The sequence below is a fragment of the Saimiri boliviensis genome, chromosome 7 (assembly GCF_048565385.1).
Source record: "Saimiri boliviensis isolate mSaiBol1 chromosome 7, mSaiBol1.pri, whole genome shotgun sequence".
NCBI lineage: Eukaryota > Metazoa > Chordata > Mammalia > Primates > Cebidae > Saimiri > Saimiri boliviensis.
In genome coordinates, this window is record NC_133455.1 from 116,992,470 (window position 1) to 117,064,153 (window position 71,684).

Here is a 71,684-nt window from a genome sequence, read left to right on the forward strand (position 1 = left end):
ATTTATGTAATTTCATTTCTAAAATTCAGATCTCTAGTCCATTTGGAGTTTATTCTTGTACATGATTTTTAAACGAATACAATTTACAGTTTTCTAAATGGCCATCTAGTTTATCCCAACAACATTTCTTAAAAAGGTCATCTGTGCCCCAGTGATTATAAGCATCACCTTTGTCCTATTCTGGAAGTCTATACATAGTTGTGTTTATCTCTAGACTTTCTATTATCTTCCATTGGTCTGTTTACCTAGGTATGCACCAGTACCACATTGTTTTAATCACAGAGGCTTTGTAGTACGCTTTATTATCTATCAGGGCTGGCATCACCTCAGAGCTCTTCCTTTTCAGGGTTTTCCTAGGTAGCCTTGTGCATTTTTTTCTCATATGAACTTTAATATCAACTTGTGTTGGTCTTTAAAAATACTCCTGGTTATTTGTATTAAATGTATAAATTAACTTAGAACGGACATCTTAATCAAGTTAAGACATGCTAAAAATAAGGCATGTTGTTCCATTTGGTCAAGTTATTGGGACGTTTGAGATTTGATATTCTCTCTTAGACACTTCCTTAGGTAGTTTAGGTCGTTAAGTAAAATAATAAGTATTTCTTAAGCAGCTACTATGCCCTTGGCACTATATTAGGCACGATAGAAGTTAAAAAGCAGACTCTGTCCTCAAGCAGCTTAGCATTTCACGACTTAAACAGACTAACACACCTAAGGCAAAGCAGCCATGCTGTGTGAGTGCAGAGAACAGCGGGAGTCAGGAGGGCTAGAGTCACGAGGTATTGAGACTGGAATCACGTGCCCTGGGGTTGTGAAGATCTAGGCGGGCAGCAAGGAGGAGGAAGGGGAAACCTGGCAAAAGCTCAGAGGAGGACTGAGTGTGTCATGTTTCACCGAGCAGAGGGCCCCATCCAGACCGTTAGCTGGAACTCTGGGTGAGGCCAACATTACACTCCCTTCCAGCCTCTGAGAGTTATGCCTCCATGTTAATAGTCCCCAAACACTGATTATATGTTCATTAAAATGATGTTAGTGAATGTTTACTGGGTTTCCAGATACCAGTCCTTTAGAAGGGTAATTTCTGTACATTGTTACCTGTTCAGGAAATGGCCTTGAGTTGTGCCATCCAATAAGGTAGCTACTTGCTACGTGTGGCTGTGGAGGTCTTATGATATGGATAGTGCGACTGAGCAACTGAATTTCTAATTTTATGTAATTTGAATTTATTAAATTTTATTTTTAAAATGAATGCAGTATAAAATATTTTTTTATTAAACCCAACTTTATCGTTTGGAGAGGGCTACATTTTAAACATAGTGTTGTATAACATGATTGCTATATCACAGTATGTGTGTCCAATTTACTTTTTTCTTTAATTAATAATTATTCCCAGTTTGTAAGTAGACAATTTACTTTAATGTGGCTACTAGAAAATTTTAAATGACATGTGTAGTCCACATTGTATTTTGCTTTGACAGCATTGGTGTAGAGTCTCAGAACTCAATGTGGTCTGGCTGCACCTATGTGAGAGCCCACCCAGACCTTCAGGATCTGCATGTGACTAAGTTCCCCTGGTGAATCCTACACACAATAAGAGAGGCACTGATCTGGATGACTTCAGAAGACATCTAGCCATTGGCAGGTACCCAGTGTGACACCCCCACCAAATCCTTCTGGAGCCAGGGGAAGGAGGAGGCTAAGGGAGCAAAAGGAGACCCCTGCCTGCCATTGTGACATCACAGAGTAAACCCCATAGGTCACCCGGCCCCGCCCTGGCTGGCATTCTGCCCTCAGGACATGCTCTTCAATCCACCACACAACACCTTACCCCTCTGCTGGCAAGAGGGGCCTGATTCATCCTCACGCGAAATATTCTATCCAGCTGATTGAGACGGTACAGAGGAGAAGCTGAAACTTCTCTGCCTTTGCACTGCAAAAGTGAATGAGCGATCCCTCTCAACTGACTCAAAATGTTTACCTCACCCAGGAGGTAGGTACATTGATTTTGAGATCTCACGTACATCTCATACACATACCCTTAATGCTGGATTTGTAATACAGGTTATACTAACTTATCAATTTCATAGATTTCTCATGGTCACAGTAAGGAGCTTGGAAATGCACTATAGGGTTCTACAAAATGGAATGAAAATGTGTTACTCAGCCCAGTGTTTATAGATAAACCTTGTATGTCTATACCTTGGCCTATTACCTTTTCATCTCCCTTCATTAAAACTTCCATTTCTTCTTCCCTTGCCTCATCATCTTCCTTTTCCTCTCTGTTCTCTGGGCTCCCTATGCCTCTCCTTTTTTCTTTTCATCCATATTATTCCTGTTGCCAAAATCTGGACTCTAGTAAAGGCCCAGTAGCGGTGGCAAAGATAGAGCTGTGGGTCACCCTGGTCAGCTGAAAGAGCAGACATTAAGCTCTATGCCAGAGAACAGTGAGGCATCGCCAAGGTCCTGCTGGAAGCCAGCTCTAATCTGGAACTGGGAAGGAGAACACAAGGTCGAGCTCTTCCTAGTCTCAGAGAATCCAGGAGAGTCTTCAGGGGTCCTTTCAGACCCAGGAAGACTCTCACACCCTGCAGAGAAGTTGTGGCTGGCTTAGGATTGGACCTACATCCTGAAACGACCAGCCGCCCAACTTTCAGCTCTAAGGGTTACTTAAAAAAACCAATGCTGTGCATTCTCAAATATTTTGCCTTTCTCAGGAGAGAAATATGACGCTTGCGATTAGCCAGCAAACTAGCACACACACGCGCACACACTCCAACACAGCGAGCAATGTGGTGTGTTGTTGACCAGCTAGAAGTTAGGATCTCAAAGGAAAGAACAGGATAATTTAAGGGGCACTTCTGCGACTGCAGAGCTGAGCTGGTGGTTCTGAAGAGCCATCAAAGTGTGGGCTCAGGCAGCCTCCCTAAATCAGAAGCAGCCCAAAGTGAATAGATGATAAAGAAGTGGATGCGAACATGACAGAAAAAGTCAGTCATGGCTTAGAATATATTTTATTATAGTTCCTTATCAGTGGTTTTCTAGGGGAGACACAGAGGGAATATGGGAGAGTCTGGTTGCCAATATGTACCTGAGAAGTATAAAGTACACTTAATCCATTGTCTCATTCTGCAAGAGGTCCCATAATCTGGCCTGCAATCTGTACATTTTGTTAAAGGTGACTGCGCCCTGGCTTGTACTGAGTGGCAGCCCTGTGATGAGTCAGGCAGCAGTCCTAGAAGGTTGCCAATGTTGACTCTACTATTTACTTGTTTTGTGGCCTTGAGCAAGTCAAACCCTCCCAATCGGAACCCTCATTTATAACCTGGAGATGCCACGTCTCTTTCAGGCTAGTTGATTACGGAAGATGTCTGTGAAGAATCTAGCAAAGTGTCGGCTTGTAGCATAGGCTCGCTTCCCCTTCGTTTCTGCTTAGAGGCACTCTTCCTACCTCTTTTATTTTCACAGAACTGAAGACAACTCATTGCCCTCATTTGCCCCTGAGGGTAAATTTAACCCTGTGGGAGGTTAAGTAACTTGGCCAAAATCCTCAGTGCAGTCGTTCTTAGAGTCCTAAACAGAACTCGGATCTGCTAAGGGGTCTGGGTGGCGAAGTCCCGCCCCTCGGGTCCTCCAAAAGAGGCGCAGACATCTCCTTCCCTTAGAACGGGAGCCTGGGACCCGTCGCTCTGGGAAGCAAGGGCAGGGACATGCCTGATGTCGGACTCTCAGCAGCCCGGCACACCCCGAGCTCTGGCCCACCGGCCTGGGTGCGAGGAATCCTTCCCTCCGACGACTCCGTCTGTCCCGCCCTCCCCAGGCCGCAGAGGGGCCGCGCCACCGCCTCGGGTGACCTAGCGCCCCGGCCCAACTCCCGGGCACACACAGCCGCGCCCTCCGCGGCTCGCCGGGCCCCCCGGGCTGCCCTGGCCGTGCCTGCTCTCTGGGAGGGCCCCGGGGACACGGTTCTCAGCCGACGCAGGAAGACCCGGGTCCCAGAGGAAGAAATAGCCCCGCTCCCCAGCCCCACCCGGTCAGGAAACCCGAGGTGTTAGCGGCCGCGGGGCGGGGCCTCGAAAACAATGCCAAACACGCCCCGCCCGTTGCCGTGGCAACGCGCCCCGTTACTAGGCGACCAGGCGCCGTAGTAAACGGGAGGGGCGCGTTACTCATCTGGGTTGGAGACGAAGGGGGAGCGCTCGGAAGTGGAGATGACGCGGCCCAGGCATCCCCTGGAGGCCCCACCCGTTACGTCCCGCCTCGCCCCGCGGTCCCCAAGAGCCCCCGGCCCCAGCCGACCCGCGGGCGCCGTCACCCGCGCGTGAGCGATTGCCCCACAGGATGTGCAGCTGTGGCTGCCCCTCTGATTCACCCCAGCTGCTTGGGGCCTGGAAGAAAGGCGGCTTCCTCTCCTGGAAATGACTGCATTAGCAAAAGTCCTCAAACAATTCCATTAAAAAGCGGAAAGGGAAAGACGAGAACTAGGCCCCGAGATGCTTTTCTAGGGTCCTTCCCACTGAATGGAAGTGGAAGTATTCCCAGAACTCGGGACCTACGTTAGGAAGACTGGAGCCATTTGATTGTGGGAGCATTTGAGATGATGTGGCCCCTTACACCTGGTGACAGTTGATAAATCCCGGAGCTAAGTGTCCTACAGTGCTGTAGTCATTTTGGACACTAACTACGGGCATTTTGGTGGCATTACTCTTCCCTTCCGGGCTGGAAAACAAATGTGAAAATGTCCCTTGTGAAGAAGACCTTCTTTGCCTTCATCAGTGGAGTCGAAGATCAAGCACTGATGTAAAACATTGCAGTTAGAGCAGCAAAAGCTCAGAAGGTTAGAGATACATCATCCACAATGGCATCTAATCTGTAGGTGACCACCCAGCTTGGAAAAGGACATAGCATTTCCAATCTGTCGCTGGTTTTTGAGCAATGTGTTTGTCCCCTGATCTCTGTGCACTAAAGATAATACTCTTTCATGAGATCACCACCGTTTTCTGGGTTTTGCTCATCGAAAAGCAGGAATGTTTCCACAGGTGAGAGGAAATGGATTGGCAGAGAATCTGTTTGATGAAACTCTGGGTGCATCTGTGTAGAAAGGCTTAGGGTGTGTCTGTGGACCCATGGGCTTCCTTTGTAGCTTCTCACTGCTCTTACATATGTGAATTGGGAATCATCCTGTTTCCTTTAGCAACAGAAGGCTGTTTGGACACACTTCTTTATTCACATCTTCACTCAGGATTCCTAATTGTATCCATGAGCCTTGTTTTTATTACACCATTCATTCATTCATTCATTCATAGACGTTAAAACACTTCAAGGTTCTCAGGTTCAACAATGAATAAAACATAGCTGCGACTACATCAAGCAACTTCAAGTCAAATGAGCATAACAGACAAGTAAGCCATGTGATGAGTTACACGAGACAGGAACATGCTAGACACGCAGGAGCAGAGAACAGGGGCATGGTCATCAGATCCGTGATAGCCGAGACATTTACACCCCAATCCAGCCCTTTCTCTACTGAGTAACAGAAAGGAGCTAATCATGCGTGGGTTGGAAATCTGGTTCCTGGGAGGACAGAGATACTCCTGCCAGTCAGGGCAAACAAAACCATTCCTGGAACATGCCAGGATGGATGACGTGAAGAAAAAATAAAACACCGGATCCCTTAGCCCCAGGCCTTGGCATTAGGCAAGTGATGTGGTATATAATCTACTCTCCAGCTGAGCATTCACACCTATCATTTTAATCACCTCTAACCTGCAATGTACTCACAAAACAATAAACTGCATTCCCATTTACAAAGTATATGTGGGTGCCCCAAAACCACTGTTTGTCCTTGATGCACACCCTAATAAATGTGGTTTTGTCAGTACAAGGAACAGTGACTGAGGACCTTAGCAAATCTAAGTTAGTCCCCACCATTGGCCCTGTGGTGTCATAATGGTGAGGTGCATACATATTCCTGCAGAGGTCATCTTGGAATGGTCACAGCCCAACATACCAGAGCTAAATACTTTTTTTAGATGTGGAATCTTCTTGTCTGTGCTGAGTCATGAGCTTCTGAGCCGAACCTAATTATATTTATGTCACATTGACTAGCAATTACTTCTTCTGTTCTAAGAGAGGAAAGGGAAGAAAAAAATATTAACATGCCCAAATTACAATGAAAGGAAGTGAGTGGGATGCTGGGCTCTGATGTTTGTGGCCAGGCAGAGAAACTCATGTTTTGTCAAAAAGAGGAAATTAGACGTTGTGGCCCAGGGTCCTTGGGGAAGGGGTGATCAAGACTGGTCACATCCAGCAGCCAGGCATCCAAGCACACACACAAAATGCACAGTTTCCTAAGGGGTGGATCCAGGCTTTGTGGAGGCCTAAAATAATATAATTTTGGAGGCACTCTTTAAGAAAAAGACTACACAGTTGAAAGTACAAATTAGGTAACAAGGTTTGAGAAGGGGTGGAGTGAGTAGGAGACATGGAAGCTGAAGTTTCATTAGCTTCACTCTAAATCCATCCCTGGGCCTCCTCATATAATACACTTAAGACTCTACCACTCCCATCCCCTTTTCCCTGGAGAAGAGAACTTCAGGCTATTAAGGCACAAGGGGGTACAGTTTATGAGCAGAGGCAATAAAAACTGAAGCCATCGGGCAGTGCCAAACAGTGACTCAAACGGGACATGAGAAGTGTCTGCAAGTATTTGAAGGGTGTAAGCACAGAGAAGGGAAAATAATTGTTCACTGTTCTGGGGTGGAAAGAGAATGAAGATACAATTCAGTAAAGAAAAATGTGCACAAAACTCATCAAGAAACATTGGCTGTGTTTTCTGATACCGCGGAGTTGTATTTCCCATGGGAAGTATTTGAGGATCTACTGAGTCACTGAAAGCTGGAACTGGCCACACCAAAAAAAAAAAAAAAAAAAAAAAAGTGCTACAGGAAACAATCCTACGAGACTCCTCTAGGGAGTGGCTGGATGTCCCCAAAGTTGAGCCAGAGCCCTGAATTCCATAAAGATGACACACGGCATTCTGTAGATTAGCAGGCAGGGAGGATGCCAAATGAATAAAAAGAGAAGGATCCTACAGGGAGGAGCTGCCACCTCCACCCACATGTTGCTGACTGGTAGGGGAAGCACGTGACGGAAGCGGAAATGATGAGGTGATAGCGCCACCCAGCGTTGTGATGAAACTACTAGCCAGGATACCAACAGCCAATGCAACAGTAAAAAAAAAAAAAAAATGAAGAACACAAAATTCCTGCTTCTCCTCCCAAAGGAGAGTGAGTTCTGTCACAATGAATAAAGGGTTATTTGAGCGATGCAGAAAATATACCCGAACATGGCACATGTTTATCAAATTTGCTTGTTAACATCAGTCCAAGGAGAGCAGACATTACCGGTGATAAGAGCAGGATCCAAAGCAACTCGTTCAGCTTAAATGTGGTCTGATTCAAACACTGAAGTTCAGAAGAACCTGCTTTTGATTCCCTAAATGAACTGCACAAATACAGAACGGGAAAGACATGACCTCATGGCTAATCTGGAAGCGGGGGAGGAAGGGCCGCGCAGGGTATAGAGGGTTTTATTAAATGTAAGCCCAAAATGAGTCGAACAGGTGCCATTTTTCATGAATTCCCTGGGTATATATTAAGAACTTTCTAAAATTACCAATTCCTGGGCCTCACCCAGAGCTACTATGAAATCTCAGGGTGGGTCCAGGAATCTGCATATTTTCCAGACTTCCAAAGATTGTTCTGATACTCCATCAGAACTGAGAACGACTGCTCTAAAATGAAAGAGAGGTCTTTGAGGAAGTTACATTTAAGACAAATGCAGCCGTTATAATGGAATATAGAAAGTGTTGTGAGAAGGCTGGGTGCAGTGGCTCACACCTGTAATCCCAGCAGTTTGGGAGGCCAAGGTGGGAGGATTGCTTGAGCCTAGGGCTTCAAAACCAGCTTGGACAACATAGTAAGACCCTGTCTCTACTAAAATTGTTTTTAAATATTTTTTAAGTGTTGTGAGAGAGGTACAGTGTAAGAACGACCATGAAGAGGGAACTGTCTGTCTAGGGAGAAACATTTTCAAAGAATGAATGACTTTTTAGACTAATTTCATTGAGAGGCAGGCAATTCACCAGGTAAAAAGAGACTGAAGGCATTCCAGGAGAAGGAAGAGTATCAGCAAAGGTTCAGAGGATGAAAGTCCATGCCGGGTTTAGGGAATCACAAGCAGCGGCAGAATCTCTCTCAACCTTGGCGTCCCAATTAATTTGCACAATTTTTTTTTGTTTTTTGAGACAGAGTTTCGTTCCGTGGCCCAGGCCGGAGTGCAGTGGTGCGATCTTGGCTCACTGCAACCTCTGCCTACTGGCTTCAAGCATTTCTCCTGCCTCAGCCTCACAAGTAGGTGGGATTACAGGCACCTGCCACAATGCCCAGCTAATTTTTTTGTATTTTTAAGTAGAGACAGGGTGTCCCTATGTTGACCAGGCTTGTCTCGAACTCCTGACCTCAAGTTATCCAACTGCCTCGGCCTTCCAAAGTGCTGGGATTACAGGCATGAGCCACCACGTCCAGCTTATTTGTACAATTTTGAGGAAAGAAAGAACAAGTTGGATTTCTGGTTGACTGGTGGCAAGAAGATATGTAAACGACCCCTTACTGATTTATCAGATTACTTTTTCAATGTTTTAGAAATTCTTTTTTGAAATGTAAAACATTTTCATTTCTTTGCCTGAAGGGTGGGAGAGGAGTGGTAAATATCCATGGCATTCCTGATCCTGGATTTCATTTCTCTCCAATCCTATTTTATCTGCATCCTCAGCCCATTCCCAGCCAACACTCTCCTTCACTCAGCATTCCATGTGTAGAGGGAGGTACTTAATAGTCCTTATTCGAATGTTCTAGCTGGAAGGTTGAAACCACCCCTAGAACAAGGAAGCTATTTCCTGTTCAGGTTCCATGAGGGCCTGACATTGCAGAGAACAGAGTTTCTTCAAAGGGATGGAAACCCGCCATCAAGGGAATGTAAACTTCTGCAGTAATGGTGACCCACCATATCTTAATGTCTGCCATATAGTCAAGCCCGGTCCATTCACACCAGTTACCTAAGGAATGGCAGGCAGTGGAAACTAAACCATCATTTACTTTTTAAATTTTCCTCTGCAAATTGCAGGTCCTTGCTTCTTTGTGCTTAATCCCAGATCCCCATTGGCAAGCTCTCTGGTGTAATCTCCCAGAACAGCTGGGCTCTGATTGCCTTGTCAATTATTAAATGCCCATGTTCCCTGTAAGGCAGCATTTAATCATGAGGTACTCCAAATGAGATATGAGATAGAAGGGGAGAGTGGGAGGAGAGGGAGGAGGGTGGGAAGACAGTTTGCATTCTTGCAACAGTAAACCAAAGGGACTTGGAGGGCAGATGGCATCCTTCGGTTCTTCCAGACAAGCTGCAAGACGCTGACCATGGCCAAGGTAACCGGCTTCCTTTCTTATTGCTCAAGAGATGCAGTCTACAGCTATTTTGTACCTGGTTCTTTTAAGAAGTGCACCTGCCTCATCGATCTGTTGTCCTTCCTAGCCTATGCTAATTCTGGGTTACTCTGTGTTAATATATGTCGATGGAAGTGTTACTGATGACACATTGGTGCCTACGCACTTCCTAATGATCTAAGGCCCTGAGTGTTAGAGAAACCACTCTGTCCCTTTTCTAGAGAGTAAAGAGTTACCTTGGCATGGGATCTGTCGTGTACACAAAGATAGAGTTGTTCTTATGGCCATTACTTCCTCAGGATCACTTTATGGAAACCATTGCAAAATTAGATTTGTTCTTCCAATTCAAGAGGTATCTGGATCCTAGCAGGAAAAGGCATGTTTGAGGAAAGGAGTAAAGTATGTGACAAAGGGCAAGGTACGATAAGCGTTGAAGATAATTCTTAGAAAGTCTCAAGTGAGATTATCATTCGATATCAAGAAGATGATTATTGAATGAGGTTCTTGTATCTCTCCCTGGGGACACTCCTTCTGGAAGAAACCTCTTTGAGCTCCAGTCTAAGCTCTTTTTTATTCTTCAAATTGCCTCTTCCATAAATTGGTTGTCACCTTGGTGCCACAAAGTGGGTGTGCCTTGGTATGGGGTTCATTATTTTTTCTTATTTCTGAATAACCCAGAGAAGAACTTGCAAATATATATGACTTGAAGTGGATTGAATGTCGAGTTAAAATCTTGCAAGCATAACTTGAAATGGATTGAGTGTGAAATTAAAATCTGATGTGACAGTAGGCAAATTTCCAACCAGACTGAAAATAGTTGTTGAAAAATGAACGCTGAGGTTGCAAAATTTAGAATGGCCTAAGTCTTTCAGTCTGTCTTTACACAGAATGATTCGTGAAGATGTTTTACCTGGAAGTCCATTTCTTATTCAAGCAATGTAAGAATTATTAGAAAGGATGACTCACAGTAAGAGAATGATGACTAAAACCAGTAGGATTTTCATAACTAAAACCAAGATGAAAACATTTTAGGAAAGGGGAACCGGGCAATATACGACTTCAGTATCTGGCCAGAGAAAATCTTTCCTTCTTCCAGATGCTGCAGTATTTTTGTCCTTAGTCAAGGTCACCCAGAGTCTTGCAAGAACTGACAATTCTTGACAGTTAATTTGTTGAGTACTTTTAAAAGTAAAATCACATTAGCAGATTGCTTTCCAGAAGTTGTCTTTATCATGTTTTGTATATTGGTTGTTATATATATATGATCTTTGTGTATTTCTTATTACCATAAATAATATACACTTTGTTTGAAATATGCGCTGTCATAGTCCTTGGAAACTCTGAAGAACAAACTGTTATATTTCTAAGGTAAAGTTCTCTGTTAAATGTAGAAACATAAAGCTGGGGGTGATAAGGGAGGGAAATTTATGGGCCTGTCCATTTAGCTACGGTTTTATTTATGGCTCTTAAGCTAAGCAGATTTAAGTCTGATTAATTCTGATATGAAGGATCCCCTGGAAAGCTCAAGAAGGTTTACTTTAAGAAGCGTTTGTCAGCAACTAAGCATGGGCTTCTTTCCTGTTCAGTGTGCGTTAATGTAACTGTATAAACTGCTCTAACACAAAGTGAGAGACTTGCCAAATTACTTTTCTAAGTCAAATTAAATCTGGCTCCAAGCCACCACTCAACAGAGTTGGCAGTCTAATACTAGTCATATTTTAGCTTGCCCTCCTCTTCTCTTAGGCTGAAAATGACACACAGATTAGGGGCTCCAGCCAGAGCCACCCAGGGTCTCAGTTTTTTCAGCAGCCTCCCCCATGTCCCCACTGTGAGGCAGGCACTTACACACCAGGCTGGAAGACACAGCCCTCCAGGTTCCTCTCCACCAACCAAGGGCTTGGCTGCCTACCCATGGCTGTGTGGACACCATACCTGGTGTCCAGCCTACACGGGCACCACACAGCCACCTCGCATTTGAAATTCTATTATCTCTGTGGCAGTGGTTGGAAGCTGGGCCTGACTGCTACCTCTCCCAGAACCATAAGCCCCATCTCCTCACCAAGGGGTTCAATAGTCCCACATCCCAGTAGGTTCACTGTCCTCTTTAATCCTCCAGGCCCCAAAGCATCCATCTGCTTCCCCCGGAGGTTTCCAGTTTAATATTCATTGCTATGACTCCTTTCAGAAGAATCTATAATGCAGGGAAGAGGACACCAATAACTCACATTGCTACAAAAGCAAATGCCTCAGCAAGTCAGTGCTACTACCTGTCAGTGGAGACAAAGCCAAAAACAATTACCACAAAGGACATTTGGAATGATCCCAATTCTTTTTCTATGCTTTTACGAAGTTTAAACTTTATGCAAAACTTTTCCAAAAGTTATCAACTGCCTTGTCAATTAATTATATAATTATGTGTTTATATTTTATATTTCTATATTAATTATACATTTTTATATAAAGTTAAAACTTTATATAAACTATTAAGTTTCTGCAACCTCTGAGGTTATTGCTATCTGATGCTTATTCAGAACATCCTCAATTTACTGAGCAATTTAGTATTGAGTATCTAATGTGTAAAACACTGTGCTAGTTGCTATGGGAAAGATAAAAATCACAGACACATTTGCTACCTAATGGCAAATGTGAAAAGGGTACCATTAAGAAGGTATACACCAGCGTCCTTGAAGCCGGTCCAAGCCTCACTTCCCACAGAAGGTGCAGGTTAGGGGGCCTCCCTGAAGCATCTGGGACTTGGGGTGAGCCTCAGAGGGGCAGGACTTTAGTAGACAGTGCCTGGCCAGCAGTAGTGTCAATATTTGCAGCAATCTGCCTTCACTGTTTCTTGCTGGTCCAAGAACTAAAGGTAGTGGCTGCTGGCAGATCCATCACTGCTACTCAGAATGATCCTCCTGCTCTTCTTTGTTGGTGGGGTCATTATGGCACTCACCATAAAGGTACACACACGCACATACATCCTCCCTAGGATTTGTCAGCTGGAGGCTATGTTGATTCCATTCTCACCGTTTGAGGCAGAAGTGAAAGATTTTAACATGTTCACATCCAATTCACTCTGACTTTTGCATCCCTCATTCTAATTTGTCCTCTCTGATGGATCGCCTTTATCCTACTTTGTGTATTGCTGCATATCCTGCCCAGCGTCAAGCCCTGTCAATCTATGCAGACCACTGCTTTTCTGTAGTTATATCTGTGTAAGCTTCAACTTGAAGAAGTATCATCCCTGTGGTTGTAGAGGCCAGGGGAAATCTTTCATTTGCCCTCTGAAGTTTCACTGAAAATCAGAAACAAGAGGCCGATTAATAGGAGAAAAAACATACAAGTTTATTTGATCATAGTTTCACGTGACATGAGAACCTTCAGAATGAAGACCCAAAGATGCAGGGGAATTGTCTGGTTTTGTGCTTAGGTCCAACAGAGTATGGACAGTCACATAGAAATATGATTGGACTTAAAGGGTACGATCCACTGTTTTTCTTTTTTTAATTATTTTTATTTATTTTTTAGAGACAAGCAGCTCTGTTGTCCAGGTTGGAGTGCAGTGGCATGATCATGGCTCACTGCAGCCTCGACCTCCTGGGCTCAGGTGATTCTTCCACCTGAGCCTCAAAAGTAGCTGGGACTACAGGCATGTACCACCATGCCTGGCTAATTTTTTTTATTTTTCGCGGAGACAGGGTCTCACTGTGATTCCCAGGCTAGTCATGAATTACTGAACTCAAGTGATCCTCCCACCTCCAGGAGGGATTACGGCGCTAGGATTACAGGTGTGAGCCACTGCATCTAATAACAGATCTAATTATTATTAGATCTAATAACGTTAATAGACTGAGTGAGGAAACCCAGCAAGGCCTGTCTGTCTAGATTCTTCTTGGCCTCTCTGAGCATGCAGGACCCTCTCTAGGATGGGAGTCTTTTGACCTACAGTCAAACAATCGAGGTCAGATCACTTCTTTAGGGCCAGTTTATATACAGAAAGGCAGGGGAAAGTTCAAGTAATATTTTTAGGTTTTACGGCTGGCTCTGGGGAAAGGGGCTCTGGGTTCTGTGACCCACCTTGAGGAAGAGAGATTCTTGTTTCTATAGCTAGCCTCGAAAGAGTCAGACTGAGGCAGAAGGACAGGAGAAGGTCAGAGACACCTGCTTCTGAGGCCCCCATTTTGGGATTTGGTTTCCTGAGACTCTCCAGGTGCTTGCTCCAGACCACTCCTGAAGCCAGGCTTCCATGCGGCCCCTGGAGAAAACTGTCAGAGGCGGGTTGTCTATCTGCCTTGGAGGAGTATGGCTTGAGCCCAGGAAGTGCAGGGAAGCATGGCCACATCTCCGACGGGGCTCTGAGTCAAGCTCCCTGCTCCTTTCCTTTCCACTTGTGCTTGTCTGTTACAGATGGAGCTCGCGAAGGCCTTCTCTAGCCAGCGGACACGCCTATCTGCCATCCTCAGCATGCTATCACTCAGCTTCTCGACAATATCCCTGTTCAGCAACTACTGGTTTGTGGGAACACAGAAGGTGCCCAAGCCCCTGTGCGAGAAAGATCTGGCAGCCAAGTGCTTTGACATGCCAGTGTCCCTGGATGGAGACGTCGCCAACACATCCACCCAGGAGGTGGTACAATACAACTGGGAGACTGGGGATGACCGCTTCTCCTTCCGGAGCTTCCGGAGTGGCATGTGGCTATCCTGTGAGGAAATTGTGGAAGAACCAGGTAGCCTACATTCTGGGATGGAAGAGCAACGGGGTCAGGGTGGGCAAGGGATCTAATGCAGGCATGGAAACCACGTAGGCCCACCTGTTGCTGGGGCTGCCCTGGGAAGCGCAGCACTGCCACACCCTAGTGGGCCTCACCCTCCTCCCAGCACAGAACCTTCCACCTCTGTCTAGTGCCCTTTCATGAAGTTGAAAATCCTCTGGCTTTTCACTTCCTCCCTCTCTAGTAGACTTGTTGGTTCAAAATAGCATGTTAAAAATAGAATTAACTGGCCAGGTGTGGCGGTTCACACCTGTAATCCCAGCAATTTGGGAGGCTGAGGTGGGCAGACCACGAGGTCAGGAGATCAAGACCATCCTGGCTAACAGGGTGAAACCCCATCTCTACTAAAAATACAAAAAATTAGCCAGGTGTGGTGGCGTGCACCTGTAGTCCCAGCTACTTGGAAGGCTGAGGCAGGAGAATCGCTTGAACCTGGGAGGTGGAAGTTACAGTGAGCCGAGATCGCACCACTGCATTCCAGCCTGAGTGACAAAGTGAGACTCCATCTTGAAAAAAAAATAGAATTAACCTTAAAAGTTTCATTTAGACCTTTCCCATTATGAGGCTTTCCAGTCTAGTGAGCTAGAATTGCTGTTTAAAAACAATACGAAGGGACAGGAATATTGTAGGAAAGCTCTAGCTCTGCTCAACTGTGACCTCATACAAAGAACTTCATTTCTATATGCCTTGATTTGTTCATTTATGCGATGAAAGCATCACAGTTGATCATCTTTACAGCCTCTTCCTGGCCCGAAAGTGTTTTCTCATTCTAAGTATTACTACTACCATTTAAAAGAAGGGGAAACGAAGCCAGCCAGGGTGGTAACTAAATCATTTAAGGAAGCCTTCGAGGAGCTGAAGGCAGATCTGCCAGGTCCCCGGCCCCTCAGTGCTCACTAGCAAAGCAGGCAGGTGCTGGCCCGTGTGTGTTCCTGAGGTTTGCAGGAATGAGCTGAAGATACTTCCTCCTCCCTGCCCAGAGTACTGAAAGGTGACTCTGTGGCCTGGGAAGAAAGCACCTGATAGTGAAGTTTTTCTAATGCCCAGAATTATGAACCATTTGTTATCTGCCACTTCTCCCTATTTGAGCTAAAAGGGAGATGGAAGAGGAATTTTTTAAAAGTGTGTATTTACATTTGTATTTGTTATTGTACCACTTAGCACTGCTCCATCCCCAGTCCTGGAAATACTTTAGAGCCCTTCGGTCCAGTGGTACAGCAGCAGCAAAAGGTATTAAGCAAAAGTTACACTAAGATCATTAACTCTTCTGGACATGGGAAATGGGAACATTAACCTATGTAGGCGCTCTCAGGGAAACATCTTCTGCATTATCAGAGATTGAAGAGAGAGAAATTAGTCTCTCTGGGCTGACTCTTGGCTTTGCCATTCATTCACCCAGGCATTCTTTCCTGCTTTCCTGCTCTATGCGGGGCAGGTGCTGTCAGAGCAGAGGGAGCAGCGCCCGGTATGGGGTGGGGAAGGCTTTTATCCAAACCATCCCAGGCAGCAGCTCCGCGATGTTGTACCTCCTATGTTTCAGGGGAGAGGTGCCGAAGTTTCATTGAACTCACACCACCAACCGAGAGAGGTGAGAAAGGACTACTGGAATTTGCCACGTTGCAAGGCCCATGTCACCCCACTTTCCGATTTGGAGGGAAGCGGTTGATGGAGAAGGCTTCCCTCCCCTACCTTCCCTTGGGGCTTTGTGGCAAGTATGTGTCTGATAAGGAATTTACAGTAGTTTCCGTAGACTTGGGCCTCTCTGGATCTAAACTGCACTGTGATCTTCTGCTTTTCTCTTCTGAGCCCCACAGGGTGACACAAATTCCCCTTTGAGCTAACTGTCATTCATATGCAGGGAGGCAAAAACAGAACAGCAGGGATAAGTAAGATTCACAAACAGAAAGCCACCAACAGCGCTAACCTACTCCTGCTGCCAAGTAACCATGTAGGAAGGCTTAGGTTTTTCCTCCTTTTCCCCCGATGACGATGATGATTGTAAAATGAAAGGAAAGGAGTGAAGAAGGGAGGGAGGGAGGGAACCATCCCAAATTAAATGAGGAAAAAGAGAGACAAAATAACTAGAGTAACATTATATCCCTGCAGGATTTATGAAAATTTGATGATTTCTTCTCAAATCTCCCTAACAGTATTTACAGTCAGTCAAGCTTACTTGAGTATATATTGGTTATGGACTGCGAGCTGTGAGTGATGTCAAAGAACTGGAATGAAATAATGTTCCTCACTGGTTTCCGCTGTGCCTCATTTTCCCCTTCTCGGATGCTGCTAGGATCTTAACTCCTACTAGACGTCCTATCCTCACTACTTGTTCAGTTTTTTAACCGTCAGGGTGAGCGCTCCTCTTCCTCTGGTTTCTGGCAGAAATCCTTTGGTTATCCCTGGGAACGCAGATCACCTACATCGGACTTCAATTCATCAGCTTCCTCCTGCTACTAACGGACTTGCTACTCACTGGGAACCCTGCCTGCGGGCTCAAACTGAGCGCCTTTGCTGCTGTTTCCTCTGTCCTGTCAGGTGAGTTGCTCCTGGAGTGGGAGAAGGTGGTTGGCCCTGGCCACCTCTGAAACCCTGGCTGGAGGGCATGAGTCTTTGCCCAGAAGGAGCCCAAAGGCAGTATAAAGAATGGAGATAGTAGGCATCTTCAATTTTTTTTTTCTTTGGAGTTTCGCTCTTGTTGCCCAGGCTAGAGTACAATGGTGCAATCTCGGTTCACCACAACCTCTGCCTCCTGGGTTCAAGCGATTCTCCTGCCTCAGCCTCCCGAGTAGCTGGGATTACAGGCATGCACCACCATACTCGGCTAATTTTTGTATTTTTAATAGAGACGGGGTTTCACCACATTGGTCAGGCTGGTCACAAACTTCTGACCTCATGATCTGCCCGCCTCAGCCTCCCAAAGTGCTGGAATTACACGCGTGAGCCACCATGCCCAGCCCTGGCATCTTTAATTTTAAAGTGAAGTGACACATGAAATTGCATTTTGGATCACCATGTGCCTTACAAAATGATTTACCTGTGTTCCTTTATTTGCAAGCTTTCTCAATATGTACAGTCTATTGTTTGGGTTACTTTTCAGTTGTGACACACATACAGCATTTCAAGACCAGTCTCCATTGGTTAAAGTGACAGATGCATATATAAGATGAATAATTAAGCCAACATTGGGGTTTGGGTAGGAAGGAGTAAGGATGGGGTGCAGTGGCCTTGGGTGCAGCATTGACTCAGAGACTTTTTCCACAGCTTTCAGCCTCCTATTACAAATATGTGCATTTAAGGAGAAGCCCCCATTGTGGATTAGTCTTCGGGAAATGTGGTGGCATAGGGTAATGGGCTACTCCAACAGAGGCTGCGCCTGACCACAAAAGGAGAAGGATCCTCCAAAATCGTACACCTGACAGATGGCATGAAAGCCTTTCTCTAAGGGCTCTACCTTCCTGTTTCCTCCTTAGGTCTCTTAGGAATGGTGGCCCACATGATGTATTCACAAGTCTTCCAGGCAACTGCCAACTTGGGTCCAGAAGACTGGAGACCACATGTTTGGAATTATGGCTGGGCCTTCTAGTAAGTGCTGTCATCTCCTGAACCTCTGTAGCCCTTGTCCAGCCAACCTTCATGAGATTTTCTACCCTCAGCTAGATGCTTATCGGGTGTCGCCCTGCCTTCTCCTCATCCCGCACCGCAGGAGTCTGTCGACCACACACACAGGGCTGCATCATCAGGTTACATCCATTCTTCCCTGCCTTCTGAGAGGGTACAGGGAGGACTCCTCGGGTTTGTCTTGGGAGGATGTGGTTTTGTCCAGTTTTCCTGCTCATCAGCTGTGGCAGTTGCCTCTTCATCTGGTATATACATCACCCCAGGGAAACAAGACTGATTTTGTAGGCCTTATGGAAATGCTGTATTTTTAAAATAGAATTCAAGGTGTTGGAGGACATTTGGAATTGGAGGAAATTGAAATTTGGATTGAACTGCACTCTCTGTCAATGGCTTGCTCCTCTCCTCTTCACTTCCTCCTGTACCTGTTCTTATTCTGTCGAACTGTGTTGGAAATAAAACTTCACTATCACAGTCATTCTCCAACCCTTAAAGAACTAAGGGGTCATTTTAGATTTCTCTTAAAAAGAGCGACAGCAACCATCACAAAGCAACACATTCAAATTAAATATTATCGTTGAAAGCTCTTTACTTTCTCCCTTGAGGAGCACTCTTTATTCACGGCAAGTTGCCGACCTGTACTGATATTTACTGCCGAGATAAGTGCTAAGTACTGTGAGCGCACTGAAAAGACACAGTGATGGGCTCAAGTTTCCATTCAGAGAAGGAAGCCTGCACATCTGTTGTGAGGCCCTATCCACTTTCCTGTGGTACAATCTTGTGCTATTGATTTGGCAGTCTTGAGTCTACTCCACCAGCCAGGGCATCAGCTCAGCGCAGTTCCCAGATCCAGCATTTCTCACCTTTTGACTGTCTTCAGGCCGTTCTTGGCATTACAGCTGTAGAGCTCAGGCTAGGCAACACCCATCAATCAACTCCCAGAAGCATCCCAGACTGAACCTACTGCATTTGTCAGAGGCAGCAGATATGAACACAGAGTGCTTGCATATGGCCTGGCTTTAACCATCACTTGTCCTCATGAAGTCCCTCCCTAACCTCTCAAAATTTCCTGTTTCCTGAGCTTCCCAGAACCACAGGGAGATTTAGAGATCTGACTTTCCAAGTTTTCCAGAATGTGTTTAATATGGTTCTCTAGTGTCTGCTTTTACTTCCTTGAATCCATCCAGATTCTCTTAATCTCCAGCTCCTGTCCCATCCATTACGAACTCCCTTAAGCCAAAACCACAGTTTTCATATGAAGCAAATTCCACTAGTACAACCTATAATACCTCCCAATTTGTAGTAAATGTTTTCCTGAATGACTCTTAGACGCTCAACTTTGTGGACCCTTGACCCTAAGACTGCTATGTTCAAAACAAAGGAAGATGGAAGAGGGATAATTCCTCCCAGTATCCGAGTGGGGGGCAGCTTTGGCAGGGCGTGTGTGTGTATGTGTGTGTGTGTGTTTATGTGTTGGGGTGGGAAAGTGAGGGCATACAGCAGGTTATATCCACTGCATACAGCATAGCTACAGGCCTGGGGAATCTTAAGAGATTTTATAAGGGTCAGTGCAGCTTGGGAAATAGGAGTCTAAATAAACACACACACCACACACACACACACACACACACACACACACACACACACATAATAGGCACATCAGATAGAAAAGGGCGTGGCACCAACAACTCATCAATTCAATGAAAACAAATATCCATTAAGCTTCTTGTCTGACATTAGGACTACATGAGTCATTCTCTTTTCAGAAAGCAGTAAGTTCTCTCCTCACAGTGCTTTACATGGTGGGAATTCCCTAAATTCCTACAAGGCATTAGGCTAGTCCACTAATAGGTAGAGGTCATGACATTTTTCTCTCAAGAGAGTTCTATTCTGACTTTGTGCCATTTGTCCCTAGCATGGCCTGGCTTTCCTTCACCTGCTGCATGGCGTCGGCTGTCACCACCTTCAACACGTACACCAGGATGGTGCTGGAGTTCAAGAGCAAGCACAGTAAGAGCTTCAAGGAAAACCCGAACTGCCTACCGCACCACCACCAGTGTTTCCCTCGGCGGCTGTCATGTGCAGCCCCCACCGTGGGTCCTTTGACCGGCTACCACCAGTATCATAATCAGCCCATCCACTCTGTCTCTGAAGGAGTAGACTTCTACTCGGAGTTGCGGAACAAGGGATTTCCACGAGGGGCCAGCCAGGAGCTGAAAGAAGCAGTTAGGTCATCTGTAGAGGAAGAGCAGTGTTAGGAGTTAAGTGGGTTTGGGAAGTAGGCTTGAGCCCCACCTTACATGTCTACTGATTATCAACATGTGCTTAAGCCAAAGTCTGTCTCTTGAGCATGGTTTTTAGAGGCTATAAATAAGGGTTATCTTTAAGTCCTATGGGATGCTTGGGTGCCCCTGCTGTCTTTTCCTCTACAGCTCGTTTCATCCACCCTGTATCTCACGCATCCAGAATTCCCTCCTCTCCTATACTGATAGCTTCTGCGCCAGGTTCTGGGCTAAGCCATGGAGATAAAAGAGGGGTAAGAATACACTTCTTGACCTTAAAGGTCTGATAAATCTAGTTATCCCCCTGGAAATTGAAGAAATGGAGATGACCAAGTTAACAGTAGCGTGACTGTGGCTCAGCTTTCCATGGTACACAGGAATTGTTCTGGAAGTCACAGACAGGAAGACAGAAGCACCCCTGAGTGCTTTCCCATGTCGCAGAGATTTTCCACACTGCCTGGGGCAGTGTCCTGCATCCACACAGTAGGTACCCAGTAAAAGTGTTACTAAATATTGTCCCAGGACCCCTTAGGAGAGTGGTTTAACACAAGAAAACACCAACAACACACAGGGTCAAGGTCACTTCTAGAAACAGCCTACCAAGGCTATTCAGATGGGACTGTGGTTCCCTACTGGAGAGTCATACCAGGGACTTCCCAGTGAACAAGGGGGCACAGGCTCCTCTCTGGATCCCACCTTTTCATCCCTTCTATTTCCTCCATGAAGAATGCCACACATCTACTTGCCCGTTCTCTTTTCCATATGGGGAAACAAACCATCCTTGATGGCTAAGAAGAATGAGAATGGTACACAAGCATATTCCCGTAGAGTATGTATTTATTTACTCTGTAACAGTTCACATTTTAAATAGTGCTTCCTGACAATATACCAGCTGGCTCTTCTTTAATAAGGGCAATAAGGATAGCAATTCACATTCAGGGGGATTAGTTTCACCATACCACACATTTGGGGGATGGTAAAAACGGGGTCTAAGGAAAAGGGAGGGTTTTTAAGGGAAGGAAGAGGGGAAGACCCTGGCATTTGCAGAAGTCATTACTATTTCTCAGTAGTGGTCATATTGGCTTTGCCGGCAACCCCATGATAAGATTAGAGAAAGAAAGGAGTATTTCCTATTTTAGACACCCGGGTAGGTGGCTGCCTGCAAGGAGAAGAAGGTTTAGGGACACATTTCACAAGAAACCAGCACCCACATTGGTCAGATGCAGCTTCCTCAATTTTCAGCCACCACTTATACCTTTCTGTACCAGCTGCAAGAGGAAGAAGAAAACTAAGCTTATAATGTTGTTTGGCAAGGAGAGATTCAAACTTATTGTAGTCAAAAGAATCTATGTCAAGTTAGTTTGCAAATACACCATGAAGAATTCAGGGACATTATGTTTTTCTAGCTTCCTCTCATCTCTTTCTGGTATTTACTCTGTATAAACACAGTCCTCTGCCCACACAATCCCACCAAAACAGGTCCTCAGTAAACAACTTCACGTTTCACTCCTGCATAGAGTGGCTGGCTTCCCAGAAAGCCTTAACATGACAAAGAACCAGATTATGCCTGGACAGCCCAGCCCGACCACAGGACCACCATCCAAGTTTTGGGTGTTCAGCTGCCTATAAATTAATCCTTAAAATTCTACACTAAACCAAACTAAGTCCCAGGCCCTTATACTCAAGTGGATTCAAATCCTCGAAATTATCTGGAATCATTCCCATACTCTAGTGTATCTTCTTTATCCCCCAAAGTCAAGCTGGAACCACAAGATGACTTCCAAACTGTTAAAACCAAATTTGCCTTCAGGATCTTAAGGCAGAGGCACCCAGAAACCTATTAAGGCCAATCTGCAGCCCAGGCAACACGCCTGTTGGATCTATTGCTACCAACCTCCTGTTATGTCATAATGCCTGTCAGTGGGTAATTAACAGATATCCCTTTAAATCTCAACTTCATAATTTTCTAGAATCCCTTTTCTAACACAGGTTAAAAGATACAAGCCCGCCCAGGTACAATGGCTCACATCTGTAATCCCAGCATTTTGGGAGGCCCAGGCCAGATCATCTGAGGTCAAGAGTTCGTGATCAGCCTGGCCAACATGATGAAACCCTGTCTCTACTAACAATACAAAAAAAAAAAAAAATTAGCCCACCATGGTGGCAGATGCCTATAGTCCCAGCTACTCAGGAGGCTGAAGCTGGAGAATCGCTTGAACCCAGGAGGCGGAGGCTGCAGTGAGCCGAGATCATGCCATCGCACTCCAGCCTGACAGACAAGAGCAAAAGTCCGTCTCAAAAAAAAAAAAAAAAAAAAAAAGATACAAGCCCAGGTAAAGAGAGAACCTGAGTTGCACGGAGGGATGACCTATCAGGTTATTTAAGAAGCAGTTTTCTACCTGTTAACATTGAATTTTCTGCTATATAAACATGACCTAAAAGTTCAGAGGAGAACTTAATTGACGTAACAGATTTATACAGAAGAAGGGAGAAGTAAGCACTGGAGAGAATTCTAAATAACCATTTATAAAAGTTACAGTATTTACAGAAGAATTTTCCCAAAATACAATGCTTCAAAGGCTCTACAGGAAAGGAGAGATGCAGGACAAAACGGCTGTATCCTGGACTCAAGTGGCAGAAGCAAAAGTCCAGAAACATATCCCTGAATAGAAGAGAAAGCAGAGTGAGAGGTGCTATGGAGGATGCCCTATAGAAAAAGATGCAGAGAAGAGATACAGCAGGATAAGGACATCAAAGCCTCCTGACTTCCAGTTCTCCTCTAAGTTGAAGACAGCATGCACACATACGCTTCCGATGTAGCCACAGAAAAAAGACTGTGACTAGCAGAACTATCAGACCCACATATCACACAACATACGGACTTGGTCAGAGGTGGGTCACTGAGACTACATCCTCTCGCTCCCCTTGTGATAGGAATATGGTTATTCTTGCGGCCACTTCATAGACACTGGATGGAAAAATCTAAGGAAACAGGATATTAAAAGAGGTGAAAATGCTGTGAAGGGTAACTCAGTCTTCCACTACAAGTCTTTCTCACTCTGTCTACAGTGTGGAAGTAGCTAAGGTACAGGTGGGAAAGAATAAGGAGAGAAGTAAGTGGCCCTCAAAATCAGAGGTAGGGCATCTAGAAGTCTCAAAGTGACCAAACAAACCAGAAACTGGATCCCTGAAGCTTAGGATATTATCTGGAAAAGAACTTCACCATAACACTGAAAAATACACACACGGCATAATATACAACAAAATGTTTCCTAATCATAGACTTCACTGGCTTTCCCAGCAAGAGTTCATAAATTAGACATACCAAAAAAATAAAATACTTAAGAGATTCACATTTTCCAAACGGTCCACGCAGAGCTCCTAGAGGGGGTTAATGCAGGAACTGAAAAGGTAGGTAAGACGCCCCAGCCAAATAGATCATGCTGTTGTCAAAGTACTCCATCATGCCTTCCCAAGTGCTTTACGACCATCAGGGAGGTGGTAAAATGAGGATGAAGAAGTCCTCTCTCCACAGAACAGATTTTACAGTGACAGGAGAGTAGAAAGGATATCCACTCTGTTCACTTCTTCTGCAACTGAAGATTCCATCAGATTAGATCTATGGAAAAAGAGTTAGGAGTGACTTTATTGTTTTTCATGGTAGAGATGTTAAAAGAAAAGGAGGAAAACGAAAGGTCAGAATATTCCTCTATTTTCCTGCCCTTTTCTTTAGCCCCAGTAGCCTGTAAACATCTCCTCCCTCCAGAAGGGCCCAGAAACATTGTCCTTTTCCATGATAAGCTTTGAACTTTGAACTAGACTATAGTATTTCTTGGGAGTAGGGGTGGGGAGAGAACATTAGCATTTGAGCAAGATGATTCTCTGGAGTATGTGACTGCTGCAAGCCCTGCATGATGTCAGCATCACTAGCCCCAATCCAGAATATACCAGTCGTATCCACCCCTGTCAGTCATTGGGACAATAAAAACCATGACCCCACATTGTCAAATGTCCCCTATGGAAGATGCTATTATTTCCAGCTGAGAACAACTGAGAACCATTTCTTCATGGTCAGAAGGCATCCATAGGAAATAAGTGTTGGTCCAAAACAACTGTCTTGATACTCATCTATTCAAGAAAGCTCCCCATTCTCCCTCCTTTGTAAAGGACAAAGCTGGAATTGGTAGTATTTGTCCTAAACCCTCAAGAGTAACAACATTTCAGCAGCCACTCACCTCGTAGGGAGCTTCAACAAACTTGATCCTAGAGAGAAATCTTCGCAGCTCCCCACGGCCAATTTTGGGGGTGGACTCCTGTAGCTGGGCCATCTGGCCCTCCATCAGTGCCCACCGTAGACTAAGCTTGCTGACCACCAGGGCTGCTGGATGGCCTTCGGAGCTTGGCCCTGTTGTCCTGGTAACATAAAAGGCATCTTTCCAGAGGTCGTTAATTCCAACTGAGGAAGGACAAAAACAAGAGCAGTTAACAAGGACATATACTGTCTACTAACAGGAGAGGGGTTTGGCTCAACAACACATTTATTTACTCATTAGTTCACACTGGATAAACAGAAGGCAGTGAGCCAGCCCACGGGTACAAAGAGGGGAAGAACTGGGTGCCGGTAAAGCAGCATGCTCTTCCTGGTCTTGCACCTTTACTCCTCTGAAGCTTTTTCCAAAAAAGCCCACCTTGGGAACCGAGAGAATCTGCCCCCTATGGCGAGAATTGAGGAGAAAAGTGAGCCTGAAACCCTAGGGAGCCTGAGAATTCCCAAACTGCCAGTGCATGGTCACAGAAGCGGTTTACCTTGCCAATGTTTATTTTGCCTCATGGTTAAAATACAAGTTGTAATAAAAATGGTGTCCAGATTCTTAATTACAATTATTTAATGTTCACTGAATATTTTATGCTGCTGTTGAAAAAAAGAAACAGCTGACTCAGATCCAATCACAAGATTTTCCAAGCTCATACACAGCTCCTACCCCCAACCCCACCACCAGTGGACAGGTGTGCCTGCAAGTTCCAGGTACGCTGTTCTTCCCCATGTATTCCAATAAATCGAGAGCTACAAGCACCAGCTGCAGCCCAAGACCACTGAGTTTGTAAGTAGACAGCCAAGTCCATAATTAGCAAGAGAATGTGGAAAGAATGAAAGGAGATGTGGCCATCTGGTCTTTTCCCACTCCTGCACTCCCTGACCTGCCAACAGGAACAGCAGGCTCCACGAGGCAAAGAATCGCTGAGAAGGAGATTACCAGACAACCTAGACCAGCAGGCAGCAGAGGCTGCGATCCCAATGCTTTGGTTTCCTCAGTGGAGGGTCTCCCATATAGGATCCCACTTTGTTTACAGTGTTATTTGGACAGACATGTGAAGTAGAACACTTCCAAAGTGGTAATCGTGGTTATGACTGGCCAGATTATAGCCAGTTTTCTTTCTTCCTTTGATTTTTCCCCTTTCTCCAATTACTATGCAATGTTCATAATTACTATGCAAAAAAAAAAGGTTTTCACTAAATCAATGCCCTGGCAAAACACATTCTATCTCCATCGTGTCCTCCACAGATAATTCCAAATCCTAATCTCCAAGAGGGTCAGGAAACTAGTCTTATTTGTAGTCCCAGCACCTGGCACAGTGCCTGGCATACAGCTGATGCTCAATTAATGTCTGCTGAAGGAGTGGCTGCATGAATCATCACCTTACCCTTTGGAATGGGACGCACTTTCACCTCCACATTCAGAGCATATGGGTTCTCACCCCGCAAGCCTGGTGCTTCCACCCAGAAGGAGGATTCCAGCAAAGCCCGAGGCACCAGGGAAAGTGCCCTGCTGTCATCTGAGAAGCACACATCCTTCCCTGGGTGGGGCAATGGTCTCTTCAAACACAGCCAGCACATACGCTCTCACCGTCTGCGGACACAGACTCCTGCTGGCACTGGGACTCACCCTCTGAAGCCGTCACTGTGCCGGTGGTGTTGGCCAGATCCAGAAGGATGGAGGGGAACGTGGGATGCAGTAGGTAAAGGTGGTGAAGGCTAGGTGGCTCAGTTCCTAGGACGATACCCTGACAATGAGCCGCAAAAAAGAAAAAGAGCAAAGGTAACTCTACATTCCCACCACATGACAGTTCTCAGATGAAAAATCAGAGGAGAAAATGGTGATTACTCATTCCTCTCAGAGGCTAACGCCTGATCCTAACAACAAGAATGTGTTTGAAAGAAACTCCCATACACAAGAGACATATTTCAAAGAGCTCAAAACACTAATCACTAACTCTTTCAAACCACTAGCTACAGCTGGAAAAAGCTTTCTCCCTTGTAAGAAAAGAAAGGCAGGGCATAGTGGCTCACACCTGTAATCCCAGCACTTTGAAAGGCTGAGGTGGGCAGATCACCTGAGGTGAGGAATTCGAGACCATCCTGGCCAATATGGTGAAACCCCATCTCTACTAAAAATACAAAAAAAAAAAAAAAAAAAAATAGCTGGCCATGGTGGCACATGCCTATAGTCCCACCTACTCAGGAGGTTGAGGAAGGAGAATTGCTTGAACCCAGAAGGGAGAGGTTGCAGTGTGCTGAGATTGCATCACCGCACTCTAGCCTGGGTGACAGAGCGAGACTCAGTCAAAAAAAAAAAAAGAAGAAAGAAAGCAAAGCAAAGCAAGAAAGAAAGAGAAAGAAAGGAAGGAAGGAGAAAAAGAAACGCAATGTGTATGACCCAAGAGAGGAAATCTCACATGGAGACTTCCCAGTCTTCTCCCCATGGAAGTGCTGGAATACTGGTTCATCTCTTGCAGCAGATGGGGCTTTGTGGAGTTGTAATCTATTTATGAAAACAGAGTAAGCCAAAGATATTGCCTTTCACTGGGTGTCAAAGCCAATTGCAAGCATCAGGCTAAAAATTATAAAAATCTCATCTGTTCCTGAAATGAGTGGGATATTGACCAGACCAAGGCAAATCACCAATTATAAAACAAAAGTTCCAAGGCCTGAGTGTCAGTCTTCAAACTCTCTACAGTAGAAGAAATGCACACTGGGACTATCTGTGTCAGTATGACTTCTGTACAGGGGTAGGATTTGAGGCTTGGCCGGTTCATGAGTGTGCAGCCATGCAGTTGTTAAAGCACAGAAGTACACCCATGGGTTAGCAAGTGGCTGATCTCCAGAGCCTCCCAAGTGCCTCTCCTCCTCTGGGACTACCTTGGGCCTCCTGCAGTAGAGGAAATGGAAGCTCTGAGGGATGACTATTACTCCTGCTTCCATATCACAGCATGGGAAGAAGCCCCCAAGTGAGGAGAAATGTGCACAGGAAACTCACAACCTCACTCTCACCACATGCCCACAAAGCAGAAGAGGGCATTTTCCACACACCCTTAGGATCCCAGGTATGAAGGGACAGATCTCCAGCCCAGCTAACATGACAAGAAAACAGCCAAACACCTTCCTCACTGCCTGCAGAATGAAGCACAAATCCCTTAGCATGAAAACCACAGTCTTATACCATTTAACCAAAATATGCCTTTTCCAGACTGAGCTGCAATGACTTACCTGTCCACCCCATGCTACAGAAATGTCTGATCATTAACCTAAATCCACACTTCACCTTACTCTGCCTAACCATTGTCAATCTTATTAGCCCCTTAGACTGTCTAGCCATCCTCTCTACCCATCTCCATACATTAAAACACTTCTTGTCCTTAGGTGCCCACCTTGAATGCCCCCTCTTTGAGGAAAAGCTCTCTTATCGCCCCAGGCAAAATTAACATCTCCCTTCTTTTGTGCTTCCATGTAAACTTCTTACTTGTATCTATTTAATTCTATTAAAGCATTTGTAACACAGCTTTGCTTTGTAGTCATTTATAGAAGACTACATTTGAGACTTATTTTGTCCAATACCCTCATTTTATTATATGAGGGGTCTTCAAAAAGTTCGTGGAAATGCAGATTATGAAAAAAACCATGCATGAACTTCAAAATTTTTTTGCACCTAAGTAAACTCATACTAACTTGTTATAACATGCCTGAACAGGAGTTAGTCTGAGGCAGCAAGAAGGGTGAGGCATCAGTTTGAAAAGAGCCCCTAACAAAGTAAGAAGAATTCTGCCAAAACATTGAAGCCAGAACACACATGAAATTTATGATGAATGTTGGGTGGAAGAATGGTGAAATCATTGATGCTTTATGAAAAATTTATGGTGACAATGCCCCAGAGAAATCAGCAGCTTAGAAGTGGATAACTCATTTTAGTGAGGGAAAAAATGATGTCAGAGATTAAACCCACAATGGCAGACCATCCCCCATCAATTTGTGAGAAAAAAATTAATCTCGTTCATGCCCTAAGTGAAGAAGACCAGTGATTAACAGCACAATCAACAGCCACCACTGAAGACACCTAAACTGGTTCAGCTTACATAATTCTGGTTGAAAAATTAAAGCTGAGCAAACTTTCCACTGGATGGGTAGCAAAACTGTTGGCCCATATTAGCTGCAGACAAGAGCAGGGCTTTCAATGGTAATTTTAAACAAGCGGGATCAAGACCCTGAAGCATTTCTTTGAAGATCTGTATCAGGAGATGAAACATGGCCTTACCAGAATGCTCCAGAAGACAAAGCACAATCAAAGCAATGACTACCAAGAGGTGGTCATTTTGAAGTGGTCCAGTCAAAGAAAAAGTAGAATGGCTAAGAGCAAAAGTCGTGGCAATATTTTGGGGGATGCCCAAGGCATTTTGCTTATTGACTTTAGGGTTAAAGAATGATAATATCTCTGTAATCCCAGCACTTTGGGAGGCCAAGGAGGGCGGATCACCTGAGGTTGGGAGTTCGAGACCAGCCTGACCAACATGAAGAAACCCCATCTCTACTAAAAATACAAAATTCACCAGGCGTGATGGTGCATGCCTGGAATCCCAGCTACTTGGGAGGCTTAGGCAGGAGAATTGCTTGAACCCAGGATGCAGAGGTTGTGGTGAGCCGAGATCACACCATTGCACTCCAGCCTGGGCAACAAGAACCAAACTCCATCTCAAAAAAAAAAAAAAAAAAAAAAAGAATGATAACATCTGCTTAAAATGAGAGTGCTTGAGAAAGCCAAAGCTTTAGCAGAAAAACACCAGGGAGCGCTTCACCAGAGAGTTCTCCTCCACCACAACAATGTTCCTACTCACTCCTCTTATCAAACAAGGGAATTTTGTGAGTTTCAATGGGAAATCATGAGGCATCCATCTTACACTTCTGATTTAGCTCCTTGTGACTTTCTTTAGCTTCCTAACCTTAAAAAAATATTTGAAGGGCTCTCATTTTTCTTCAGTTTATAATATAAAAAAAGACTGCATTGACATGGTTAAATTCCCAGGACCCTCAGTTCTTTAGGGATAGACTAAATAGCTGGTATCAGTGGTTACAAAAGTGTCTTGAACTTGATGGAGCTTATGTTGAGAAATAAAGTTCATATTTTTTATTTTTATATTCTAATTCCACTTTTCCATAAACTTTCTGAAGTCCCCTCATATTCAGGGGAGGAAGTTAAAATGTTAGATAAATTGTCCATGGTCACATGTTAGGACATATCAGAGTTAGAAATATGATCTAGATTTTAGGTAAATCTGATCCTCAACTGAGTGAATATATTAGCATCTTCATTAATGGATAAAGACAATGAGGTCAGAAGATTTGCATGACTTGTTGGCCGAGCTTGGTTGATGAATTCAGGATCCTGCCTTCATCAGGTTCCCCCCATTATCCGTGGACCATCTGTCTTATCTAGAGGGCCAAGATTATTTTCAGTTTATCCTTAGGTTCCTACAGAGATCACAGCGCCTGGCACACACAAAGTGCTGAGTCAAGATGTGTTTCACTGAACTAAGTCAGGGTGAGTCTTACTAAAAACTCCCAAGTACCTATTACAGGTGGCACCCTGCCTCATCAACCCCATGAAAATACTGCAGTATAACATTTAAGACTTTCTAAAATCTGCCTTCTAGGTGTCAGACCTTCTGTCCCATAGTTCCCTAAATGACCTCTCAGTTTTATCTGGTCAATGTCCCTCTCCAACTGCTGGCCACCCTCCCCCGTCCCCGTTCCTTCAGTCTCGGGGCACGAGCCTCAAAGCCCAGCCTTAACTCTCCATGAAATTCTCTCTGCCCACTCCAGACCAGTTAAAATGATTTATCCTCTTCAACAACTGCAGCATATATTAATTATCTATAAATCTGGATCTAGTATCTTGGGAGGACTTATTCTTTATTCAGCCTCCCACTATCAGTAGCCAGCAGTTAGAGGGCTGTTGTCCACATTCACGTTCTCTGCTAACAGGCAAAGGTGTGGTTCAGGAGGACACAGGGTTCCTGCTTTTCTCCAGCGAGTGCTGGCTTGTTTCTACCCCAACCCCTTAGAAAGTAATGAGTCAAATAACATCTCCAGAATGCAGTCAGCACTGCACAACAGCTGCTGTCTGAAAAAACGAAAAAGGGACCCTCTCAGGCTCACTCACGGAACTGGGAGATGCAGGTGACAGTCCTTCGGCCCAGAAGAGGAAGACAGACTTCCGGTCTGAAGTAACTGCTGAGGTGGTTGGCGTTTCTTTCATGTGACATGGAGCACTGTAACTCCAGATAACGGAGCCAGAGTCACCATCCACAACCATCATCTACAAAAGACAAGACAGAGAGTGAACATGGTCAGACCTCAAAAAAACAGCAGGCCCAGAAAATGCGCAGGTATTCAAATAACACAAACAATAACAGGTTAACCTTTAAGATGCAAGCAAACTGGGTGTTCAGAGAGCATGAATTATGGCTAAGGACCAGGACCTAAGCTTCCACAGCCCTTGTTCCCATTTAATAGAGTTTCAAGAACTGCAAAGTTTTCAAGTGGGAAAGGGACACTGAAATGATGTAGTCTACCCCATTTTACAGGTGAGAAAAGGAGGCTCTGAGATACAGGAAGTGATGTGGACACAGGGATTGTCCACGTTTAAGACATTTCTCAAACAGAGAGAGCAGCCCCTCTGCAGATGCCCACAGCAGCACCTTATTCCTCACAACACAGCAGCCACTCAGGAAACAATGGCCCCGTGAACATTGCCCTCGGGCACGATGTTCCCAGCTTTATGGATCTGACTCTTGGTGTCGTGGCATGTGGAGCTGGGGAAGTCTCAAATTTAAAGCAGCACCATTTAAACAGGCAAATAATAATAATAATAATCCAAGAGGGAATTCATTGCCTAGTTGCATTTCTCAAAGGATAATGATGAAGGGATTCAAATTCATAATCCTGGCAACACTTATATCTGCTCTTCACCCTAAATGCCTCACAAATCTAGAGCCTCTCATTTACCAAAATCTCCAAGAAGCTGCCCAGTTTCCTCCAGCCCAAGCATCCTTATTCCTCCTGCTCAGCGTCTCCATGCTTCTGAAAGCGGAGGACCTAACCTCTTTGGACAACCACTTGCCCTATTCTTCCAGGCTCCTGAATCCTGCCTTTCTCTGCCTATGCTCAGATTCTGCATCACACAAGTTCCTGGAACCAGCCTGGCAGAGACAAAATCTTCTGAACCAGCAGAGAAAGAAAAACAGACAAGCAGTTTAATCTCAGCACTTTGGGAGGCCAAGGTGGGCAGATCACATGGTTAGGAGTTCAAGACCAGTCTGGCCAACATAGTGAAACCCCATCTCTACTAAAAATACAAAAAAATTAGCCAGGTATGGTGGTGTGCATCTGTAATCCCAGCTACTTGGGAGGCTAAGGCAGGAGAATTGTGTGAACCCGGGAGGCGGAGGTTGCAGTGAGCCAAGATTGCACCATTGCCCTCTAGCCCAGGTGACAGTGTAAGACTCCATCTCAAAAAGAAAAAAAAAAAAAAAAATTCCCTTTGGCAGTCTTTGGGAAAAAGGAAGTCTAGAGACACTACACTAAAAACTTTTATCTACTCAAACACATTATTTCATTTAACTGTCTATGAATAACCCTATGAAGGCAGGTAATATTACCCGTTTTATAAATGTAGAAACTACAGCTAGGCAAGATTAGGTAATATGCCCAAGGTCTCCAGTAAGTAGTGGTGCCAGGATTAAAACCCAGGGCTGAAACTCTCAGCATCTCCACCTTCAACCTACTATACCTACTATACACCCTTCTTCCGTTAGCCTCCCAGCACCAGTGAAATTCCAATCTGTATCGGAAATTCCTTTCAATTATACACAGGCATTGGCTTTTCGTACATAACACTGCCGGAAGTCCCTCCCCAACATGATGCTTTTATCACTGTATCTGTCCTCTGCCCATTACCACATAGCCCTATGGCCTCCAATGCCTCCTCCAGATTCTATAGCTGTGCTTTAGGGGCCCTCAGTAAGCTGACCTCATTCTCACCTCTCTGGTGGGAGTGCACCTCAGCCCACACTTACCTATCTATTCAGCAAACCTTTGCTCTGCCCTCATAATTCTCCACACACAGCTCCTGACCAACATTAGGCATCTCTTGCCTCCCTGGCCCTCCAGCTCACCGCACTCCACCTGCTCCCTGTGCCCCCGGTGGACCCCTGTGCAAACCTCCGCAACAGCACTTTCTACCATGTGGTAGAGCTAGGTGGTGACTCTTTTCTCCATTAATTTTGTGTCTCCAGCATTCAGCACGAAAGTTGGCACACATTAAAGGTGATGATAAAGTGTTTGTTGAATTCTTTTTCTCTCTCAGGGAACAGTGTGCACTATATAGAGATAGATATATATTTCACAGTGAAAATAAATCAAAATGCAAGATTATAATTCTGCTGTAATGTTAAAAGAAATGAAAGTCATCTATCCAATCACTATATTCTCACAATATGCAACTTCACGTAGTATCGAAAAGATCTATTCAGTGTCCTTAGAACACACTCTATCCTTTCTGTCTCTGGGCCTTTGGTCTTGGCGCCCCTGACCTGGCATGTTTTCCTGTCCACATAAATACAATTCAGCTTTTAAAAGCCCCGCTTGGCCGGGTGCAGTGGCTCATGCCTGTAATCCCAGCACTTTGGGAGGCCAAGGCAGGCAGATCACCTGAGGTCAAGTGCTCAAGATCAGCCTAACCAACATGGAGAAAACCTGTCTCTACCAAAAATACAAAATTAGCCAGGCATGGTGGCTCACGCCTGTAATCCCAGCTACTCAGGAAGCTGAGGCAGGAGAATCACTTGAACCTGGGAGGCGGAGGTTGCCGTAAGCCAAGATCACATCATTACACTCCAACCTGGGCAACAAGAGCGAAACTCCTTCTCGAAAAAAAGAAAAAGTCCTGCTTATATTTCCCTCCTTTATAAGGTCTTCCATAAAAACTCAGTCACCACAGGCTTCTCTGAAATCTTAGGTATAGCTGTGTGCTAAAGCATTACATTTCTTTATACCTGCCTTTCCCCACCAAGAGATTTCAGAAGGCTCCCACTGCCTAACTGTAAGCTCGGGAACCAGAACAAGAAACTCCTATATAGGAAGGAGATTATTCTAGAAAGACTTCCAGTGCTACAAATTTTAGGACCAAATTGTGAGTTTTCATTTTATCCACTCAGTGAAGCTTTGAGTTCTTTGAAAGCAGAGATCATATTTTAGGTTCTTTTCATTCACCACTGTGCGTAGCAGAAGGTTGGACACAAAGTATATACTTTACATATGCTTTGACTGATCTGAGGCCCAAAATTTTACCTTTTTCATCCCAACTCCATCCTGTATCTGCAGAAGGAAGTCTAATGTCTGATCATCAGTGAAATATCCAGGAGTAGGCTGGCTGCAAATAAGGACAAAGTAAGAAATCAATAGTGAAAAAGAAAAACAGGAAAACTAAGAACTCTCCCTCCCTTCTCTTGCAGTGGCCCCAGATATAAGAATTACAAGCGAGTGTTCTGGATAACTTTTAAACATGGGAAAGTGGATAAACAGCAAACACAAGAAAAAGCACACTGCTTACCTGCGCAGGCCTTGAAGGCTCAACGTCCAGTAAGGTGTAAGATTTTGCCCCCGAAGCAGCACAAGCCCTTGTCTGGTTGTAATCAGAAGGTTGCTGCAGTTGGAATCTGGTGCCTTCACCATCTGGAGTAGCTCAACACCATCACTGGGTTAAATAAGACCCCAACAGTTAGTCTCTGGCTTGGACAAGATTTTTGAGTCATTTATTTTTGGCTTTTTCCTCTCAGTATACGTACACCTGTATACACTCTTATATTCATGCCCCACCATTATCTCATCAAGTGGGACACGTTGTTTCAGTTGAATCTCATTTTCTTGACCTTAGAATCCAAGGACCCCAGAAAATTACAGACAAGTTCAAAAGGAACTCACAGGAAAAGTGGCCCAGTGCAATATCTCTCACACGGGACGCTCTGGGAAAGGCAACAGAGACAAGGATAATTACAGGCAAGGGAGTCAGAGACCTGGACAGGAGGCCAGAGGTTGTCAGTGAGCTTGGACAGCGGCCCATGACATACACTTCACTGAATTGGTTCTACTTAATACCTGTCAAATTTGCCAAAACATGATACTCCCTAAGAAAATGCTAGAAAATGATTTGGAACTTCTGGCAGAAAAGAACAAAACAATTATTAGCCAGGCTTGAGTTTAAATGGGTAAATCCCCAGCATGTGACAAACTACATGCTTCTAGTTAATAAATAAATAAAAATAAAAAATAAGATTTCATGGATGCTATCCTTGCTCCTGTCAAAATGATGCTTCAACTAAGAGAAAAATACAGGAAAAGAGGAGGTCAGATCCGTCAGCACAGTTTCACACAGTTAGATAAGTCTCTCTCCCTCACCGCTCTGACTCAGAGCCCTAAGTATCCTTCCTTGCATCCTACCTGAGGAATGATCACACATGGTCACCAACACATAGATATCAATGCATTACGTTATCAAGACAAGAAAATTGCTAACTCTTGTTAACCAGATCAGAAGATGGTAAATTCAGATTAGCACTGTTTCCCCCAAACCTCTACCCACATATTCACCAGCCCAATCCAACCGAACTTAGAAACTCAAAGACACATGAGTTCACAGGAGATCTCACTGTGACCAAAGACAGATGTCTGCCCTACCTGTAAACGTCAATGAGCTCAGACAGGTTGATGGATCTTCGCTTCTCCCATTCTGGCTCTTCTATCTGCAGAGAAGGTGGTGAGCTGTCTCGATTTTGGGCCTGAACAAAAATGTCCCGCAGGGCGACAGCCTGTATATTTCCTAGCACCACAGGAAGAACCAACACTGAGAAGTTGAATTTAACAGAACTGTCCCAAGGTGAGGATCTGAGCAAGAGACACAGACCAGATGTGTCTAACAGAGCCCGCCCACACTGGACAACACGGAACAAATGGGGAGGTGATTAAGTGGGTGCTGGACAAGCGTCTTCCCTTTACAAGAGGCAGCAAGCAGAGTCAACAGCCTGTGATCGGTGGGGGAGAGTGAGAGGCCCCTGCGTTAGAAGGCTATGGGAAGCTCAGGAGTTCCTGAGCATTCACTATGTCTCACAAGGAAGGTCTCGTCACAGACACCAGTGGGGAACAGTAGCAAAAACTGGCCTTGCTTCTTACCAAAGCCAAACAGGATGTAGACGGCCCCATTTGTGGTGATGTAAACCTGAGGACCAATCAGATTCCCAACTCCCACGATGTTGTACTTCACAGGTCGGCCCAATGGACTTCCTGTCCGGCCAGACACCAGCAGAAAGCACAGATCTGGCTGGGGAAGTAAGAGAAGGGGGTGGAGTCAATAGAAACCCTATGGTTTCCTAAACAAATGGCTTCTCCAGACAGTCACTGCCTCCTCATTAGTCACGGGTTCAGAAACACTTCCCCAAGTTGGAAAGCACCAAGCCAAACCTGCTTCGCTTTATTCCCCTGCAAGTAAGCAAGTGAGGCATATGATCCATTGTCTTACTAGAGCCAGGCCAAGGCCATCTTCAAAGCACCTCAGACAGTTTCTCTGAAGCACAATTGTTGCTTGCTGAACAGTCTCCTGAGGCACAGAATTCTAGCCTACAGCTAAACATAGGATGGCTGGCCCCTGGGTCTTTACTTCCATACCTAGAAATCCCCAGTAATATTTGGTTCCAGGTAGAATCAATCCAGACAGTGCTCTCCCATCAGAACATTAGATATCTGGCCTGAGCACCATCAACGTTATTCTCAAGGAGAGATCAGCAAACTTTTTCTGTGAAGGGCCAAATGGTATATATTTTAGGCTTTGCCAGCTAGATGATCTCTGTAGAAACTACTCTACTCTGCTGTTCCAGTGTGAAAGCAGTCATAAACGATATATAAATGAATGAGTGTGAGTGCGTTCCATTAAAAATCTATTTACAAAAACAAGTAGTGGGCCAAATTTAACCTACAGGCCACAGTTGCCAACCTCAGGTCCAGGGGATTTTCTTTTGGGGATAGAGTCACCAGTTAAGAAATATGAGGATTTTACTGATATCTTGACTTCATTAAAGCTTTTGATACAGTTTATGATCATGAACTCTAGGGACAAGATCAAGAAATGTGGTTTGCAGTTTACCATGAAAAGCTACTTATGGGATCAATACTAACCTAGAGGGTGGCTTTTAGAGGAATGTCATAGCACTCTGCTATTGCCCTATTCCTATTAAACATTCTTATCAAAGACTTGAAAGAATAGAATTCCAGTTTATCACAAAGCTGAGAGGGATAGCTAATACGGCATATGACAGACTCAAAATTCAAGAAAACCTTAGGCTGGAAGATGAGCCGAAATCTGCCAGAAAAAAAAAAAATGGCCTATTAGGTACCTGTTGTTAGGTACTTTAACTGATTACAAACAAAAAGCAAATCTTAGGAATATTATTACGACATTTGGCTGCAAAAACAGAAATACAGAGTCTACATCAAAATAAGTGACAATTCCCTTAGGTTGATATAATTGGTTATACGACAAATAAAATGCTGTTTTTACATATAAGTACCACATTTTAAAAGCAATTTGGACAAACCAGAATGCAAAGGGGATCCGGTGCAGTGGCTCACGCCTGTAATCCCAGCAATTTCGGAGGCAGAGGTGGGCAGATCACAAGGTCAGTAGTTCAAGACCAGCATCACCAACCTGGTGAAACTCGTCTCTACTAAAAGTACAAAAATTAGCCAAGCATGGTGGTGTGCACCTGTACTCCCAGCTACTCAGGAGGCTGAAGCAGGATAATTGCTTGAACTCAGAAGGCAGAGGTGGCAGTGAGCCAAGATTGCACCACTGTACTCTAGCCTGGGCGACAGAGCAAGACTCCATTTCAAAAAATAAACAAATAAAATAAAATAAAAAGAAATGGGGATATTTAGCCTTGAGTAGCAAGCTTAGAGGGACCAGGCTAATGGTTAAAGGGCTTTCCTATAGAAAGAGGATTAGACTCATTCAGAGTAGCTCTATGGGAATGAGGCTGGAATAATAAGTGGAAGCTATGAGAAAGCAGATTTCTTTCTGCTTAGGACAGAATTTTCTGGAGCTGGCCCAAAAATTAAATGGACTGCCTCACTTATCAGTGTTATTCTCATCAGCTTGGGTGCGCCAAGAGAATAGGGGTGCCAATATGTCTGTAATGCTGAACCAGAGATTAAAACATGGTGCAAGACAGTTAATCAGATGGTCTTCAAGGTCCCTTCCCACTAATGTTCTAGACCACATCACTTCTTCTAATCCCAAATCAGGTCCAGTTCTCCAAGCCCACTTCACTCTAAACCCAGATCAACAAATACAATCACTCCAAGTCATAGAGATAGATTTCCTTCCTTATGATGAGAGAGTCTTCCATCTCAGGAGCTTATACAAGTTCCTCAGGTAACTTGTTGCTAGGATAGAGGTCAAAAGAGGTCAGTACAAAGATGAAGTTGCTGTGCTATAAACCCAGTGCCTCTGCAAGGTTTTCCTAGAACTGTCTACCACTTTTCAAGCGGAACAGAGACTATGCCCTAGCTGTACCCTACTGTGAAAATGAGTAAATTCTGTAAGGCAAGACGGACGACACACTGACTAGAGACCAACACAAAGGGCACAGAGTAACAGTGGACAAGAAGCCACTTCCTCCAGTGGAGACCTCCTTACTATGGAGGGTCCCCAAGAGCCTGGGCCACTATACCACCAACCACCACCAGCTAATAAGCAGCCAGACAGGGTGGTTAGACCAAGATTTCTAAATTCGATCATGACATAAAAACTTGTTCAATGGCTTGCTGTTCCTCGCCGTATGTTCCCCTTCAGAGAACTGCTCCCTGATGGAAGTAATAATTCAAATTTTCCCTGGTCCCCAATCTCTTTATTCACAATGGCTGGGATAAAAAAGATTATATGAATAATTTCCGAATCCTTGGTTCAGGTCCACTTTGAGACCAACTAGCTAAAGAAAATGAACACAAAGTACCCGTAAAACTTTCAAAGCTTAAAACTAAGTAGGCTTCAGAAATTTAGCTCATTCAAGATCTTTCCTTTATCTTGCAAATGTAAGGGAGAGTTTAATGTGCGAGAGCAGTGCTCCTCAAAACTCGTGGCTGATGGGGCACTCTGACTTTCGGGGACTGTTGGCAGAAAGTCACAAAATCTTAGCAGATTTCATTCCATTCCACGTAATTTTACCTGCAGAATTACAACTCTACTCCATATATGCACTACAAAGATCACAACAGCAAACACAAGGTCTATTAAAATTAAAATATGTTACCAAATAAAGCAAAATTAGGCATATTCACATTTTTCCACAAATATTCTCAGCCAATTGCTGGACTCTTTTGTGCACAAGCATTTCCCTGGCAGACACACTAGGAAGTCTGAGAAAAAATCTTAGAGAAACTTTGACAAAAGCTCTGAAAAACAGTTCTAGAATAAATACTTAAAATTGAGTCCATCCTGTTCATTAATTTATTCCTTCCTGTGAGTTGGGGGAAAGACTACTCTTACTTCATCTGTGTACAGAGTAATTACTTCCAACACAGTGAAGTTCCTGCGAAGCATAATTTAGGACCATAATTCAAAGGTCGCTGTCCTGAATCAAAGTCTGCCTTGTCACAGCCTAGATTACAACACATCTTTCTTTGGTCATTGTTGTTATTATTGCTTGACTTAGGTTTTTTCCTGTAAATCTTTTATGGACTTTGTATCAGCCTGTTCTATTGTTTCATATCTGATGTAAAATGTACACATATATATATATATAATATAGTAAAACTAAAAATACATATACACAGTAAAAAATAGGCACTATTCTAGGCACTTTAAACATGTTAGCTCTAATTTTCATAACAATTATACATGCAGATATAACATGCCCTTTTTACATAGGAAGAAACCGGAACTTGGACAGGCTCCATGACTTGCCCAAGGCCGCAGAGATATAAAGTGGTAGAGGTGGAATTTACACACAGACCTATCTGACTCTAAAGCTCCACTCCACTCCAGGGAAAATGGGTTCATAATGGTCATGTATTCACTTAACCTCACAAAGAGAATTTACTTAAACCTAAGCTCTCGTAAAAAGAACATTTCAAGCACCATTTATAACAGCAACACGAGGAGGTGAGACAACTAAAACGGAAGCATTCCCCATAAGAAACAAACACCGTTTAACAGAGGTCATACCTGCAATTCCCCAATGGCCAGAACCACTAGGTCTCGAACGCCATCTTCATCCAAGTCTGGCAGCACCACGACTGGGGCGGCCAAGGTACCATTGGACAAGTAGTTTGGGTTTAAAGTCCAGATGGCTTTCCCTAGGGAAGGACACATAGGCTGGTCACTCTGACAGCTTTCTGTCTCTGGAAAAGGCAGATGCCACGTTCCCAGACCCGAAAAGAGAAACACAATAGGCTGAATGACAGACAGCAACTCCTACCTACTTATTTTCTTTAGCTTTTGTCTCACTGAGGAGGAGGGAGCAGGGAGTGTGATCTGAATCCTCAAGTATCTAGCTAACAAATCCATGCAGTAATTTCTCACCTAGATTTTTTTTAGATAAAATGGAGGTGCTAACTCCTTTCCAACAAAGAAGGGCTCCCTTGCCTGGGCTGAGGGAAATGATCTGTCAGAGGCTGTGACTGTTAAGGAACCACCTAGGGACAGCTGGCCAGGCCACACCCCTTGCTTCTCCCACATGGTCACACAAGTAAGCACCACAGCATCATCAAAAGTGCTCAAGATGGATTCAGTTCTACAGTTAACTCAAATCCTAGTTTTTTCACTCAGAAGCACCCCATGATCAAACACCAACCTCTAAACCCGGGAAGGATGTTATTTACTCAGCTCTATGTGAGCACACAGCCCAGCGGTACCAAACCTATGGGCTGTAAACTTAGGATTCTGTAGGAGCTTCAGGACGTGGGATTCTTTTTCATTCCCTTTGTCCTGTATGTCTGAATGCAATAAAAAGCTAAAAAGTCCAGTCAACAAGCCTCAACAAACCTTTATTTCTTCACTGACATATTTTTTTAAGTAGTTAATGCCCAGGTTTACACATGGATCCCATGTATATCAAATATGAAGAGCCTCAGTTCAGTTGTCTTTTGTACAAAGAACAGAGTCGGGAGACTATTTACACACGAAAGGCCTCAGGCTAGTTTCTGTTTGGGTAATTCAGTTCAGCCCCATCCTATCACCAAACAGGTTGAACCACGGATCTGTTTACTCAATCTGCCCAAACCTTCTCTCTCATTTCCCTTAATAACCACCTTCCAGAGCAGGAAATCAGACTTTCCACCATGTGAGAGTCAAAAGGTACCCTACACAACAGATAATTCTAATCCAAAATTATGGCTCATAGAAGCAAAGCGCTTTCGTGTAAATGGTCTTTACCTGACGTTGCATTGAATGCACTGAGCATCTTGTATGTCCCTGTCACAAGGCAGACGGTTTCAGCCAAGTTTCCTGGTATCAGCTTCAAACATGTGATATCTCGGGCCTCCTCAGGGAGACGACTAGACCACAGTGTGCTGCCATTCATCCCCGAAAGGCACACAAGATTAGCAGCTGGCCTTGAGACACCTAAAAGCACAGAGATAGATTTAAAAAAAAAAAAAAAAAAAAGAAAGCAGGCAGGGAGATAAGAGGCAGAGATGAACAAGAGGCCAGAAAACCGCAAGTGGATGGTGGTAAGGCAGCAACCACACTTGTGCATTCGGCTCGCTCCCACATTTCTGACAGCAAGGTGTGAACACAGAGGTGCCTGTCATCTCTGCTTAACACGATTCTCATGTAAGACGAGAGCTGTGGCCTCCTCTACGCTGTCGAACGCATCTCCACTTCTGCACCTTTCCCAACACTTCTTTCCATGGCTGCCACCTCAGCCCCAACTAAATGGTGATATCTTTAAGGAGAAGGACTGTCTCACTAATCTCTACACCTCTACCATAGGTGCTCTGCATCTATAGCAACCAACTGTTTGCCAAGTAAGAGACAGGAGCAAAATCAAGAATACGAAAAAGTAGTTAGGAACAAAAAACCAGGAGGAAAAGATATGCTTGGAAATATGAGACTGATCTAGAATGTGTGCAGAGCAGGAAGCAAAATACCTGAATTCTAGTCATCACTAGCAAATGCTTCCTGAGAGCAGAAAAAAAAAATTTCTTTTTTGAAAAATAAACTTGAAGATTATATATAGCAATAATGAGTGGGTTTTGCTAGTCTTGAGTTCTATGGAATCAGTTGATTTGGCCCTGGTCAGGAAAGAATACTTGGGAAGATGTAATACCTAGGTCCAAGGACAGCTGGTAAGGGATTAGAGTAGCCATATCTTCAGTAAACAGACCTTTATGTCACTTAATTACTAAATCACACTCATAACTTTCTGCCACGTCAGTTGTAAATTCACTTTCAGGACAGGGACACTTAAATCAATTCATACAGTTTCCACTTTCAGCAACGACTAACACAGATAAATAAACAAAACTTTTAGAGCTTCCTTCTACCTATTCCTCAGTGGGTAGACTAATTAAATTCACAACCTAAAAACAAGTGATGAACTATGGCTGACTGTTTCAGACCTTGTTGCCAGAAGATATATATGACAAACAGGGGTGGCATCCGGTAACTTCCAGGCTTCTCAAAGGTGCTAGGATCCCTATCCTGTGCGGTTCTTTCTCCTGGAGGACCCTACTCCATCCTACGATGCTCTGACTCATCTTTTCCTGGGCAGTGATGGGTTACCCCTTCCTGCTGGACCATGACTCCTCGAGGCCAAGGCCAGGCTCCTCTTGTTCAGCACTCTGTGTGTAACCAGCAGAACTCAGAGATGGTGCACACCGGCTGCTGCAGTCAGTATCAACACACAGTTGCCAAGTGAATGCAGGAACAAGTGAGTAGATAAATTAAAAACTCAATCCCGCTGTGTCCAGTGGCACAGAGCTTTGTGGGTTATGGGCACAGCAGCGTGAGGGCCAAGAACATGAACTCCAGAGCCAGACTCCCTGAACCCAAATCCCCAGCTCTACCATCTACCGGCAGCAGGGCTTTGGGTAAGTTCTTTAATCTCATGATGTCTCACCTTCCTCATGTGAAAAAGGGGGATTAATAATGAGTCTACCTCACAGGACTGTAAGGAGGGATAAATTCCTTCATACATTACGTGTTTACAATGGTGTATAACACATAGGAAGCACCGTATGTTCGCTATATCCCCATTTGTACAATCTGTGGCCAAATCAGCCTGGTCCACATCGTGTCCATTACGAGCCTTGATATGAAGCAAAGTGCATAAGATACCAAATGACTAAAAACATTTCTAGATCTAAGTAGATGGGGGAGATTTTTACTTCAGAAGTCACAGGTAGGAAAAGTGTAATCAAGTTTTGATCACACAGAAATCTACTCCTAGGCTAGAGATGCTCTCTATAGCAGATCTCCAGGGAGACTGCTTCCATATCTCATGCAGGCCTCAGAAAGCCACTCCTACTAATTAAGAGACAAGATTTAGAATTCTCTAAAATAGGCTGGGCATGGCAGCTCACGCCTGTAATCCCAACACCTTGGGAGGCCGAGGCGGGCGGATCACCTGAAGTCGGGAGTTTGAGACCAGCCTGACCAACATGGAGAACCCTGTCTCTACTAAAAATACAAAAATTAGCCAGGTGTGATGGCACATGCCTGTAATCCCAGCTACTCAGGAGGCTAAGGCAGGAGAATCACTTGAACCTGGGAGGTGTAGGTTGCGGGGTGAGCCAAGATCGTGCCATTACACTCCAGCCTGGGCAATAAGAGCGAAACTCCATCTCAAAAAAAAAAAAAAGAAGAAGAAGAAGAAAAGAACTCTCTAAAACACCCTAGAAGTGTATTCCAAAGCCTAGAAGACTTAAAAGCAGTTACAAAGGCACCCTCAGCATCAAAATAGGTCCCTGCATCAGCTCACAGACTACAGTTTGACTCCACCATAGTAGAGGCTGCAGGACCAGCCAAAAGCCTTGTGTACTTAGGCTGAAATTAGAACACGTTATTTTCTTTTTCGACAGCTGACGTGTGTAAAAGCTGGGATCCCAGAAACAGCACCCTAAATTAGGGTAAGTTGTGGAAGGTTTCATAAGGAGACTATTCACAAAGATGTGGCCAGTGTGTAAAAACACCACAAGCAATAGTGCAGACCATCAGAACTGTTAGCCACCCCGCTACACACAAAGACACAAGGAGAGGATGCAATTACTGGAATCCAGAAAAGGGCAGTCCTATAGGAGGGCCACCTTGAAACGAGCTGTGACCCAGGGTCAAGGCTGTAGCAGCCATCCTGTGGTGACACCGGCAGGGAGGGAGCCAGGGGAGTGAATACCTCTCTTCACACTCTTTCTCCCCTCCCATTCCTGAGCTGTGCTCCCGTTGAAAAGAGGCCAGCAGGCAAGGAAGCCTGTCGATATCATCCACACAGCTCGGTTTCCCAATGCAGAGAGCGGGGTGGACAGCAGATCTGCAAGAGTAAACTGAAGGCGGAAAGGAGGCCACCCACACCTGGCCAAGAGGTATGTGTGTAAAGACGTGAAAGTCCATGAACAAAAGTTTTCTGCCAGGGATAGGAGGGCAGCATAAAACCAATGTTCACTATAATCTAAGAGGCAATGGAAAACCAGGAGAAAACTCATGACACCCGAGGACTAACACTGTTCATTGCAAAGCATGTGGGTAAGTCACTTCCTTTCTGCATTGCAGTTTCTTCACTGGCCTGGTCACCACTAAAAATTCCTTCCAGCTATAACTCCCTCTGATTTCTTAGACTGAGCTTTATTTATATGTGGGAGCTTTCTGATCAGGGTTTTCACATATGACAGAACCATAGTAACTTTCTGTTCACTGCAGACCCTTCTGCAATACCACATGGGACACAACTCTGGTGTTTTCTCCTAGCTGACAGTGACCGTGTAGCAGCCTTAAGAAGACATGTCACTTACCTACTGCACTCCCGTTCCTTGACATCACAAAGGAAAGAAGCACATCACGCAGGCCATCTCCATTCACATCAGCCAGTTCCAATGGAGACAGGTCCCCACCTGATATACACGGAAAAAAACAAAAAGGTCTTGAGCAAATTACCACAAACCAGCTCTCTGTGGCCAGCAGCTCCATAGACACCAGACAGACTCCAGTTCCTCAACTGGGTAGAGTAGACACACCTCTCTCTACTCCTCCTGCTAAGTGCATCGAAAAGCCCTGGACGTTATGCATAAAACAAATATAAGATGATTCTGAAAGGCAGATAAAAGGAAGCAGACCAGCTAGGAACTGTAAGACCCAAGGAATGACAAGGTGATGAGACCCCTGGGTTTTCTTTTGGCCTCATATACCCCAGATAGGGTTCTGGAAAAGCCAGCAAACTTGATGAATATGTAGTTTAGGGGTACATATTGACATGGTAAAACTTTACAGAAAAAGGAATGATCAACACAAAATTCAGGATAGCAGAGGCCTTTGGTGGGCAGAGGAGGATGTGGTCAGGAGGGACACACAAGCACACAAGAGAGTGTGAAGGTCTCAATGCTGTTCTATTTCTAAAGCTGGGTGGTAGACACACCAACAATTTGTTACCTTTAAACTGTATGTAAACATATGTAAATTAAACTTGCCTTAAGAGAAACTAAAGATGAGAACAGAGACCTCATCAGAAGCTAATTCAACAGGGATCAGAGAAGTGGCAGAGATAAACATTTCTAGATCAAGTCGATACCAAGAGTCTGAGGATAGCATAATCCAGTTCATAAGAGACAGGACTACTTAACACAGGTGAGATATAAACCCCATTCCATATCAAAAGGTTTTATTCTGCTCCAAAAGGAGACAGAATAACTGGAATTACTTGGGCAGCATCACCCTAACCATGAGGAGCAAGAAAGAAAAGATAGCAAGTATCTTTTACAGGAAACAAAATTATTTTATAATTTTTTTTTTTTTAGATGGAGTCTCACTCTGTCACAAGGCTGGAGTGCAATGGTGCGATTCGGCTCACTGCAACCTCTGCCTCCTAGCTGCAAGTGAGTCTCCAGCCTCCCGAGTAGCTACTGTAGTGACTACAGGCGGGGGCTACTACGCCCAGCTAATTTTTTGTATTTTTAGGAGAGATGGGGTTTCAACACATTGGCCAGAATGGTCTCTATCTCTTTTCTTCTTTCTTTCTTTCTTTTTTTTTTTTTTTTTTTTTGAGACGGAGTTTCGCTCTTGTTGCCCAGGCTGGAGTGCAATGGCGCGATCTCGGCTCACCGCAACCTCCGCCTCCTGGGTTCAGGCAATTCTCCTGCCTCGGCCTCCTGAGTAGCTGGGATTACAGGCACGCGCCACCATGCCCAGCTAATTTTTGTACTTTTAGTAGAGATGGGGTTTCGCCATGTTGACCAGGATGGTCTCGGTCTTTTGACCTCGTGATCCACCCGACTGGGCCTCCCAAAGTGTTGGGATTACAGGCATGAGCCACCACGAGCCGCCTAATTATTTTATAATTTAAATTACGCCCAGCCTCTGTCATCAACCAATGCCTAAGGGCTCTACAAGAATCCTATCCCTGGTGTAGCCAGGCCTGGAAACTTGCTTTTCTCTCTAAATAGTCCTTCCTACAGCTTTGCATTCCTGATACAGTGCTGTCTCCACAGCAGGAACCCAGCAAACCAATGCCTTGTCCTCTCTGCGTCTAATGAAGACCAATGCTGATAGACACAATAGAGCAGTGATTCCCAGGTTTTTGGAGGTGTTTGTTTTCTTTCAAATCTTAACCTCCCTGCTACCTCCACACAGTGGGAAGGGCAGAGTAGGGAATGCCGCATGACACATATTAACTTACAAGATTTGGAGGAAAATTTAAATGTAATCAGACATAGCATGAAGTTTTACAGGATTAGGGCTCAAGATTCTGCAGCTCACCTCCCTGGGAGCCCAAGTGGCGGCTCCAGGTGCTGTGTAGATCTCTGGGAGGACAGGGGATCAGGAAAGCACACAGGAGCACCAGGATCATCGAGATCCCCAAAGTCAGCAGAAAGACAGACGTGCGCACATACGACACCATGGAGGAGGCGGCCTTCTGTTCTAGGCCCCCAAGTGTTTCCGAGGGGTAGCCCTCCGTGGTGACTTCCAAAAGATGTGGCTTTGCAGCCTCTGCAACCTCGGCATCTGAGTCGGGCTCTGGCACTTCTCCCAAAGGACTCTTCCCATTTTTGACCCCTCCATTCTTCTGCAAGTTAAGCACCAGATCGTCTTCACTTTCATCACTGTCAGCCTGAGTGAGGGGATCATACTCCCCTAGGTCTGGGCTCTTCTTCCCTGAAGAGACAGAAAAACAGAGTCAAGGAAACTGAGGAAGAGACACCCTCACCAAATATATGGCAACTGTAAAGACCCAGGAGAACAGAGAAAACTAAAACCAAAAAATCCAGGTTTATACCAGGTTTGAACCTTGGTGGCTATCTGTAAAACAGATGCCAGCAAAGCAGGGAAAAGGAATAGAAGGAAAAAGAAAAGCACAGTGCTCCAGGATTACTGCCTGAATGAGTTTAAGACAATGGAAACGGAGGCAGAAGTTAGCAAATTTCAAATGTCTTTAGTTTAAAAAGAAAGCTCTCTTAACGTGTTTGAAGCTCACTCGTGAAAAAGACCACGGTTCCTGCGTCAACTCTCCATGTACCTAATGTGTATATTGCCTCAGATTTTCTTAGATCTGTGATGTCCTTATCTTTCCTGGTAAACTTTTAGAACAATTCTTCTCTGTATGCTGCTTCTCACAGCCCAGTATCTGTGGCTTCCCAACTGTTTCTATGGAAACAATTTAGATAGTTGAACACTGAATGTTCATCTGAAGATGTATTGAAAAATCACTTGTGGCCAGGCACAGTGGCTTACGCCTATAATCCCAGCACTTTGGGAGGCCAAGGCGTGTGGATCACTTAAGGTGCGGAGTTGGAAACTCCGTCTCTTAAAAAAAAAAAAAAAAAAAAAAAAAAATCTCACTTCTAAGAACCAACCACCCTGTGATTTGAATGCTTTCAGTACATCTTCCAGTAGACAGTGTTTACCTCAAAAACTGCTCTTCTGAGCAAGTATTCTGGGAGCGATGGTGATCTAGCAGGAACACAAAGGTAGGTGACTTGCCTGAAGCTGCTTTGCAAGGCAAGTACTTTGTTTTTACTTAGCCTGCAATGTTGATTTGAGATGGCTGAGAGAGAAATTACAGGAGGATCTAGGCACACATCCTCCCGAGCCACCAGCCCCTTTGCCCTCATTGCCAATGACTGAATGATTTTATGCCTTTATTTCACATTACCACCAAGTAAAAAACAAGAAAATGTCTCTTTTGGGGAGATTTTTTTCTGGTAAGCTATCACTAATGTAAATGCTATAGTTAAATCTTTTGTTCAGAAGCAATATAAAAAAGACCACATAACCTAGCTAATTAAAAATGGGAAAAGAAGAATTATTAATGCTGGTGTCTACCTCTAGGTCATGATGGCCTTGGTGATGTCACTTCACACATTACATCTCAGTTTGTTCAGTGAATGAAATGAAGGAATAAAACACTATATGGAGACCACATGTTGGAAGTGAAACCTTTAGTGTTGAAGTTTAGTATTTGGTACATTTAAAAAATCAATAAATGTTAGATTTTTTTTAAATAAACATTCCACAGAACTATAACATTAAGTACATTCAAAAAATAAAAATAAAAATACTGAATAATCTGTCATCCTAATAACTAGAAAATATTTCTATTTATTTTTATTTTCAAAGCTATACACCTTGCCCAAAAAATATTAGACTTGATTTGTGTGTGTATGTGTGTGTGTGTGTGTGTGTGTGTGTGTGCGCGTGTGTGTGTTTAGTAGAGATGAGTTTTTACTATGTTGGTCAGGCTGGTCTCAAAGTCCTGACCTTGTGATCCACCCACCTCAGCCTCCCAAAGTGGTTATGGGATTACAGGCATGAGCCACCACGCCCAGCCTAAATTTGATCTTTAAAGACACAAATTACAAGAAAATAAATCAATTATTACAAACTTAATTCAAAATAGTACTTTCAGAATATGCCATGGAGTCAGTACAGGTTCCAGCTTATCTCCTATAATTAGTATTTCTACTCTATAAACCAAATTATTTGGTTAATTAGGGCACACCCTTAAGCATCCCAGATAACTCTATATATAATAATTTGCACACAGAGCCGTAGGTTGTTAGAATAATATTAACTCTAATACTTTTCAAAGTGATTGTTTTTGTTTTGTTTTTTAGATAAAATACACCTGACATGATAAACAAAATGTGATATATACATACCACGGAATATTATTCAGCTCTAAAAAGGAAGGAATTTCTGATGCTTGCTATAGAATAGATGAACCTTGAGGGCATTATGCTAAATGAAATAAGTCACACACAAAAAGACAAATATTGTGTGATTCCACTTATATGAGTAATCTAGAGTGGTCACATTCACAAAAACAGAAAGTAGAATAGTTGTTGCCTAGGTCTGGAGGTAGAAGGAAAAGTTGTTACTTAGTATAGAGCAGGCGTCCCCAGACTTTTTACACAGGGGGCCAGTTCACTGTCCCTCAGACCGTTGGAGAGCCGCCACATACTGTGTTCCTCTCACTGACCACCAATGAAAGAGGCGCCCCTTCCTGAAGTGCGGCGGGGGGCCGGATAAATAGCCTCAGGGCGCCGCATGCGGCCCACGGGGCTCTAGTTTGGGGACGCCTGGTATAGAGTTTCAGTTTTGCAAGACGAAAAAGTACTGGATATTGGGCACCTATACAGTTAATACTGAACTGTATACTTAAAGATAGTAAATTTTATAGTGTATGCATTTTTTCACAATTTAAAATGTTTAAATATATACATGAAAAACAGGAAAGCACACACAGAGTTCCCAATTCTCAGAGTTACTTGAGAAAGCACAGCAAGAGACCTTAAAGATCACATAAGCTATCCCCACTCCCATTCCAAACTTACAACTAACTACTTACAAGACCTACCAACCAGTCACTTAGCAAATACTTAAATGTAACCAGTATTAGGGAATCCCCTGGCCTCCAATCTAGAAAACAATTCTTTACACTGACTCAAGAATTTTTTTTCTGGAAAGTTGCCAATTATCTGTCCTAGTTTTAATTTCTGGGATCCCTCTTCCACATGCAAGTCCTTCAAACACTCAAAGGTATCAATCATAAGAGACATAAGACATGGTATTTAAGAACTCAAGTCTTCACAATCAAAATCAAGCCAAATCTCTTATGAACTATGTGATCTCAAATTTCTTAACTTTATTGAGCCTCAATTTCCCTATTTATGAAATGGAATAATCTTTTTACTTCATATGATTGTGATGAGAATCAAATAAGATAATATATGTGTGGTTCTTAATGCCTGGCTTATAGTCACACAATAAATTTTGGCTTCTATTATTATCATTGCCATCACTGGTGCTAGCGTTGTATCTCCCACTGCCCTCCCCCACTCTTCTCACCTCCAAGTTAAACACCTCCACCTCTTTCAACCCATGACTTGAAGAAGCTTTTTTTTTTTTAAAGATAGGGTTTCACCATGTTGGTCAGGCTGGTCTTGAACTCCTGACCTCAGGTGATCTGCCTGCCTCGGCCTCCCAGAGTGCTGGGATTACAGGTGTGAGCCACTGCATCCGGCCTAAAGAAGCACTGTTTTGGCCAGGCGCGGTGGCTCACACTTGTAATCCAAGCACTTTGGAGGCCAAGGCGGGTGGATCACCTGAGGTTGGGAGTTCAAGATCAGCCTGACCAACATGGTGAAACCCCATCTTAAAAAAAGAAAAAAAAAAAAAAGGGAACCATTGTTTCAAGTGTCCTTAACATCCTGGTCATTCTTCTCTGGACATGATGTGATGTGTCTGTGCTTTTTAAAGTATAGTTCCTGGAACTAGATACAATCCCAGGTACAGTCTGACCAGAGAAGACAGAGCTATGACCTATCTACTCCAGATAACAAACAACAATTCAATTTCTATAACTTAAGATCTTGATAGCTTTCTTGGCATTCAAATCACCTACTGATTCAGTCAAAACTCCCAAGCATTTTTAACACATACTCAAGCCACCCTACAACTGTGCAACTGGATATTTAGCACTAAGTAAAAAATTTAGCTTCAACATCAAATTCAATCTGGCTAGTCAGTTTCCACCTTGCAGCAAACATATCAGACTAAAACAGCACCTTTGTCAAAGTGAAATCACTAATTAAAACACTGGCCAGCAAAACAATTTAAAGGAAATTCATTTTTATCATGCTATATACTATCACTGGCAGGAAGGACGAGAAGTATATGCTACAGGAACTTATAAAATGTGTAAGAAATCCATAAAAACAATTTGCAGGCATTCTTTGAGAAAAAAGCTGCTGTCAAATCGGTCTGCTTAGCAAGATTACATGTTTCTAGTTAATGATGGCGAAATTGGGCATTTCTGTCACACTCTCTTCCCTAAAACCAGGAAAACAAATAAAGAGAAATAAAAATAGAACACAAAATGGGAAACGGCTGTATTCCCAAACCACAAGAAGGCAAATACATCTTGCAGATATAATGTGCACATACACTGCAGATCTTCAGCAATGAGCAGAGTTCACAGAAGTAATAATCATGAAAATAATAAGACGATGACGATGACAACTGGAAATGCACTTAGTGCCTACTGTCCCAGGCACTGATCCAAGCATTTTGCATGTGTTAATTCATTTAATCCTCACATCAACCTTATGTGGTAAGTATTAGTATTAGTATCCCCCATTTTATCAACAAGAAAAATAAAATATAGAGAGCTAAGATGACTAAGATCACAGAACTAGCCAAAGGAAAAGCCAGGATTCAAACCCAGGCATTGTAGAGTCCACTTGCTCTAAGCAACAAGTTATACTACCTCCCTTGTTCCACAATTGTAGCCAAACCAGTAATTGCCAGCTTGGAAAGACAAAGTCTGGGGTCACAGAAGCACCAGTGAGCCTCATTCAACACCACAATCAAAGGGAAGTAAGACCGAATGAGGAAAAGTACAAGCAGACATCACAAAAAGCACACTGTCGGTATGGCAGGTTAGGAAAGTAACTGTGCTCATAAATCACCCTGACTGGGCCCAGTCAGGAGACAGAAGTCAAACAGTAGTTCAAAGAGGACAGGTTTAACATTTAAAAATTACTAAGCAATGATAGGAGAGTAAACAAAAAGATAGGAAGAGAACTCTAAAAGTTCCCCTAGGACTGAGGGACAATATCCAAAGCAGGACAAACTTGGTATTTAAAAGGGCTCAGACCCACTTTCACAGGTCAGTCAACAAAGGTGAATTTGGAGTTGAGGGGCAATAAACTGATAAATGGCACAACAAAGTCAGTGAAGGAAATGCCAAACCCACAGTCCTGCGAAAAGCCAGCAGCCTCCTCCTAGCCAGGACAGAGACATCCACACAGGAAGAGCACCAATGAGGAGCCAGCTGACTTAACAGGCCTGGATTACATTATCAGTTCCAACTGCCCTAGATCACCCCTGTGACAATAGCCTTGCTGTCAAACTGCCCCATTTAAATATCAGTAATAATCAGAAAGGAACCATGTTTAGTACTCATTCCACAAGGTACCACAAAGCTCTACAAATATTCAAGAAAGAAATAACAATGAAACATAGCAAACAATTAGTTAAAGAACAAATGCTGAACAATTCACACCATGAGATGGAAGAAATAATGAACATATACTTCCCCATGGAGTCTGAGAAATTCAGGAAAATCATCTTCTCTGAAACAAGCACTCAGGAAAACAATGGGAAAAATAACAAAACAATTTTAGAAAAGAAATCCTTATTGGAATCAGCTAAAGGAACACACACTGCCGCAAACAGAAACACAAAGAATAGATTCGTGAAAATCAAGCAAAATGAAATGGAAATAACTACAGCTGGGAGTTCTGAACATGTATCCTGCACTCTTCTAAGCCCTTTTAATGTCTTATCTCAGGCATGGGGTTCTGGCTTACACCTGTAATCCCAGCAGTTTGAAAGGAATTCAAGACCAGCCTGGCCAACATGGCAAGACTCCGTCTCCACTAAAAATACAAAAATTAGCCAGGTGTGGTGGCATGTGCCTGCAATCCCAGCTACTCAGGAGGCTGAGGCATGAGAACTGCTTGAACCCGGGAGGTGGAGGTTACAGTGAGTCCAGATCGTGCCACTGCAGTCCAGCCTGGGTGACAAAGCAGGAGTCTACCTCAAAAAAAAACTTTTATCTCAGTAAATCTTCTTAACAACTCTGTGAGGTAGACACATTACTGTCTTTACTTTCAAGATGAGGAAGCTGAGGCTTGGAAGCTTAAGGAATCAGCTGATACGGTTTGGCTCTGTGTCCCCACGCAAATCTCATCTTGAGTTGTACTCCCATAATTCCCATGTATTGTGGGAGGGACCTGGTGAGAAAACACTGAATCATGGGGGCAGTTTTCTCCCATACTGTTCTAGTGGTAGTGAATAAGTCTCAGGATATCTGATGGATTTATAAGGAGAACACTGTTTTACTTGGTTCGCATTCTCTCTCTTGCCGCCGCCATGTTAAGATGTGCCTTTTTGCCTTCCACCATGATTGTGAGGCCTCCCTAGCCACATGGAACTGTAAAACCAGTAAATCTTTCTTGTGTAAATTTCCCAGTCTCTAGGATGTCTTTAATCAGCAGTGTGAAAACAAACTAATACACTGGCCCATAGTTAAACAGCAAGTGATAGGCAACAATTGAAAACCAGTCTGGCTTCAAAGTCTGTACTGGCTACATATGATCCCATGGAAAAAAAATCAAGACTTTAAAAAAGACTAGAAACAATGGGATAGATATTGACAACAAAGGTGAGCCAATATAAGAAAAGAAAATGGAAGCAAAAGCAATATTTTAGAGTTGCAAAAAAAAGTTCCTATAATAAAGACCTAAAACTGCAGACTAGGTTGATGCCCTTTTCAGCCTCAGCCCACCCACACCCGGGTGAAAAAATAAAAAAAAAATTTAAACTGCAGAATAATGAATACACAGAGTCCCAAGAAAAACTGATTGAGAAGAATCAATACTGAAATATATCCTAATAAAGGCACAGGACTTCAAGGACAAAGAAGGAATCCTATGAGCAGCCAGGCCAAAACTTAATGATGGGAACAAAAAACAGGCAAATATTTCTCCATAGAAACATACACTACTAAAAGATAGTGGAGCAATATCTAAAAAGTCCTCAGAAAAAGAACATGCAATGTGAAGTCCAAGCATTCTGACCCAGCCATGACATCGCTGAAATATAAAGGCAAGCACACAAGCGCTCCGAGCTATCATAGTCCTATGCTTTCTTTACATCATAGAAGACTAGGGCCAGCTCTTGGTCAGCCTTTTGAGAGGAATAAATATCTACTTTTATACTAAATTTATTTTTCAGATAGTATAGAAACAAACCTCTGCTTAAGTATTACAGACTGCAAGTTTTGATCAGAGAAGTCTTTTTCTTTCTTTTTTTTCTTTTTTTAAAGATGGGGTTTCACCATGATGGCCAGGCTGGTCTTGAACTCCTGACCTCAGGTGATCCACCCACCTCGGCCTCCCAAAGTGCTAGGATTACAGGCATGAGCCACCGTACCCGGCCAATCAGAGAAGTCTTAAATAATATTTTTGTCTATCTATTCACAGAGAGACAATAAGAGAGAATGAAGTAAAAGAAGTCCACAAAGTTGCCTTAAGTCCTACTCAGGCTGAGGAGCTAAGCATCAAATCTAGCTTCTAAGCTTAGGGCACTCAGCACTCACTTGCTTCCTTGCTACTTTCAGCTACCACCCAGATTTTTAATGAATGAAACATTTTCAAAGAATAAGAGAGAGGGCACTGATTTCATAACACACCATTATAAATGAGCTTTCCACAACTATTGCTTTTCCTCTTCGGAAGACTGAAGATGTTGCTTAAATATAATAGGATTTCCAAAATGGTATAAAGAAAAACACAAATAAGAAGGTGATGCAATAATACCATACCCAGATGTTTTCAGGAAATATACTAAAACATACACTAGTCTATAACATATACTATAGTATGCACTATACTGTACATATACTATACAATACACTCTACTGCAACTAAAGGTAAATAATTCATATCGTGGGTTAGTTTATCCAAGGCCATATAATGACTCTAAGTTACACAAATAAAACAAATCATTTTGCTCTGATATTCCCTCCAGTGTTTGGCCTTCAAACTTTAAAATGACCCAAGAAAAAAAAACATAAACTTAGGAGATAAGTTGTCCCACAGGCTTTATGAATGTCACATTGGCCTTCTGCTACTAATTAACCTCATTTCATGCATGTGAGCCAAACATCTTTCCTTCCTGAGCTTGGTGAAACTGCTCTTTCATAACGAAGCTGCAGAGATCTGTCAATACCTCACTATTACGTCAAGCCTTCCTTCAGGTATCACATTCATAAATGAGCACGGCGCTGATGACAACAGCTAACACTGATTAACTATGTCACTAATTAACATATATCAGAGGTTACTAAAGTACATCCATCTCCTCTACTATTTCAAACAACCCTAGGAGTTAGATATATAGTAGAATGTGTGGCATATAGTGAATGTTCCATAATAATGTTATTGTTACAGATGAGGAAACTAAAGCTTAAATAGATTAACAAATTAAGTAAAGACTGGATTCGAACCTGAGCCTGTCTCATACTCTCAGCCACCATTCCATCCTGCCTTCCTCACACATGAAAACAGTGGTGATGTTAACTACGGAAATATAAACACAGTAGTCCAAACAGGACATCAGTCTCAGAACCCCAATTACAGGGAAGCCAAAAAGAGCTATACAAAAACAACTTATACTTAATGTAAAAACTAAAAATAGTATTTTGGGTGGAGGGGAGAAAGGGCAAGAAGGAGGCAAGGAAAAGTGCAAGTGATCATTTTTTAAAACCCACATAACATGAAAGAACACATGCCTACTATATCTGGACCTAAAAAAGTATCAAGCGTCCCTCAGGGCTCAGGGCCAAGCTACCTTCCAAACAGGCCTGTGGACTGGGCTATGGGAATTCCAACAAGTTCCTACAACCAATACACCAGGGAATAATAACCACAGCCTTGGGGCACAAGAACACAAAAGAGCCAGCCGGGCGCGGTGGCTCAGGCCTGTAATCCCAGCACTTTAGGAGGCTGAGGCGGGTGGATCACGAGGTCAAGAGATCGAGACCATCCTGGTCAACAGGGAGAAACCCCGTCTCTACTAAAAATACAAAAAATTAGCTGGGCGTGGTGGCTCGCGCCTGAAATCCCAGCTACTCAGGAGGCTGAGGCAGGAGAATTGCTTAAACCCAGGAGGCGGAGGTTGCGGTGAGCCGAGATTGCACCATTGCACTCCAGCCTGGGCAACAAGAGCGAAACTCCGTCTCAAAAAAAAAAAAAAACAAAAAGAACACAAAAGAGCTCAGGAGTTGCTAAAGCAAGATTTTTCTTCATTCTCATCCTCAGAGAAGAACAATGACCTACACTGAAATAAAACAAGGACTCTGAATGAAAAAAACAAAAAGAAATAAAGCTAAATGTACCTGACATCTTATTGCCCCTCTGGGAGGATATCATTCTACACTAAGGATATACAAGGCTACTCTCTTCAAAGTAAAAAAATTAATCCTGCAGGTAAGGGACAGACGTGTAATTCCAATGTTATACACACATTCCAAGACAGATACTATCAGTGTTCCTTCCAAAGTTCCAACAAGCCCATATTAAAAAAAAAAAAAAAAATCTGTCTGAGGTCATGAAATCTGAGGACAGAAATACAAATTAATATCCAACCCAGTGTCACCCAAATGGCAAGGCCTGCTTCAGGGTAGCATACTGGAAGCTCCTTGAGAGCAAAGACCCTGTAATCCCCCTGCAACCTCAAGCTAGCTCTCCATCCAGCACCCAAATAGCCCTCTCTAGAGATAACAGTGAAAGCAACTGCTTTTCCCTCTCATACAAATTATCAGCAAACAAATGTTTTTCGCTTAATGCTTAAAACTTATCTAGGTAGAGCCATCAATTTTTCTAAACACTAATGTTTACAATTTATTTGGGTGGAATAAATATCCTTTGAGGTTTAGGAGGAAAAAAAGGGGGTGGGGGAAACCTTAGAGCTGCTGCCCGAAGTACTGAATCTGCTCTGGAAGTTGTCATCACCCCTAATGCTGCCTTAAAGAAGATTCCATACATTACCGGCAACTTACAGGCTCCAAATCATTTCCCATGCTTAGCCTCGACCGCCAGAGACTGACCAAGTAGAATCAAAAGCTCAGACTTAAAGTGAAAAGACCCCTGACGTTCAAGGCCAAGCTTTCCCAATACTTGTGAGACCTCGGACAATTCAATTAGCCAAATCACTCTCATTTTCTCTTCTGTAAACTAGGAAGGGACATAAATGCCTGTCCCACCTGCCTCACGGCTGCGTCGCTGCTGTCATCAGATGGAGGGGATGCTCCACAGGGGACCACTCGCCGTCCCGCCGCCCCCGCCCAGATCCAGCCAAGACAGAAGGCGCCGGAGTCTCCGCGGTGCCTGGTCCGCCGCGCTCGGAAAGGATGCTCCCTTCACCAGTCTCCCCTCAGGACAGCGGCGACCGGCGCCCTGACACTCCCTGCCGCGACACCTGCTCCGCGCCCTCTCCCCGCGCGTCTCCCGGTTCGCCCCGCGCCGGCGACCCCTGCCCGGCTGGGCGCCCCTCTCGCCCTCTGGTGGCACAGGGACCCCGGCCCCGAGGTGCTGCACCCGCCTCGCCACCAGGCGCCTGCAGGTCTGTCTGGATTGAAGCCAGGCCCCGACCGGCCTCGCCCCGAGAGCCTCGCCTCCCCTTATCCCAACACCGGCGGGAAGAGGGTGGTCGCAAGGCTGCGACTCCTTACCCGGGAGCTTGAGCGCCCTGGACAGCACGGTCGCCATGGCGGAGGACCCGCTGCGCGTGCGCGCACCCGCGTTCTGCCGGGAAGTGTAGTTCAGGGCGGGCGATTCGCGAGGCTCGGACCGGGAAAGGTGGGACCCGCATGCCCTGGGACAGAGCCTGGGGGAGGCTCACGCCCGCCTGTACGCTCCGCGGGCTTTTCTCCCACCCTTTCAGGGCAAGTTACCTCACCCCTCTGAGTCTCGCTTGTCTCGTCAGTGAAATGGGAAGAAAATACCCCGTAGGCTTGCAGTGAAAGTGATTCGAGCAAGATATTTAAGGAGGTGTGGATTGTGCAATGTGCGTGGGCTTTGAAATCAGGCAGACTGGATTTGAATCCTGCCTGCATCACTTACTAGCTGGGCCAACTTGGGCAAGTCCCTTGGGGCATCTAAGCTGCAGCTACTTTTTTTAAATTAAAGACATACTATCTACTTCACAAGTTTGCCGTGAGAATTAAATGATACGACCTGTTTAAAACACACAGCACACAGTAGGCACCTAGCAAGAATGTTTCGATTATGCTTCTGAGGTAAAGGTTGAAGTTTCCTAGAGCTTGAACCCTCATTTCTTGCTCCCAGTTCTTTACAAGTGTCTACTTAGCTCTCAGTGCTGCAGCTTCTAGTTAAAGGGTGTAGAAGGAGAAACTGATTTGCTTCTTTTCCACACGCAAGAGATCAGCATTTTAGTGCAGGAATGTTAATACTACATTATCTTAGAACTGGAACAGATACTAGAGGCTATATAGTCCCACTCTTGTTTTATTTAAGAGAAAGCTGAGAAACAGAAAGGTAATGTAACTTCTGAGTGTCACAACAAGAGCTCTAAGATATATCTCACTTGGAGGCTGCCTAATTCTCATGAGAAACTGGAGACAGGACTATCCTGTGGTAGTAATCTGAGAGTCTCCAGCAATCAGTCTCACCTTTGTTCCCCCAGGAGGAAAAAATGCCATTGTCTCTGATAAAGCACAGGCTCTGGAGCCAGGAGCCAGGCCTCCCAAGTTCAAATCCTGACTCCATCATTTCCCAGATGCCAGAGGGTTAGTTGCTTAATTTCTTCCAGCCTCAATTTTCTCATCTGCAAAATGGGGATAAGACAGTTCCTAATTTATAGAGTTCTCCTGAGAATTAAACGTGTACATGGAAAGCAGTTACAGCAGTGCCTGGTACTTAGTGTTTTCTAAGTGTTCATTCTTCTTTTTATCAATTATTTCTTAATGTTATAACAATTACAAATTTGTAACTTAATAACAGATAGTAATACATTTAATAGTAATTTGATGATTTAGTAATGTATTTATTAATTCTTTTTTGTTTGTTTGTTTTGGAGACGGAGTCTCTCTTGGTAGCCCAGGCTGGAGTGCAGTGGCATGATCTCGGCTCACTGCAACCTCTGCCTCTCCATCCCGGTTCAAGCAATCCTCCTGCCTCAGCTTCCTGAGTAGCTGGGATTGCAGGCACATGCCACCATGCCCAGCTAATTTTTGTATTTTTAGTAGAGACGGGGTTTCACCATGTTGGCCAGGCTGGTCTTGAACTGCTGAACTCATGATCCACTCGCCTCGGCCTCCCAAAGTGCTGGGATTACAGCCATGAGCATTCTACAACAACCCAAAATTTCTACTTCTTGCCATGTCTCTGGAGGCATGATTAAAAAACATTTTACATCTATGTAGGTCATCTAAGAGGAGCAACACTACAAGTCACAATGAGCCAGTAGTAGCTTGGCTGATATCAGTTTAGCTAAATAGAACACATTCCTGAAATGTAAAGACTGAGAAAAATAACCTGGGAGTGTGACAGGGATGTAGAAAATGTCCATTTTAGTTGCAGAACAAGAACTTGAGTATCTAGGAGGAAGTTTGGGTGGAAGGGAATAGCCAGATCACACAGGATAGGAAGAAAGAAGAAAAATCTGTCTCCTTTTCTTAGTAAAAAGGTATATTACAAGAGAGTACCTTCTTCTGTGATAGAAATAAAATAGAGATGTATAATTTAAAGTATTATTAAAAGGTTTGCCTCACGACCAGACACAGCAGCTTGTGCCTGCAATCTCAGCCCTTTGAGAGGCTGAGGCGGGAAGGTTACTGCAGTTGAGGAGTTGGAAGCTGCAGTGAACTGTGATTGCACCACTGTGCTCCAACCTGGGCAACAGTGTGAAACCCTGTCTCAAAAAAAAAAAAAAAAAAAAAAAAAGAACTTTGCTGCATAGTTACCCAAAGGGCCCATGTGCATGCACACACTTACACGTGTACCTATAAACATGTGTCAATGTGCACACATCCAATAGATGCAGCATCTCCAGCTCCTCAGATTTCAATGTTGGACCTTTATGGCATCTCCACTCTCCCCATAATCACCCCATCTTTGCCCGAATAATTTTTGCAGAGAGGCCGATGCCCCGGAATCCCTCCTTCCTTAGCTCCCTGAGCTTTCCCCCACTTTGTCTTCCTTGTCCCTCTGGAAATCTCTTTCATCTCCACAGCTTTGTTTCCATTTTAACATAGGAACTGCAGCTTAGAATAGTATTTCTCAAATTTAATGTACTTTTTATTCAATTAAAGAAAAAAATTCAAAGCAGTTGCCAAATGAATCAGGATCCTTATCTTTCACATAGAGAATATCTGCGGGTTCCTCTCTAGTCACCGAGTGGAATGTGAATACCTTTGCTGCCTAAACGCCCACTGAGGTCACTGTGGAAAATGCAAACACCCAGGCACTATGACTTCTGAACTTGGCTTGCCTTCCTGACAAGTACAAGAGTGGCAGGGGCGGGATGCCCATGATCGGCCTAACCTGCCTGGCGGCTGTGCTACTTAAAGAAATTACTTTTCTGAAAATCGTAACTGAAGCCAAAAAATCACCTATTTTTCCTACATTGACCTACAGTGAAATGTTCTTCCCCAACTTTCTCAAGTTCCCATAACACAGAAGGAACCCATAGTGCTGGTTATTACTTCTGTAATACTCCAAGTACTGCTCGAAATCTCTAAGCGTCCTGCATAGGCTTATGATCAAATCTGACCATCTGACACTTGACTGTTCCTGGACAGTGTGGCCACTTCTGCTGGTCCTGACCACCCCACTAGGTTTCACCACCTCCTCTTGGAACCAATGCCACTGTGTCTACCAGCAGCTGCCTCCCTTCCTCTTCGGTTCCACTGTACTGCCAGGCCCTCAAAAACTGCTACCTCTTCCTGTATCTCCCACTAAATGCCACTGTTAAAACTTGCACGCTGAATGAAGAGACTCCCAAGCATGCTTTGTATGAGCAACACGGCCATTTGTTCAGCTGGGTGCAGGAGGGCTGAGCCCAAAAATGGAGTCAGTGAAGGGCGATGTGATAGGAGTCGGTTTTATAGGTTTGGGGCAGGCAGTGGAAAGTTATAGGTTAGGGCAGTTTTTTTGCAAGCTGGGAGGGGGTCGTAGGTTTGCGAGCTGGGAAGGGGTCGTGGGGTGTGGAATCACTAGGCTGACCAAGGTCAGTTACAAAGTCCAGTGGCCTTATCAATTAGGGTGGGAATAAGGAACAAAAGAGAATGTCTCAAAATTAAATAAGTGCCAGGGTTTGATCACTCTTCCTCTTTTCATGGCCCTCCAGTTACTTTAGATTTTCCAGGAACTCATCTGGAGTGATCGTTCTGGTCACAGAGGTTAACATGGTGTCCATGGCACCGCCAGTCAGCCTAAAAGACCTTACAGCCGGCTCATATTTTAGTGCTCCTGAAATGTCAAAGCTGTGAAGGGCAAAGGAAACTAGGGAAGACTGCTTCTCTCTCCTTTTTATGTTACACTTTATTAGGAAATTGCCAATGCCATGCTGCTACTCCTTCAGGTTGAATGCAGTGTTTTCATTGGACAGAGCTTCTATTTTTACTTAGCAAGTCAACCAGAGCAAGATAATTGCTGTACCAAACAACCTCAAGATTTCAGTGACTGAAGAGAGTAAAAGTTCATTTCTGCCTATGTCACAGTCAAGGTGGGGGTGCAAGTAGACTGCACTGGGGCTCTGTTCCTCCTAGCCATTCAGGGACCCAGGCCCTTCTGTCTCCAGCTGCGTCATCCTTAGGGTCTTGGAGTCTTCCATGGGATCGTTTGCATCCCAGATCATGCAGGAAGTTTTCTGGGCCAGGCCTGGAGCTGCTGTACATGACTTCTGCCCGCATTTATTAGGCTAGAACTCAGACACAGAATATGTGTGCAGGGAAGGTATGAGCACAGGAAGAAAAGGAGATGAGTTTGGGGAGCCTCTAGCCAATCTCTGCAACACTGGTCACCTGTGCCATTGTAAATTACAGAGCTAAGTTCTTGGTGGGAGGGGAGGGTTCAGGCACTGCTCTACTTAGGATTGCCTTTCTCCTGTAGGGACCAAGGCTTTGTTCCTGAGCTGAGTTTCTTGTCATGACTTATGTGTCTAAGCTGAAGCTCTCCCAGGAGGCTCCTCACTCCCTCTGCAGAGAGATTTCTGGAGGCCATTCCTACATCTATCAGCAGAGAGTGGACAAATCTGAACTCCACTGACGTATCTCAAGCTGAGGGTAGTACCCTCTGCTACACTGGTGCCAGAAAGAGTCAGGAAGTAGTAATAAGTATGAGATTCAAAAAGCAAAAAGAAAATGTCATAGCAAATAGCAATGAGGGCAGTGAAATTGAGAAAAGTGAAAGAGGTGCCCAGCAGAGAACATTTGGGGGTTAAATGCAGACGTCAAGGAGCCTGTGAAATCCGCCTTACATGGGGATCGGGAAGTTTGAAAAGCATGTACTGGTAGCATATTCACTTCTCTTGACAGAGAACTGAACTCTGCTCAGAAGTTGCATGGCTTGTCATAAAGACAAACAGGTTTATGTTCCCAGAATGTCCTTTGATAAAACTCAAGGGCTCATCTCACTCACGTGATACAGACGTCCAGCCTATAAAACTTTCTAGAGTCTAGACTATAAAATGGTTTCTGGGACCTGAAATTTAAACAAAGCCTTCTTCTTAACAAGCCTCTGGCTGGAGCATGTTTCAAAACAGTGTAATTAAGGACAGACATACCCAGGCCAAATGAGCTCTCCATCCTCCCATTGCTCATTCTAGCGTGTGCCTATGTCAACTGAAGGACCTATAGTAGCAGTGTGGATGGTAACAGCCCCCATTCACTGAGCACTCGCCACCTATAAGAGAAGACAATGTTTTGGACCCTTGCCAGTCTTGAACAGCCCCTTCACTGGCTTTAAAAAAAAAAAATCCAGGCCAGGCACAGTGGCTCACGCCTGTAATCCCAGCAGTTTGGGAGGCCAAGGCAGGCAGATCACCTGAGGTTGGGAGTTCGAGACCAGCCTGACCAACATGGAGAAACCCCATCTCTACTAAAAATACAAAAAAAAAAAAAATTAACCGGGCATGGTGGCACATGCCTGTAATTTCAGCTACTTGGGAGGCTGAGGCAAGAGAATCACTTGAACCTGGGAGTTGGAGGTTGCGAGATCATGTCATTGCACTCCAGCCTGGGCAACAAGAGTGAAACTCTGTCTCAAAAAAAAAAAATCCAATGGGTCAAGCATATTGTGACTTGGGGAGTTTTCCTGAAGAATCAAGAGGCCAGGGAGAGAGATCAAGGCACAAAGAATTTCACCCTCCGACCCCCCAAAAAGAGTCTCTGTTAGATGCACCTCTTCTCCAGGTCTCTGCTCTTGGCCCCATCCCTTCTTCCTTACCACTAAGACCTCTTGGGTCAGTTCCACTCTCAGGCTTTCTACTCCCTAATTTCCTGCCCTCTGCTGTCATTAGCTTCAACATGAGGCTGGAGTCTCACCTCCATCCTATAGGCAGAACCTTTCCATGGAAGCTGTCATTCCATACAGTGGAATTCTCACACAATGTTCTCCATATCGCCATATCGCCCCTCCAAAAATACCTTGTTGAATTCTGACAGCAATCCTAGGAGGCAGGTATTTCTGCCCCACTTGTCTATCAGTGAGGAAAGGTAAACTCAGATGGATAAAGTCATTTGCCTTAAGTTACACAATTCCTGAGGACTTGAAGAAGGATTTGAAGGCAAGTTTTTCTGTCTTTTAATCACAAGCAATGACATCAGATACATGGCATGTGTGCTCCAATTTGTCTTTTCTTCTTCTACGGCACATGTCAATCACCACACTCTGACGGTGGGCCCAGGCATAGCTTCAGAATCCCTCAGTCCACTTACAGGGAGCCACTACTTATCAATTTGATTCAGCTCGAAAATGGAAAACTATAAGTAATCCCTGCCTCAGTTATAGCATTGTAACCAAACTATAAACTCCTTTATGACAGTACTTGATTCATGAGAGATTTCCTTGTTGAATGTAGCTATTATTTGGCCAACATTTGTTCTATTGGTTGGGAGGGCTAGCTGATGAGTCAGACGTGTTCTAATTGGTCAGGATCTATGCAGTACTATTTTTTTCCTTTTTAGATTACATCCCTTGTTGAGGCTTCTCAGTTCTGCATGCTCACTGGTCAAGTCCTAAGTAATGCTCTAAAAGTCAGTAAATTAGGGTACCACTGGCTGTGTGACTGAAGTTCTAGAACACTTCATTTTTCTGCACATCTTCAAGTATTTATTATAGGCAGCCGTGTGTTGTAACATGAATACATGTATACCATATTAAATTTGAATATCTAATATTAAATTTGAATATATGTCTATTAGATTAAAATTCTCAGACTAAATGTTGAGTTCTTAAAGAATGGAAGTGAAATTTTGTGTCTTTTAGCCCTATACAATGCATAGCATATGGCCCCCGATGTGTATTGGATAAATGTGAATGTAAGAATAGATAACCATCACATTATGAGAAAAGAGTGAAAGAAATCAATTTAGAAAAAAAAGAGGGAGGGACTTTATTTTATTTTATTTTATTTTATTGAGACAAGGTCTGGCTCTATTGCCCAGGCCGGAGTGTGGTGGCGTGATCTCAGCTCTCTGCAACCTCTGCCTCCCAGGCTCAAGCAATCCTCTCACCTTTCAGCCACCTGAGCTGCTGGGATTACAGGTGTGCACCACCACAACCGGCTCATTTTTGTATTTTTTGTAGAGATAGAGTTTTGCCATTTTGCCCAGGCAGGTCTTAAACTTGTGAGCTCAAGTAATCTATCTGCCCACCTCAGCCTCCTGAAGTGCTGGGATTACAAGCATTAGCCACTGTGCCCAGCTGGACTTAATAATTAATAAAACTTTTTTCCTAAGCTCATATTTCTTTCTTTGTGTAATGCAAATGTTCTCATGTTCTTTTACCACTCTTCTTCATACCAATGTGATGGTCCAAGCACCCAGGCTGCATGACTTGGGGGAATGCAGTTCCTCTGCATGTGAATCTCAGCAGTGTGCACAGGCCTCATGGCTGCCACTTCTGCCCATCCCTCCTGTTGGGTGGACTCAGCATTTCCGATAATTACCTCTGGCCATCTCATCTCTGCACATCTGCATAAAAAAAATGTAATACAATAAATATAAATTTTTCAATCAATAATAAATACTTGAAGATGTGCAGAAAAATGAAGTGTTCTAGAACTTCAGTCACACAGCCAGTGGTACCCTAATTTACTGACTTTTAGAGCATTACTTAGGACTTGACCAGTGAGCATGCAGAACTGAGAAGCCTCAACAAGGGTTGTAATCTAAAAAGGAAAAAAATAGTACTGCATAGGCCCTGACCAATCAGAACATGCCTGACTCATCAGTTAGCCCTCCCAACCAATGAGAACAAATGTTGGCCAAATATTAGCTACATTCAACACTGAAATCTGTCATGAATCAATAAAGAATTATAAGTTCCAGTGCAGTGGCTCACTCCCATAATCCCAGCACTTTGGGAGGCTGGGGGGGGCGGGGGGGGGGGGCAGATCACCTGAGGTCATGAGTTCAAGACCAGCCAAGTCAACATGGTGAAAACCAGTCTCTACCAAAAATACAAAATTAGCCAGGCATGGTGGCTCGTGCCTGCAATCCTAGATACTAGGGACGCTGAGGCAGGAGAATCACTTGAACCCCGGAGAAGGACGTTGCAGTGAGCCAAGACGGTGTTATTGCACTCCAGCCTGGGCAAAAAGGATGAAACTCCATCAAAAAAAGGGGGGGAGGGGGGGATTCTGACACAGAATAGGAAAATTGACACTTAGTATCAAGTTCCTGCTCCTGATGTCCACTGACTACAGCCTTCTCATGAGGCCATTCCTAGCCAGTGCTTTCAAGGAGCTGGATATAAAATAGTAAACAGGCTGGGCGTGATGGCTCATTCTTGTAATCCAAGCACTTTGGAGGCCAAGGCCAGCAGATCACCTGAGGTCGGGAGTTCAAGAACAGCCTGACCAACACAGTGAAACCCCATCTTAAAATAAATAAATAAAATAAAATAAAATAAAATAAAATAAAATAAAATAGTAAACAAATCCCGTAAGCTCCTTCAAAATCCTTGCAATCTAGGGGAGAGACAGACATTAAGCAAGCAATAAATAAATATATCATTACAAAGTGTGGCAAGCTCCATAAAGGAAAAGAACGTAATAGTGTGAGAAAGAATGACAGGGAGATCATAGATTAGCTTGGGGAGTGAGGAAATGAATGGCTCTCTGAGAAACTGATGCTTAAGCTGAGGCCTGAAGAATGGTAGAAGTTGTTCATGTTAAGGCTGAAGAACAGGACATATAAAGGTTGAGTCAGAAAAAAGCTTGGTTCAGCTGGGCACAGTGGTTCACACCTGTAATCCCAGCACTTTGGGAGGCGGAGGCATGCAGATCACCCAAGATCAGGAGTTCGAGACCAGCCTGACCAACATGGTGAAACCCTGTCCCTACTAAAAATACAAAAAAATTTAGCCAGATGCAGTGGCACATGCCTATAATACCAGCTACTCAGGAGGCTAAAGCACAAGAATTGCTTGAAACTGGGAGGTGGAGGTTGCGGTGAGCCAAGACCATACCACTGCACTCCAGCCTGGGCAAAAAAGAAAGAAAGAGAGAGAAAGAGAGAGAGAAGGAAGGAAGGAAGGAGGGAGGGAGGGAAGGAAGGAAAGAAGGAATGAGGAAGGAAGGAAGCAAGCAAGCAAGCTTGGTTCTATGGAGGAAATCAGTGTGCCTGAGGATAGTTGCAAAGAGCTGATGGTGAGAAGCAAAGACAGACAGGGGCCTGATGATGCCGGTGCCTTGACATTGAAGGCATTGAAGGACTTTAATTAGAAAAGTGATATGATCCAACTGGCTGCTATGCAGGGAATAAACTGGAGGAGAACAAGAATGGAGACAGGAAGACCAGTTAGTTACAAGTGAGAGGTCATGATGGTGGATTCAGTTACCTGTGCTTTGTCTCCCAGATACAACCTGTGCACAAATTCTCACTTTTCACCTGCAAGCCTGACTGCAAATGAGTCAGTCACCTATACCCAGCCTAACACATTCCTGCCACCCCAGCAGCTGGTCTTTCTGCAGCCTCCGTCAGCTCTCATCTGAGGGGGGACTGGATTGAATCTTGTCGACGCTGAGGCTCCCTGTCTGTCTTCCGCCCTGAATGATGGCAGGATTATATAGAACCATTGCCTTAGGTGACAGCCTAATACATAAAATGTGGAAATAAACTTCCTCTAAATTGAGCTGTCATGAAGGGAAGGTAAACAGCCATCGGCTGAGATATGCTATATAAAAATAAATTCTCAGTCAGTTGTGGTGGCTCACACCTATAATCCCAGCACTTGGAGAGGTTGAGATGGGAGGATCACTTGAGGCCAGGATTTCAAGACCAGCCTGGACAACATAGAGAGATTCCCATCTCTACAAAAAATTAAAACATAAGCTGGGCATGGTAGTGCACACCTGTAGCTCCAGGCTGAGGCAGGAGGATGGATTGACCGCAGGAAGTCAAGGGTGCAGTGAGCCATGATTGCACCACTGCACTCCAGCCTAGGCGACAGAGCAAGAACCCATCTCAAAATAAATAATAAATAAATAGACTGGGTGAGGTGGCTCACTCCTGTAATCCAAACACTTTGGGAGGCCAAGGCAGGTGGATCATTTGAGGTCAGGACTTGAAGACCAGCCTGGCCAACATGGTGAAACCCTGTCTTTACTGAAAATACAAAATTTAGCCAGGCATGATGGTGGGTGCCTGTAATCCCTGCTACTCAGGAGCCTGAGGCAGAGAATTGCTTGACCCCAGGAGGCGAAGTTGCAGTGAGCAAGACTCCATCTCAAAAAGTAATAAATAAATAAATGTTAAAAATAAATAAAAATACATTCTCCCTAACACACAGTCATGCTAAATACTATCCACAATCTCATTCATAGTTAATACTTTCGGATTTCTTTATTTGAAGCACATTGTTTAATGTAATTTTATGAATGACCTTAGAATTACTTCTTAAGTATTTTTCATTATAATCTTGCCTCCAAGATAGTCTAATAAAACCTGATCATCTATAACTTCTGGCATCTTTCTGGGTTTGGCAGCAAGCTTGGTTTTTCAACCTGGTGTTTGATGTAACACAGTACTTGATGCGAGGCTTAATTTCTATCTAGGATACCATTTGAGAGATTTCTGTGTTTCTTCTGTTTTGATTGTTGATTTTTTTTGTTTGTTGTTTTATTTTGTTTTGTTTTGTTTTTTGTTTTTGTTTTTGTTTTAGAGATGGGGTCTCACTATGTTGCCCAGGCTGGAGTACAGTGGCTATTCACAGGCATGATCCCACTACTGATCAGCATGGGAGTTTTGACCTGGCTCCGTTTCCAACCTGGGCCAGTTCACTGCTCCTTCGGCAACCTAGTGGTCCCCTGCTCCTGGGAGGTCACCATATTGATGCCAAACTTAGTGCAGACACCGGATCGGCATAGCGCACTACAGCCCAGAACTCCTGGACTCAAGCAATCCTCCAGCCTCAGCCTCCCGAGTAGCGGAGACTACAGGCACACACCACCATACCCGGTTGTTTTTGTTTTTGAGATGGGGTTTCACTGTGTTGCCCAGGCTGGAGTGCGGTCACATGATCACAGCTCACTGCAGCCTCGATCTTCCTGGCTCAAGCAATTCTCCTGCCTCAGCCTCCCAAGGAACTCGGACTGCAGGTGTGAGCCACTGCGCCTGGCCCAGTTGAGGTTTTGAGAAAAATAATCACAATGGCAGAGCTAAAAGTATGCATGTAACCACAAACTAAAGAGAGTTGTGAGACAAATAAATCTGCTATACCTTTGCCACTGCGAATATTTTAATTTTTTCTTTTATGTTTTATTCCTTCCAAGAGTTTATCCTTAAGAAACTAAAGGCTCTGGAAAACTTTTCAAGGACCTCTGTATGAAAAGCTACTATTTACTTGTCCAGTTCATAAAAACTCACTCACTTCTTGTTCTTCTCTCTTCCTATAAATATTCTCCTTTTATATTACAGTTTTCAAGATCTAGGAATTTTATTCTTTAATCAAATGATTAATTTTTATTCTCTTACCCCAGCCTTAATGACCAAAGGTGGATTGTTTAGATTTTGCTTAAAGCTATTTCTTAACACAAATCATTTTATTTCTTATTCTGACTCAATTTTTAAAACCCTGGTTTTATTCTTCTCCTGAGAGATTTTTCATGAAGCTAATCTTTTTTCCACTTCCCCAATCTTAAAGAACAACACTGGTCTGATTTGAAGAGACGTTGTGATGAATGTTTCCCCATCAGTTTTTAGGGGAACACTTATTCCCCAATCCTCACATGCCCACGCAGAGGGGTTTTCACTTGCGTATCTTGTGAGTTTCCTGACTTGTGTTCAGAGGAAGGAAGCAGGTCATGCTTAGCATAGCCGCTTCCCTTTGAGATTCATGCATTGATTCATTTTTAAAATTATTTATCCAGGCCAGGTCCAGTGGCTCACACCCGTGATCCCAGCACTTTGGGAGGCCAAGGCAAGTGGATCACTTGAGTCCAGAGATTGAGACTATCCTGGCCAACGCGGTGAAACCCCATCCCTACTAAAAATACAAAAATTAGTCAGGCATGGTGGTGCATGCCTATAATCCCAGCTACTTGGGAGGCTGAAGCAGGAGAATTGGTTGAACCCAAGAGACAGAGGTTGCAGTGAGCACCATTGCACTCCAGCCTGGGCAACAGAGTGAGTGAGACTCCATCTCAAAAAAATAAAAATAAAATTATTTATTCAACAAATATTTGAGTGGTCATTACTGAAAGGCCCTATTCTAGATGCTGGGGATGTCACACCAGACAAAACAGACAAAAGTCCCTGTCCTCATCATGTATGTTTGTGGGAGCTATGGGGTCAAGCAGGGGAGAAGATAGTTAAGTAAAATATATGCTGTGTCAGATGGTGATAAGCATTACAGAAAAATAGAATAGAGAAGGGGAGATGCAATACAGAAGTTGCAGGGAGTGGTTGGCAGGTGTCCAATTTTAAATAGGATGGTTACGGAAGGCTTCAATAAGAAGGTGATATTGGAAGAAGGATCTAATAGAGGTGTCACCAATAATAAGAACTTGGAGGCAGAAGCATTCCTGACCTGTTTGAAGACCAGCAAAAAGGTTGCTAAAAAGGATGGTTCTTTATTTTTTTTTTGAAACGGAGTCTCGCACTGTTGCCCAGGCTGGAGTGCAGTGGTGCAATCTCTGCTCACTGCAACCTCCAACTACCAGCTTCAGGTGATTCTTCTGCCTCAGCCTCCCAGGTAGCTGGGATTACAGGCACCCGCCACCACACCCTGCTAATTTTTGTATTTTTAGTAGAGATGGGGTTTCACCACATTGGCCAGGCTGGTCTCAAACTACTGGCCTAAAGTGATCCACTCACCTCAGCCTCCAGAACTGCTGGGATTACAGGTGGGAGCCACAGCATAGGCCAGGAAAGGATGGTTCTAGGGAGAGATTAGAGATTAGATGAGGTCAGATGTGGCCAGAGTAGGAACAGATTCTGTAGACTTGGTAGGGAAAAGTAAAGACTTTGGCTTTTAGTCTACATTAAATAGGGAGACTTTGAAAGCTTTGGGGCACAGAAGTGTTTATTTGACTTAGATTTTAAAAGTGTCCCTTGAGATCACTTTGCTGTCTTGAGAACAGACTGTGGGGACCCTGGGGACGATAAATCACTTTTGACTACTGCAGTGACCCCAGCCAGAACTGCTGGTGGTTTAGACTAGGTTAGCATCTTTGGGGATGGGGAGAAGTGGTAGGATTCTTAAGTTAATTTAAAGGAAGAGCCCACAGGATTTGCTGAAGAACTGAATGTATGGCATGAGAGAAAGAGGAGTCAGGGGCAGTCATGAGTCTTTTGGCCCTAGCAACCAGAAGACTAGAGAAGGGGAAGACTGGGAAAGGAGTGGAATGGGAAGGAGACATCAGGGGTTGGCTTTGGAAGTGTCAAATTCAACATCCAATTGGACATGCAACTGGAAATGTTGACTAGGCAGTTGCACGCATGAATCTCGGGAGTTCAAGGAGAAATCCTCGGTGGAGACATAAATTTGGTAGTCATTTGGTAGATTTGGTAGTAAATTTGGTAGCTAATGTTCCTAACCCATATTTAAAGTCAGAAAACTGAATAAGATCACCAAAAGCATGTGTGATACAGGAGGGGAAGGGAGAGTGAACCCTACAGTATTTCAACATTCACAGTTCTGGGAGAAGAGGAGGAACCAGCCAGGGAAACCAGCAGGCACAGCCAGTCTGATCAGAGGATAACCGGGAGAGTTTGGTGTCCCTGAAACAAAGCAAGGAAAGTATTTTGGGGAAAAGCATAATCAATTATTTTAAATGCCACAGAGAGATCAAGGAAGAAAAGACTAAAGAGTAATATGCCTGCCTTCAGAGAGCACACACTTTGTTCTGCTTTGCTGTGGCTTAGGGGCCTGCAGCTGTCCAGCTGTGCCAGCCTCCAATTCAGAGTAAGAATTTGCAAGCCCCTTTTGCAATAGATCTAAACCACGTCATTCCGCGTAGCTTTCTTTCAATAGTGAAGCTGATGTTTTATCTCCATCTGCTCCTTCAGTCTATTCCCAGTTCAACCAGAGCTATGCAGAGAAGATGGGTATTAATTTACTGAGTACCCTCATAAATATCCTTTTGTTTGCCTCTGCTTAGTAAATGTGAAGTTTTGTTC

General features: G+C 44.0%; 2 protein-coding genes across 6 annotated transcripts; one reads left to right on the plus strand and one right to left on the minus strand.

The window, feature by feature from the left end:
• Positions 1 to 12,820: 12,820 nt before the first annotated feature.
• FAM234B (family with sequence similarity 234 member B) lies at positions 12,821 to 57,653 on the minus strand. Its single transcript, XM_003934536.2, has 13 exons — positions 57,549 to 57,653; positions 46,508 to 46,903; positions 44,551 to 44,649; positions 40,979 to 41,167; positions 39,770 to 39,900; positions 35,725 to 35,872; positions 35,233 to 35,374; positions 34,109 to 34,252; positions 33,847 to 33,928; positions 30,659 to 30,814; positions 26,114 to 26,231; positions 24,404 to 24,624; positions 12,821 to 23,787 (listed from the first exon to the last, which is right to left on the minus strand). The coding sequence occupies exons 1-13, from the start codon at positions 57,583 to 57,585 to the stop codon at positions 23,782 to 23,784; spliced, it is 1,869 nt and encodes a 622-aa protein (XP_003934585.1). The 5' UTR covers positions 57,586 to 57,653; the 3' UTR covers positions 12,821 to 23,781.
• Positions 13,908 to 20,557, plus strand: LOC101034870 (germ cell-specific gene 1 protein). 5 transcript variants are annotated; one of them, XM_039461750.2, is made up of 6 exons: positions 13,908 to 14,226; positions 15,361 to 15,501; positions 15,812 to 15,859; positions 16,654 to 16,806; positions 17,742 to 17,853; positions 19,802 to 20,557. In XM_039461750.2, the coding sequence occupies exons 1-6, from the start codon at positions 13,908 to 13,910 to the stop codon at positions 20,142 to 20,144; spliced, it is 1,116 nt and encodes a 371-aa protein (XP_039317684.2). In that variant the 3' UTR covers positions 20,145 to 20,557. The 5 variants fall into 5 exon arrangements, with proteins under 5 accessions (XP_039317684.2, XP_039317683.2, XP_039317685.2 ...); XM_039461749.2 differs by having other exon boundaries at positions 15,433 to 15,501; positions 15,812 to 15,979; XM_039461751.2 differs by having other exon boundaries at positions 15,433 to 15,501; positions 17,715 to 17,853.
• Positions 57,654 to 71,684: the final 14,031 nt, after the last annotated feature.

Excerpts from the sequence above, each read along its gene's own strand:
- LOC101034870 (XM_039461749.2), top strand. The coding sequence starts at position 13,908 with ATGGAGCTCGCGAAGGCCTTCTCTAGCCAGCGGACACGCCTATCTGCC. Across the intron at positions 16,807-17,741 it reads TGTTTCCTCTGTCCTGTCAG|GTCTCTTAGGAATGGTGGCC; the intron begins GTGAGTTGCTCC and ends TTTCCTCCTTAG. Across the intron at positions 17,854-19,801 it reads AATTATGGCTGGGCCTTCTA|CATGGCCTGGCTTTCCTTCA; the intron begins GTAAGTGCTGTC and ends ATTTGTCCCTAG.
- FAM234B (XM_003934536.2), bottom strand. The coding sequence starts at position 57,585 with ATGGCGACCGTGCTGTCCAGGGCGCTCAAGCTCCCGG. Across the intron at positions 44,650-46,507 it reads CCACTTGGGCTCCCAGGGAG|GTGGGGACCTGTCTCCATTG; the intron begins GTGAGCTGCAGA and ends CGTGTATATCAG. Across the intron at positions 34,253-35,232 it reads GAGCTCATTGACGTTTACAG|TGATGGTGTTGAGCTACTCC; the intron begins GTAGGGCAGACA and ends TATTTAACCCAG.